Source organism: Hippopotamus amphibius, chromosome 3 (genome assembly GCF_030028045.1).
Source record: "Hippopotamus amphibius kiboko isolate mHipAmp2 chromosome 3, mHipAmp2.hap2, whole genome shotgun sequence".
Lineage (NCBI taxonomy): Eukaryota > Metazoa > Chordata > Mammalia > Artiodactyla > Hippopotamidae > Hippopotamus > Hippopotamus amphibius.
The window spans coordinates 112284972-112357060 of record NC_080188.1 but is presented as its reverse complement, the minus strand read 5'-3'; the positions used below and the strand labels follow the sequence as shown (position 1 = coordinate 112357060).

Here is a 72089-nt window from a genome sequence, read left to right as displayed (position 1 = left end):
AGCATTTGCCTTATGTATTGAGGTGCTCTTATGTTGGGAGCATAGATATTTACCATTGTGATATGTTCTTCTTGAATGGATCCCTTGATCATTAGGTAGTGTCCTTCCTTGTCTCTTTTAATAGTCTTTACTTTCAAGTCTAATTTGTCTGATATGAGTATTGCTACTCCAGCTTTCTTTTGACTTCCATTTGCATGGCATATCTTTTTCCATCCCTTTCCTTTCAGTCTATATGTATCCCTTGGTCTGAAGTGGGTTTCTTGTAGGCAGCATATAGAAGGGTCTTGTTTTTGGATCCATTCAGCCAGTCTGTGTCTTTTGGTTGGAGCATTTAATCCAGTTACATTTAAAGTGATTATTGACATGTGTGTTCCAATTACCATTTTCTTAATTGTTTTGGGTTTATATTTGTAGGTGTTTTCCTTTTCTTGTGTTTCCTACTTAGAGAAATTCCTTTAGCACTTGCTGTAAGGCTGGTTTGGTGGTGCTGAATTCTCTTAACTTTGGCTTGTCTGGAAAGCTTTTGATTTCTCCCTCAAATCTGAATGAGATTCTTGCTGGGTAGAGTATTCTTGGCTGTAGGTTTTTTTCTTTCAGGACTTTCAGTATATCCTGCCATTCCCTTCTGGCCTGCAGAGTTTCTGTAGAGAGGTCAGCTGTTATCCTTATGGGTTTTTCCCTTATATGTTATTTTTTGCTTTCCTTTTGCTGCTTTTAATATTTTTTCTTTGTGTTTAATTGTCGTTTGTTTGATTAATATGTGTCTTGGTGTATTTCTCCTTGTGTTTATTCTGTATGGGACTCTCTGTGCTTCTTGGACTTGGTGAATTATTTCCTTTCCCATGTTGGGGAAGTTTTCCATTATAACCTCTTCAAATATTTTCTCAGACCCTTTCTTGTTTTCTTCTTCTTCTGGGATGCCTATAATTCGAATGTTGGTGCGCTGAATGTTATCACTGAGGTCTCTGAGACAGTCTTCTATTCTTTTTATTCTTTTTTCTTTTTCCTGCTCTGTGGCGGTTATTTCTCCCATTCTATCTTCCAACTCACTTATTCTTTCTTCTGCCTCAGTCATTCTGCTGGTTATAGCATCTAGGGTGTTTTCAATTTCAGTTATTTTGTTATCCATTGCTGTTTCTTTTTCTGAGTTCTTATGAACTGTTTCTTGTGCTTTCTCTATTTTGTTATCAAGATTTTGTATCATTTTTACTATCATTACTCTGAATTCTTTTTCAGGCATTTTTCCTATTTCCTCCTTATTTATTTGGTCTTGTGGGTTTTTTTCCTGCTCCTTTGCCTGCATGGTGTTTCTTTGTTTCCTCATGGTTGTCCAGACTTTTGGGGTTGCTTGTCCTGGCGTTAGAGGTGTTTATAGAAGACTGTCCAAGCCTCAGACTAATGTTAATATTTCTGTTTCCTTAGAGTCTCAGCTGTAAGTGTCCTTCTACTCGCCTTGGGTTTTTTTCATTATTCTGTGACCAGCAGAGCTTCCTTTATTGTTCGTCTGTAAGTGTTGGTGTGTGGGGAGGGAGAGGGTACAATAGTGACTCTTTTCCCTGGGAGTGAGTGAGCAGTGGTGTACTGTTTTTTCAGTCGGGCTTGGAGGTGCCTGTTGCAGAGGGACTCTGGTGGCTCAGGTGTAAACAGAAAGTCTCAGAGTTGGGCCTCTCTTGGGTTTTTTTTTCTCTGCAGCCTCCTTGTTGCCGGCATTCCAAGGGGTTTTAATCCAGCCCTGCCCAAGTGCCTGAGGGTACTTGTTATCCCTGAGCACCGTAGGTGGCCCACAGGGCGTCTCTCCACTGCCTGTTGCAGAGGCACCGAAAGAGAGAAGCTATGCCCGTGGCTCCTCCCCACCGCCCGTGAGCCCACAGCATCCAGCCGTGATCATGGCCAGGCAGCTCTCAGGGGCAGGCACTCCTCGCCACGGACCTCTTCCCTCCTGTCCTCTCGGTCCGTCACCTTACTGGCAACAATTTTTCTCACCCTGAACCAGCTCTCCAGTTCCCACGCTCCTGCTCCCGGACCCTCTGTTCAGCTGTGAATCGACGTCTCGGTCCGGGAACACTGAGCTGCGTTGCGGACCCTCCATATGTTTCTCACTCCCTCCCGTCTGCCACAGCTCCGCCGCTTCACCCTCTTTGAGCAGTCATAGATGCCTCCCTACCGGTTATGTCGGGATCCTTGAGGTCCTTTTTGGTGTCCGAGGTCGTCTGCTGGTGTTCAGCTGGTTCTCTGTGGGAATTATTGTGTCTTTTGGTGCATTCCCAATGCATCTGTGGAGAGGGATGCATTCCACGTCCCTCTACTTCACCGCCATCTTTTTCCCCAACCATATCCTATTTTAAAAAATTATTATTTATTTATTTATTTTGGCTGCATCAGGTCTTTGTTGTGGCACTTGGGATCTTTGTTGTGGCATGCAGACTCTTAGTTGCTGCGTGCGAACTAGATGTGGCATGCAAGCGGAATCTAGCTCCCTCAGCAGGGATCGAACCTGGGCCCCTTGAATTAGGAGCATGGAGTCTTACCCACCAGACCACCAGGGAAGTCCTGATCTATATCCTCTTTGATGCAATAATTTTGGTGGCTGTGACACGATTGCTAGATTGTAAGCTCCAGGAAGGGAGACGTCTGTCCTGCTCATTTTTATGTCCCCACTCAGTTCAGAATCTGACACAGAGTGTCCATTCCAAAAGCATTTGCTGAAGAAATGAATTTCTGAAAATTGATTAGGGAATGTCAGGTGAGATTGAAAGTTGAGTTGGGATGATTATGTAAGATTTCTGTAATATAATCATAGACATGAGTTGAAAAGGAAGGTTGAAAATCAGAGATGCAATGAGTTGGAGTGGAAAGAAAATAGAATAATTAAAAAAAAAACCCTAAATGCCTATCTTTGTTTGAGATTTGCTGGATGAGGGATTTGGAAAGCTGTTTGACTACCCTAAACATCATTTTCTTCAACAACACAGGGTGGATTCATAGAGTTGCTGTGAGGGTCAGACAAGATGGCTTATGTAAAAGTACTTCGCATAGTTTTGGACACTCTACATATCTCTGGTGCAGAAATTGGGGAGAGGAAGTGGTAATTCTAATGTGAGTAGAAGGAAAGCATTTGATGTGGAACCTAGCCAAGTAGAGGGTCCTTCCTCAATCAGCCGTGTCTAATTTATTGCAAGATGTTAAGGCCTTATCTGGTACATTCACTAGTTGATGTCACAGTGTCTCCTATATTGATGGCAAGAGTTTTGGGGGGCATTGGTGGTAAGGGATGCTTATAAACAGCTTCTGGAACTATCTGGTTTGTGTGGGGGAAAGGGGCCCTGGAAAAAGAGGAAGCTCACAAATCCCATTTCTGAAGTCTTAGTTTAATCTTAAAAAAGTAATTTTCTCAAGCTCTGGAGACTAAATTGGGGCAGCTGTAAAAGGTTTCAGTGACTCATAAAGGACAGAGGACATGATGGATATTTCTGGAGTTTTATGTAATCTTGAACTTCTGTGACACAGGGATAGATATGGGCTGCAGCATAGTTTAGCAAATAAGGCCTCAAACTATGGAGTCCAACATACCCCAGTGTTAGATTCAAATACAGGCTACATCTCCATCAGTGCAGTCCTAGGTGTCCCTGAAGCTCAGTTTTTTCTTCTGTAAAATGGGCATGTTCATTAACTTTTGGTTATTAAACACATACTATGTGCCAGGGTTTGTGGGAGACTCTTTACTTACATATCAAATTTAACTGAAAACATCAACCTTATACAGTGGTAGTGAGAATAAGTAAAATCATGCACATAAAGTACCTATTCCAGGCACATAGTAGCTATTCAATAAATGGTTGTTATAATTATTATCATTATTGGTTATTATTACAGAATTTTAGATTTCAGGTTTGGTGTTATTGGAGGTTGTGGTTAAGCTTGAAACTGAGCTTTTCATAATAACAATTGCTTACCTTCTTACAATCGTCTGTATGCTCGTCATACCTCTGAGAAAGTACTGGGGCTCAGTTCTCCTTGAGTCTCCATTCTGGATTTGTTAATTAGAGCCCACTTATTTCTGAAGGATGTGAGAGACATCCTGGCCAGGTGAAGATGCAATTCCAATAATTCTGGAATGTCATGACAGGTCCAATTGCCACACAGACTCATCTACAGAGAAAGGAAGAGGGAATGAAGAATTGATCTGGGTTTGCTTTAGATCTAGATGTTTATGAGGTTCTTAGTGTCCTGAAGAGTTGATCAGCCTTGCCTCTAGATGATGGTATGGGTTGTATTGTGTCCTCTCCAAATTTCATGTGTTGAATTCCTAACCCCCAGTACATTAGAATGTGACCTTATTTGGAGATAAGGTCTTTATAGAGACTTTAATCAAATTAAAATGAGGTCACTAGGGTGGGTCCTAATCCAACATGATTGATGTCCTCATTAAAGGGGAAATTTGGGGACAGACCCGTATACAGAGACAACACCATATGCACCTGAGGATAGCCACCTACGAGGCAAGGAGAGAGGCCTGGGACAGCTCCTTCCAATCCTGTCAACACCTTGATTTCAGACCTCTAGCCTCCAGAACTGTGAGACAATAAATTTCTGTTGTTAAAGCTACTCAACTTGTGATACTTTGTTACAGCAGCCCTGTCTAGTACAGTTAGGAACAGGCTCTTTGCAGGCCATTGGTAGTATCCTGATGGGCTCGAACGGTCAGGGAGAGGTGTTGCACAGGCATGACCAGCCATTCCTGAAACACAAGTGGATCACATCTGGAATTCACTTCCACTCTTTGGGTAAACATGAGCTGGGATTCCAGAAAGTGTTTACAAGGTTCACTTCCCTTAGGCGAGGGAGGACGCTGACTCATGTATGGTAGTAAATAATGACAGTAATGTGTGTTTTCAAGGACTAGGAATTCACTAAAATAAGTAGATTGTGTGAAATGGCCAGCCTGAATCATCAGATACTTTTTAAAGAAATAAAGACATTTAGCACCCACAACAAATGGAGCAGGGTAAAATAACATTCTTCCTCGTAGAAATCGCCAAATCCCTGGTGTTTATGACCACATAGAAAACTGATTATTTATATACAAATGTGGTATTCTGTTCAGAGCTGAAGATATCCTTCAAATGATGTTTTCTAGTAAGTACTTGAATAGTCCACTCACTCTAGTTATTTTTATAAAAGCATTTAGCCAGTTTTTATTTTAATTTTTTAAAAAAAACATGTATTTTTCAAACTGGTGGGAACCCAGTTTGAAACCTAGTGGGAACCCATAAGGAACATGGGTTCCAAGGTATTAAAATGTATTTCCTTTATTATATTATATTAGATAGATAACTTGAACGATTCACCTTTGATCTTATAAATTTATTGCTCTGTTAAATGTACATGTGGATATTAAAATAATGCTAACATCAGAAATATTAAAATAGGAAAGAAATGTGCACTTTACAATTGAGACAATAGAGCAAACAGTCCATAGATTAAAAAAGGGCCTTGTGGTCCAATAAGTTCAGGAAATGCTCTACACGCTTCTCTCTTAGAAATCCACAATGCACACTGCTATGTAATATGCTTCTGGAAAGTCTGGCAGTGAAGAAATCTGATATTGATTACCTTAGAGTTTTCACCACTACTTGGCCTTGGATTCCTTTTCACACTGAACTGTCAGGATAAGTTTTCTGGACTCCATTTGGTGAAATGCTGGGTGAAGGCAAATTTTGTTGACACTTCTCTGAACTGACACAGAGGTAAGATTTTGTGATGCTGGAGGGAGAGGAGCTTTCCCTTGTTTTGCCAGCCTTGCCACTGACTAGGCAGGATGCTGCCAGACTTGATGTTAGAGGACAGAACCGGGTGGAAGCCTTCAACTTGACAGCTCTCTGTTGGCTATGGCTCCAACATGGTCAGGCTTCATTCTCCTCTGTCTATGGGGTCCCTAATGGCTTCAGATCTCTGCTAAGGGCAACTGGGCAGTGGGATAACAGGAATGCTTTACACTCAGAGGATTTGGGGAGAGTTTCCTATTGCTAACTATCCTTGGAGGTTCTGCTTAGTGGTGAACTTTCATGGAAATTGCTTAATATTTTCTTTTAGTTTTTTGCTCTCCAATCTACCTCAAATGCCTTTATGGACTTCTACCTGTTTTCCCAGTGTGCAAGAAGTTCCCCTTTTTACTTTAACTTTTCTTGGAAGCTACTGTTACTTCTCTCAGGATGGTATTGCACTAGTTGGTCTTCAAATACTCTGAATAACGTTGCTGTAGCATACTGATGGCTGATTTTCATAGTTTCGTAAAGAGCAGTCATTAGCTAGAGAGGCTTTTTCATCAGGCAGAAGGACAATGTTGCTTCTCCAGATAAATCCATCTCTGTGAAAATTTGATAATCTTTCATGTAATTTAGGGATTTAGGAAGGTCAACATGTTTTTGAGGCTACTGGAGAAATTGCTCCTGGCAAATAGCATCTGGTAAAAAAATCACTTGGATGCTCCTCTGAGCCTAATATTAGGAAATGTGGTCTAGTTCATAAACATTTCTTTGCTATCGTGATCAGTGCTTCTGTTACTTCCTTATCTCTTGGGTTGTAGGTCAAGGGTTCCACATGGGAATCCCAATGGTGTAAAACACAGAGTTCACTTTCATATTCTTCTGGAGCTTGTTAGAAACAGGCTGTAATTACACACAAGGGAGGGCCTATAGAAGAGATGGTGCCCATTGATAGATGGGAGTCACAGTGGCAAGTCTCTTCTCCTTCCTGAGGGCATCATCAGGAAAGCAGCCAGGATATCCGTGTAGGAGAATTTGACAACAAAACATGGTAACCAGAGCTGTACACAAGTTAACTCCATGAAGGCAGTGATTGTCATACTGATAAATATGGGAGCATGAGATGTCAAGCACTGAGGGTTCATCACAGAAAAAGTCATTGATGGCATTGGATCTGCAGAAGGTTAATGAAAAGATGGGATATATGAGTGTGAGTCAAAAATTATCCGCACTCTGGCTGTAGACTTTATTTTCATTAAGTTTTAGAAAAGACAAATACATCTTTTTTTGACATAATCTCCTTGCTTTTCAATATACTTTGTGCATCTGTCAACAAGCTTTCATATTCCCTCATTAAAAACGTTTTAGGCTGAGCTGCAATCCATGAACGCACCACTGTCTTCAATTCCTCATCAGAAGTGAACCTGCATCCTCATAGGGCTGCTTTCAGGGGACCAAACAGGTGAAAGTCCGACAGACCAAGATCAGGACTATAGGGAGGATGTGATAGCACCTCAAAAGGAAGTTTTTGCAGAAGTGTGTGAATGTGCACACCCTCAGACCACAAAAAACGAATCACTGTACACTGCTCTTCTTTCATGCAAATCACGAGTGGGGCATCCATTTTTGCTCGCACTGCAGTTACAAATGAACTGATGAAACGTTCACGCCTGCACAGCAGTGACTAGGGAGACAATAACCTTGAACAGAAAGTGCTGATAAGACAGTGAGGCCAAAAAAGTTTTAATATAACCGGAGGGCAGATCATTTTTGATTCACCCTCATATTTATAATAGCTCTGTTAAAAATCTCATGAACTCTGAGTTAGCTACTCACAGGATGCAGTCTTTAGGTGGTTTGACTAAGAATGGCTCATTTTACTCTATGTAAACTATACCCTCGATAGAAAGTGTGGGAAACAAGCGATAAGCAGCTTAGAAAAAATATTCCAGTTAAGTTACTTGTCCTTCAGTAAAAAAAATGTGTATTGTTTTGGTCAAGAGCACAGGCTCTGGAATTAAATTAAAATCCTGGTCCCATCACTTAGTTAAGTGGATTGACCAGCTGTTTGACAACTCTGAGTTACATAATGTGGAAATAGGAATTATAAATTTTTTTTTCTTTTAGCTCTTTATTGGAATGTAATTGCTTTGCACACTTATACCAGTTTTTGAGGTACACCAAAGTCAATCAGCTGTATTTATACACATATCCCCATATTCCCTCCCTCCTGCAACTCCCCCCCACCCTCCCCTACCCGGCCCTCTAAGGAATCACCCATCATCGAGTTGATCTCCCTTTGTTGTACAGCAACTTCCCACTAGCTATCTATTTTACAGTTGGTAGTGTAAATATGTCTATGCTACTCTCTCACTTCGTCCCAGCTTCCCCTTCGCCCCCCCACCCCCGCAACCTCATGTCCTCCAGTCCATTCCATAATGTGGAAAAAGGGATTATAAATTTTTAATAATCTAAAAATAGAGATTATTTTGTCAAAATTCAGTGAGATAATGCATTTTCTATATGCTGGCACATAGAAAGCCAACACTAATGTTCGCTAATAATAGTTTTGATTCTTTGTCCAAGCCTATGATAAACTTTCTTGCATGAAGGAAGAGTGTCCATGGCATTTGTCCATGGAGTGATGCTCGTATGACTTAAGGGTTCTTTCATCAAATGGTTTTGCAGAAGACTTATTACCAATGTTTGATTCTCTCCATCTTCCCCTTTACAATTCTTTTTTTTTTTTGATAAATGTATTTATTTATTTATTTATTAGCTGTGTGGGGTCTTTGTTGCTGCACACGGGCTTTCTCTAGTTGCGGCGACTGGGGGCTACTCTTTGTTATGGTGCGCAGGCTCCTCATTGCCATGGCTTCTCTTGTTGCGGAGCATGGGCTCTAGGCGTGTGGACTTCAGTAGTTGCAGCATATGGGCTCAATACTTGTGGCCCACGGGCTCTAAAGCACAGGCTCAATAGTTGTGGCACATGGGCTTAGTTGCTCTGCGGCATGTGGGATCTTCCTGGAGCAGGGATTGAACCCACATCCCCTGCATTGGCAGGCAGATTCTTAACCACTGTGCCACCTAGGAAGCCCCCCTTTACAATTCATAGGGCAAAGGTCCCATTTTTTTTTTTTTTACCAATTTCCCTGCTTCTCTTTATGTTCAATATCTACCAGAAAAGGTTAAAACTTACTAGGATCAAGGAGAGGCAATCCTTACCTTTCATTCTTTTATAAGTCACTGGATTATGGTGGTAGTATGAACTGAAGCTGCCTCAATTTCTGATCATCTATGATGAAGTTTTGTAGAATTGTCTCAAATAGGAAGTTTATGTTCACTTATTAAATAGTTGCTTTAATGTTAAAATCACTTTTTACAGGTTGGCATCTGACAAAAACTGCTTTGTGTTATGGTGGGTTGAAGTCTCTTGAATAAGATTTTAAAAAATTGTGTTCAGAGAGCTTTAAACTTTTCCTAGGAACAAGGCAGGGAATAGATAAATGAAGAAATGCATTCCACAATATATTTTTAAATTATTTTGATCCCTCTGTTACCTACTAGAAAAGAGGAAAATTGAAAAAATGGAATCATTATAGGTTTCTACTGTTCTAGGTAGAGATATTATTTATTTTTACTGAAGGAAAAAAGGATCTACAAAGAGGAAGAAAGTTAACCCTATGACAGGTAAAAAATAAAAAGGAATAACGAGAAAATTCTAAGGGAAAGTAGTTGCAATTACATCAGCAGAATTTTTGATAGTTCTAGGAGTTAACGAAGTCCAAAGCTGGGACTATCTGGAAATATTTATTATTTTTATTTTGATTTAAATCATCATGTGTTGTTGCAGGAACTGTTAAGCTTTTGAATGTGACCACACTCAGACTCTCCTGTCTGGCTCTGACAAACTAGCTTTAGGGTGTCAGTGGGCAGCTTAAGGAGTTGCCTGTAGATAAGAAAACAATACACTGATTTGATAAATCATCAGAAGTCTTATCTTCCGGTACATCAATAACCTTATAACTGATGCTCTATCATTAAAGTCAGAATATGACTTTGGTAAATGGGGCATAATGCAAACGAAGTCATCTCTGTATCTTTCAAATTCCTTGACAGAGATTCACAGCTATAAGTAACCTCTTAGCAAGAAAATGTTGCCATAGAATCCACCTAGGGAGTGGATTCGTGATCTCCGAAGGAAAAGAATTTCTCCTTGGGGTCAATAACAAGCCAACCGTTCAGGTTTAAGCCACAGAATAACAGTTTATTAAGGGAAGAGTACAGCAGCTTTGGGCACAGACACCAGAAGGCGGGTGGAGAGACCTGAGAAGGGATCTTACATGAGCATGTTATATACCTTCAGAGCAGAGTTAATTACAGTCTTACCCTTAGGATTGATTGTTAGGATTGATTGTTTCTTTAGAAACATTCGTGATATTGACCAGAACAAAGAATTTCATTACTCAGTGATCTGTGATGTCCCAGGTAACCCCTACCCTAGTTGTCAATCGAGATCACAAGGGAGAATCATAAGAATCAGTCTTAAAGAATGAGTGAGGTTAAGTCACATTTTTCCAGTTCTTCCACCTCCCTGCTCTGGCCAAGTCAGCCCCTGGAACTCTCAAAAATAAGCGAGGATTTCACTTCAATTCAACCTTTATGCAAGATGCTTCCTTGAGGAGAGTCTGTAATGTAAATGAATAAGATTTGGTCCCTTCCTTCCAGCAATTTTGAATCTAGTGGGAGGCAGAACAAGTTGGTATACCAGGATGACTAGGTTTGCTTTAATCGTGGTGGGATAATCACACAAATATCGTAAATCATTTTAATTTGCCTTTAACGATTCGGAAGTTGTCACCAGGACAACAGCTTAAAGAAAAGGTGAAAAGTGATTTAACATTATATGGGCACTTTTCAAACTGACTGAAAGTCAGAGGATTCATGAGTGTGAATGTGTTAAGAAAGGATGGATATGAAATTATTCAGTCTATTATAAAAGCATTTTCCCTTTAAGCACTTTAAGATGGTGCGCCACTGTGTTTTCCCTTGTATTACTTATGAGAGGAAATCTGTTTTTAACCTTACTTTTGTTCTGCTAGTAATAATGTGTCCTTTTTCCCGCTGGATGAATTTAAGATTTCCCTTTTGTTCCTGGTTTTGAGCAATTTGATTATGATGTGCCTCGGTGTGGTTTTTGCATGTTTCTTTTGCTTGGAATTTCTTGTGATTCTTGAATGTGTGGTTTTATAGTTTCATCAAATTTACAAAATTTTCAGCATTGTTTAAAAAAAATTATATCAACTCTGTTTTTCCTGTCCTTCAGGGATTTCAATTACCCATAGATAAGCCTTCTTGAAACTGTTCCACAGTTCACTGATGTGTTGTTCATTTATCTTTTTTGAGTCACTTTTCTCCTATTTTGGATAGTTTCTATTGCCAGATCTTCAAGATCACTAATCACTTCTTCTGGAATGTCTAATCTGTAGTTAATCCCATCCACTGTAATTTTTTTTTTGAACATCAGACACTATAGTTTTTAACTTGTCTTTCACATCTCTACTTGTCTTTTTTGAACATAGGGAGCATAATAATAATCATTGTTTTAACATCCTTGATTGCTAATTCTGACATTTTTGACAGTTTTGGTTATGGTTGCTTATGAACCATTGGTTTTTCTTCTCCTTATGGCATGTTTTGCTGACTTTTGCATGTATGGTAATATTTGATTGGATGCCAGGCATTGTGAATTTTACCATGTGTGTTGCTAGGTATGTTTCTATATTTGTAAATCTTCTTGAGCTTCGCTCTACAGCAAAATTAAGTTCCTTGGAAACTGTTTGATCCTTTTGAGTCTTGCTTTGTAGATTTGTTAATTGTAACTGGAGCAGAGTTCAGTACAGGGCTAATCATTTCTGCTACAGAGGCAAGTCCTTTCTGTGTGTTCTATCCAATGCAACATGAATCTTGAGGTTTTCTAGTCTGGTTGGTGAGGCACTCTTCCCTGCCTTGTGTGAACATCAAGTACTGTTATCTATAATCTTTTCAATATTTCCTTTCCTACCTTAAATTGTTTCCTCATGTGTGTGTACTGATCAGTACTCAGCTAAATAACTGAGGAAGATCTTCTGCAGATCTTGGGGTTCTTTCTCTGTACAACTCACTTTCTTTAGTGTTCTATCCTGCAAACTTTAATTGCCTTCCTCTCTCCAAAATTTCAGCTCCATTCTCTTTAGGAAGTCCACTAAACATTTCCTGCATACTCTCTCTCTGCACTGCGGTCTAGGAACTTTCTTAAGACAGAAAGATGGGGAAATTTTAGGACTTATTTGTTTCTTGCTTCTTAGGAACTACAGTCCTTTATTACCTTGTGTGCAGTGTCTTGCAAACTAGTATTTCATATATTTTGTCCATTTTCTCTTGTTTCAGGCAGGAGGGTAAATCCAATCCTTGTTACTCTATCTTGGGCAGAAGTGGGAGTTCTGGAAGAGACTTTTTGGCACACGGGCTTAGTTGCTCCCTGGCATGTGGCATCTTCCTGGAGCAGGTATCGAACCTGTGGTTCCTGCATTGGCAGGGGGATTCTTAACCACTGCGCCACCTAAGAAGTCCCTAAAAGGGACTTTTAATTGGTTGAATAATACCTATGTTTTAAACTTGTCCAAATTATATTGTATCCAATTATACGGTATTCAAAGCAACTTTGAAACTTTATCTTATACTACCTGCAATGAAAAGAAGATAGACTTTGAAGTTGGAAAGATCAAGATTTGAATCTTGGAACTGCTATTTAATAGGTATGTGATTTTGGGCAAGAAATGTAAGTTGCCCAGTTTGATAACCTTATTTGATAAAATAAGATGGAAAAAAATTTACCATGAATACAAAGGATTCTATGCATTATTGTTTTTTATGGCAAAATTTTGGCAATAGATAGGGTTACTAGAACAAATCAGAGTTAATCTATAGTTTGTACTTCCGTGAAACACCTAAAAAAATGAAAGAGATCTATATGTATTCTTAGGGAAAATGTTAATAACATACTGTTAAGCGAGTAAAGCACTTTGCAGAAAAACAAGTGGAGTATGAACTGATTTTTAATTAAAAAATTCTGTGTGTGTGTGTGTGTGTTTATGTGAGGAAAACACCATCTGGAAGGATATATGAACAATTTAAATAAGTTGATAAGTAGGAAGTGGGACTAAAGAAAATAGAGAATCTCTATTTTTTTTTTAACTTTAAAAAGTTGCATTTAAAAAATAATGGACACATATTAATTTCTTTTGGCAATAAAAATGAATAATAAAAGAAGCAAAGCTCAAGAAAGATGACAGATGCGCCTGGTGCAATTCACACCATCAATGTTCAGTAGCCAACAAGCACCAGGAGCACATATGTCGTCAAGTAAAGTTAGGCGTATTTCATAATAAGGAAGCACACACTCCAGAGGGCACAGAGTGTTGGATAAGAGAAGATTGGGAAGGCATCTTGCAGAATTTAGGCTTGTGCTGGGTGATTCGAAGGATTTAGGAAGTGGAGGTGAGTTCTGAGTGTTTTCAGGAATTCGGATATTGAATATTTTGGTAATTTATACCTAAGAGGTGAGAAAATTAAAGTGGGTAAAGAAGGGGTATTTACTCATTTTAATTGGAAGAGGGGCGTGTTTAGCTATTTTTCTGGTTGCTAGGAGTCTTTGTCCCCATCTTATTTCAGATAAACTCACAGAGTGGCCTGTTTTTTTTCTGTCTTGGCCCATCTCAGTCATGGAGTGGCCTTATCTACTTGTCTCATATCGTGTAAGGGTTATTCATGTTCAGTTCGGAATATTATAGCTAATATATCAGCTGTCATCTCCAGGACCATTTTATGATTCCTCCATACCATTTCCTCTCTCCATTTATAGTTTATTTTGCGGCTGATAAGTTGACTCTATCCAATCTTAGAGTTAATCATGCTGGCATATTAGCTCTAATCCTGTAGATTTTACTGTGGTCCTCATATTCCAGAATAATGCACAGATAAATAGGAAAAAATGCAAGTTGCTTTGTTCACAGGATACCTGTCTTTAGATTTTCTTCCCAGGCTAGCGCAGGTTGGTTGCCCACCAAATGAATTCTCCACAGAGAGTGCTCATACCTGAAGCCTATGGGATTACCACCTGTTCCCTTGAGGGTCTGTGACTATAGAAGCTGAGACAGGATCAAAGGAAACAACCTTTATTAGTTAAGTTTCCTGCTGAAGGAGAGAGGAGCTTCCCAGAGGGGAAAGTTTTCATGTTGAATATCTCAAGAGACTTCTTATTGACTTCGTGTGTGTGTGTGTGTGTGTGTGTGTGTGTGTGTGTGGGTGTGATGAGGTTGTACTTGTAATATCTGTCACACCCATGTTGAAATAGTCCTTGCTATACTCGTTGCTTTTAACATTTATCTACAGTTTAAGAGTGCCAGGCACAGGCTTCCCTGGTGATGCAGTGGTTAAGAAGCCGCCTGCCAATACAGGGTACATGGGCTCGATCCCTGACCAGGGAAGATCCCACATGCTGCTGAGCAACTAAGCCTGTGCGCCACAACTACCGAGCCTATGTGCTGCAACTACTGAAGCCTGTGGGCCTAGAGCCCGTGCTCTGCAACAAGAGAAGCCACTGCAGTGAGAAACCCGCACAGCCCAATGAAGAGTAGCCCCACTGGACACAACTAGAGAAAGCGGTGCGCAGCAACGAAGACTCGACACAGCCAAAAATAAAGCAAATAAATTAATAATAAAATAAAATTAAAAGAAAAAGAGTGCCAAGCACTATAATTTCTATGCATTATCTTATCTGTTCCTATTAAACAAGCAAACAAACACATTGAAATGTCTCATGAGCTATGTATCATTAGGAGAAACAAGGTTTGAAAGCTCAATTAGCCTCCCAAAAGACACTCCTGGGGAATGGCAGAATTGGGACATAAACCACATTCTCAAAGATTCTAAATCTTGTGCTCTTAAAAACTACTTTCCAGTGGAGCAAGCAATTAAATCAACATTCTACATATGTAGATACTTAAAGATTTTGGGTTCCATCTAATATTACTGAATCAGTATCTCCAGGACTGGGGTATAGTGATTTGTACTTTAAAAAACGTTTCCTGGTCATTTGAATGCTCCTGTCCACAGATTGATATTTAGAGACCATGAGTGTAGGCTACATACTCACATAATTTCCAGTTAGAAAGCTGTCCATGTTATTGTTTTTTACCATCTTTCATCCATCCATCCATTCCGTCAACATTTATAGAATACCTACTGTGTCTAAGGCTCTATACCAGATGTTAAAAGGTCATAGAAAGAAAGTGTGTTTCAATTGCCTTATGGATGGTAGCGAAGCTCTTATATATAAATAAATAATTTAGATAGGAAATGATAAATAATAAATAATATTTATTGATAAAAGTGAAGTGCTATGGGGATTCCGCAGAAGAAGAAATTACTTCCAGGGGCAGAAAGTTGGCAGGAAAGAGTGTTGAGCTGGGAAAACTTTAGGGAGAGACTGACTCTTGAATGGGTAGTAAGATTTGGGCATATGAAAGTATGCTGTTTCACATGATGTATGTTAACTGTCTATGGCTTTCTGGCTTTGAAGAAGTAAGCTGCCATGGTATGAGAGGGCTAATGAAGAGGGCCAGGTGGCAAAGAACTGTGGATAGTCTCTAAGAGCAGAGAGTAGTCCCTGGCTGACAGCCAGCAAGAAGGCATGAATCTGTCTTGAATGGCAAGGAGATGAATTCCGTCAATAAATGAGGGAGTTTGGAAGCAGATCCATCCCCAGCTGGGCCTCCAGATGAGCTCCCAGTCTTGGTTGACAACTTGATTGTAGAATCTCAGAGAATGGAGTTAAGGGGTGTCCAGATTCCTGACCTATAAAACTGTAAGACGATAATGGTGTGTTTTTAAGCCCCTAAATTTGTGGAAATTTGTTATGAGGCAATAGACACAATTTGGAATTTAGTAATACAGATTTATTTTCCTATTGAGGAATATTTATTTTCTTGGTCTTGTTTTTCAAAAAAATGCCACCATAAACATCCTTACATACATGTTCTTATGGGTTAAAATTTTTATTTCCATAGATCAATTTGCAAGGCTGAAATTCTGGATGGATGATTTTTCTTTTAAAAAGATATTGCCAGATTCCTTCTAAAGTGAAATAACCCTTCAATTTTCTATTAACGATATTTGAGAGCTTTTTTTCCCTTACATCACAGCGGTTAGTAGTCAATATTATTCTCTTTCAGTTTTTGCCAGTCATATCGGTGTAAAGTGGTTATCTCATTGTTATCTTAATTTTCAGCTTCATATTAATAAATTGAGCAACTTTTCCTGTGTTGTTTGGCTCTTTGTTTTAATTTCTTAAAAATTGGCACTGTTAGTCTGGTCGTTTGCAAGTGTAGAGAACTATAAATCAAGGATCAAACTTGAAGTACTTTTTTTCCTACCCCTTTTAGAGCTTCTCTCACATCTTGGTTTCTCAGGCTGTAGATGAGGGGGTTTAACATGGGGATCATAATACCATAAAACACAGAAGCCATTTTTTCTTGCTCTTGAGACTCCATGGTACTATGGTGCAGATACATGTAAGAGAGAGCCCCACAGAAAATGGTGACTGCTGTCAGGTGGGAGGCACATGTGGAGAAGGCTTTTTTCCTCCCTGCAGCAGAAGAGATCTTCAGGATGGCAGCCAGGATAAATATGTAGGAAACGATGACGACTGACACAGTGAATGTCAAGTTAAACCCCACAAAGGCTGCCAGAAGCATGATGTTGAAGTAAATAGTGGAGCATGAGAGGGCCAGAATTGGGGGTTCATCACAGAAAAAGTGGTTAATTTTATTGGATTTTCAAAAGTTCAGTGAGAAAGTAAAACTTACATTTACACAAGCATTTAGGACACCCATGAAATATGAACCAATCAAGAGCTGAATGCAGACTCTCTGGGACATGACGGTTGGATAGAGGAGTGGGTTACAGATGGCCACGTAACGGTCCACGGCCATAGCAGCCAGGATGTAGGCGTCACTTGTTGCAAAAGCACCATAGACTAGTAACTGCACCACACATCCTATGAATGAGATGGATTGTTTTGTGTTCACAAAATTCTGCAACATCTTGGGAGTGATAGCAGAGGCATAACAGAGATCAACGAAAGCCAAGTTTTGGAGGAAAAAGTACATGGGGGTGTGAAGGGAAGACTCAATCTTGGTGAGTAGGATCATGCCAATGTTACCCACTAGGGTGAGCACATAGATCACTAGAAATACCATGAAGAGGACATGCCAAGTCTTGTGTTGACCAGCGAATCCCAGCAGAATGAATTCAGTCACTTTGGTGCCATTGTTCTGTTCCATGGCTGGCAAAAGTTAAACATCAGCTGAAAAGTTGCAAAGAAAGAAGAATAGAGAAAGCTAAGGCCATTGTGATTTTTAGACTAATTCTGGAATTGGAAATGGTATAATATTTAGTTTTTTATTGGCACCAAATAATATTTTCTATGACATGATTGACTTGGATTTTAAAGGCACACGTGCAGGTGGCTGAAGCTTTCTACTCAACTTAGAAAACTTGTGATACAATTTGAGGAAATTGCCATGGACCAGAAGCTGCGTTCTCAAGGTGCAAACTGATGGGTATTTCCTAAATATATCAATGAAAGAGCATATAAAACATTTTAATTTATTTTTGCTTCCTTTTATTCGAGCAATTTTATTAAAAGACCACAATATACCAAAATAGAAATCATTTTATCTGAAAATCGTGACAAATCCAAAGAATTCCATATGATCTTGTTCTTCCTTTACTCCCTGTCCTCATCTTACATCTCTTGTTTCGTTGCTAATAATGAACCAAGCATCATGGACTCCTCTTGTTCCTTGCTTTCCTGCATTTCTGGCCCTTCCAGCATGTTCCTCCTTCTGCTTTAAATACTCACTGGTCCATTTTCTTTTTCTATTAGCATTTCCATTGCTAATGATTGCTCTTCTGGTTTCAGTTTTAACGAGTCTTCCTCTAGGGTTATTTTGACTACCCAAACAAACAATTTTCTCTTGCCATAAGTCTTGTTCCTTTTGATTTATATCAGTTTTAATAATTGTTTGCAGGATTACTTATATATCTTTGCTTAATTTTTATTTTCTCATGGATTGTAGGTTCCATGAATACGGCCGCTAGGGCAAGTGCTCTATAAATAGTGGTGAATTGAATACGTGAATGAAAGAATGAATAAATGAAAAGATTTATGAACTGCAGAAAAACACACTACTTAAGTTACATAAAGTTTTTTTCACAATTAGTGCACACTATTTTGTTTTTTTTTAAGAAGGTGTATTTATTTACTTTTCTTTAACATGCCTCTCTGATTCAAAGAGCGATGACAAGTTAACTATAAGGATAGAAAACTAAAACATATAGCCAAGATCAAAAAGAAGTTAAACATTCATGCTTTCTTTGGTTTATTTATTTAAAAATAATTGCTCTGTGTCTACTATGGGCAAGGCACAGATTAGGTACTGACAAACAATCATTTGGTGCCTATGCCTTTAGGGTTGTTATTTCCCCTGGTGGGTTAATGTTATGTAATGTCTCTCACCATTCTTGGTAATTTGCTTTGCTGTGAAGGCAACTTTATGTGATATTAATATATCTGCTCTTTCATTCTTTTGATTAATGTTTGCACAGTATATCTTTTCCTTTCTTTTACTTTAAACATACGTATATCACTACATTTGAAATGAGTTTCTGGTACACAGCATATAATTGCATCATGTTTTCCTCTCCACTCTGCCAAACTCTTTCTTTTAATTGATATTAAAGTGAAGGATCTTGGAGTATGAAGAAAGAAGACAGAGCATGGAAAGAGCAAAAATATGGATTAATACAATAGACTTACCTCCTCTTAAGTTTTCTAAATTATACTTGACAGTTGAAGCAAAAATTTTGACCCTGTGTAATGTAGTTCTCAGTGTATGTGGAGGAAATATTTAAGAGAAGTATATTCCAAATGGAGAGAGTAAAGAGATGCAAAGGGAAATAAGGTTTCCACATTCACTCAAACTGATAAAATGTCTTTGACCAAAGACATTCCTAGAGTATGTAAAAAACTCTCAACCTCAACATTAAAAAAAAAAAAAAGTAAAAAATTGGTAATGACATGAACAATTCACCAAAGAGGTCTACATAGATAAACAAGTACACGAAAAGATGTTCAATATCATTAGGCATTGGTAAATGCAAATTAAGAACATGATGAGATATCACTACACATTCAACAGAATGGCTAAAATAAAAAACAGGGACAATACCAAAAAATCGTTTCATAACAACTTCATTCGTAATAGCCCCAAATTGTAAACAACCAAAGTGTCCTCCAATAGGTGACGGTTAAAGGAACCATGGTACATCCATACATGTTGCTCAGCGATAAAGAGGAGCAGACTACTGATGCTCTGAACAACTTGGATGGATCTCAAGGGCATTATGCTGAATGAAAAAGAGCCAATCTGAAAAGGTCACATGTTTCCCTTTATCTATTTTCAGAATGACAAAATTATAGAGATGGAGAACAGATTGCCAGGGGTCAGGGTGGTAGTGGGAGGTGAGTGGTGTGATTACAAGGGGCAGGTCCGTTGGAATCTGACATCTGTGATAGGATAAGTTCATATCTTGATTGTAATAGCTGTAATACGGATCTGCATGTGTGATAAAGTGGCATAGAGCTACACACACACAGTCACACACACCAATATAAAATCCTGGTTTGATGTCATACTATAATTGTGTAAGATATAACCTTTGAAGGAAAGCTAGATGAAGGATACATGGGACCTCTTGGTACTATCTTTGCAACTTTCTGTGAATGCATGTTTATTTCAAAATAAAACAATGAAAATGAAGAAGAAAAGGAAAAAGTAAAGCCTATTTTGCAGATATGCGAGGGTCAAATAAGCGAGTTTATGTAAACTTTCCAGCAAAGGGCCAGGTATTGAATAAGTACTTATCAAATGGCCATAATAACACAGGCAAATAATACAGTAAAGGTACAAATACTGATTGATTGATCTACTGATTTATTGAGTCATTTATTTATTCACTGATATCCTTATTCAGGCAATGCTCAGCCCAACTGAGTTCCCTTACTCCATTTCCACGATATCACCAGTGAGGAAGTGATTCCTCCTGGTCCTGGGGCAGGTGGAACTTTGGCTCTGATCCTTCATTCTGCCACTTCCTGGACACAGAGCCATGATATACAGCAGATGCTGAAAAATGGGATTTACTTTGTTTTACTTACACCAATGCTGCCTCCAGATTCTGTTTCTGCAACTAGTGGAGGCTGGCTGCTCACCAAGTCTCTCCGTGTGGTTCCTTCCAGTCAGGGAGTTTATAAAGCTGGGGCCTAGGGGATCAATACTGGATCCTGGGGGAGCCTGAGGTTCTGAGGCTGAGATGGAATTGGAAAAAACAGCATTCAATAGTTATTTTCTGCTGAAGAAAAGTTCAGATTTCCAGAAGTGACGAATTTATTTTTTGTTACTGCCTTTAGGGACTTTTTACTTTCATTTCTGACAGTTGTCTTTTTTATTAAAAATTTATCTATAAATTACTTTTTATTCTGCTTCCCTGCCTCCCCTTCCTCCTTGCCTTCTTCCTCCCCCCTCCCTTTTTTCCTTTCTCCCTTCCTTCCTTCTTTCCTCCCTCCCTTCCTTTTTCTCTCCTTTCCTCTTGCCTCCCTCCTTCCTATCTCCTTGCCCTCCTTTTTTTTTTTTTTGAGGGGGAGGGGCAACTTAACAAAACACCCATATGGTTAATAATTCAGATGTACAAAAGTTCATAGAGTAAAAACCATGTCTCCTTCTATCCCTTGGTTCCTAATCTCTAGTTTCCATGCTTGAAGATCACCGCTGTTATAATCTTCTGTTCTCTTTCCAGACAGAAACCTTGCATTGCACTTGTAAACATGCTAATATTCGTTCTTTGTTCTTCCCCCACACATGTGACAGCATGTTACGCACATTGTTCCTCAGTGCACAGTCAGTTAATATTTCTGGGTAATCCCTATGCAAAGGGAAATCTCACTCTTTTTCATGGTTGTATTATATTTTATTGAATAGCTGCATTCCGTAATTTGTTAAATCAGACCCCCGCCGCCCACCATTGCTAGACAACTATGGTTTCCAATCTTTATAAATAAAAACCATGTTATAATAAATATACTAGCGTGCATAATTGTGAATATTTCTTTAGGCCTAGAGGATATTTAGGAGAGGAATCTCTGAGTCAAAGGGCATGGCATGGCATATTTGGATAGATATTGCCCAACTGCCTTCCAGAGGGAAGCTCTATCAATTTAAATCACTCCTAGAAAAATCCAGAGTGAGTATTGCTCCAAATTTTCTCCAATACAATGATGAGAAACTTTTATTATACTTTGTCATTATGATAGATGAAAACAGTATATTTTATTTTATTTTATTTTATTTTATTTAACTCTTATTGGGATATAACTGACATACAATAAACTGCATGTATTTAAAGTGCACAATTTGATATTTTTTTTCTTATTAGTAATGTATATATGTCAATCCCAATCTCCCAATTCATCCCACCCCAACCCCCCCCACCCCGACCCTCCTTTCCCCCCTTGGTGTCCATATGTTTGTTCTTTACATCTGTGTCTCTATTTCTGCCTTGCAAACTGGCTGATCTGTACCATTTTTCTATATTCCGCATATATACGTTAATATTGATATTTGTTTTTCTCTTTCTGATTTACTTCATTCTGTATGACAGTCTCTAGGTCCATCCATGTCTCTGCAAATATCCCAATTTTGTTCCATTTTACGACTGAGTAATATTCCATTGTATATATGCACCACATCTTCTTTATCCATTCATCTGTTGATGGACATTTAGGTTGCTTCCATGTCCTGGCTATTGTAAATAGTGCTGCAATGAACATTTGGGTGCATGTGTCTTTTTGAATTATGGTGTTCTCTGGGTATATGCCTATAGTGGGATTGCTGGGTTATATGGTAATTCTATTTTTAATTTTTTAAAGGAACCTCCATGCGAAAACAGTATATTTTAGTTTTTTGTCCTTTTCTTCTATAAGTTACATTGAGCATCTTTCCATATACCCATGAAAAACTAGTATCTTTTTCTGTAAATTATCTGTTTATATATGTTGCCCTCCTAAAAAACTATTTTGTTTGCTTTCATGTTGATATTTTGAATCAAGTATCCTTCCTTATAAGAATTGCAAATATTTATTTCTCAATATTCATTGTTTTACTTTGCTAATGGGGCAATTTGCTACACAGAAAACATTGAATCTCATGCAGCAAACTTATGCTGTGTTTTGTGTCATGTTTACAAAGGCCTTTGTCCCTACAAAGGTTTAAAAAATTTAACATTTTCTTTTACTGTCTTTAAAGTTTAATTTTTGAATTTATCATTGAGCCATTTTAAATTTATTTTTATGTAGTGTGTGAGATAAGTTTCCACTTTTACTCACCCCAAATATCTAGTCATTATTTCAATACTATTTATTACACCATCCATCCATGTCCCATGACTGCAATATCACCTTTGTCACATAATACATCATCTTATGGATTTGGACCTATTCCTGGACTTTCATATCTGTTGTATTGATCTTCCTATCTCTCCATGTTTTATTATAGCTTTATAATGTCTTAGTAGCTGGCAGGGTTATTTTTACCTTATTATTCCTTTATATCCCCTAAAAATTTGATCACCACTGCTTGTCATTTTCTTCATATGAAATGTGGAATCAGTTTGTAATTTACTATCATCCAACAAAATATTCTATTTATTTATTTATTGGGTTCATATCAAATTTATGTATTAACATCTGAGGGATTGCCAAGGAATTGGGAGAGTGTTTTGATGTGCTGAAGTCTGCTTTTTATAGATTTCTGGTAAACTCTTTCACATTTCTTGCTAAGTTTATTTTTAGGTCTCTCCAAGGAGAAATTTATTTATATTTGACCATAATTTGTTGTTTTAAACATTATTATTAATTTATGTACAGTAATTTTTAACTAGACACCTTGCTGAATTTTCTTATTGCTCTTAACAGTTGATTCTCTGGGTTTTCCAGAAAAGAATCATGGTATTTTAAAATAAAGATTTTTAAAAAAATTGACGTTGTTTAGGTATAATTTATATACAATAAAACATATTCACTTGAAGGTATGCTTTTTTGAGTTGTGAAAAATGTTTATATCCATGCAATTATTACCAGATTAAAAATATAAAATACTTTCATCATCTAAAAAAGAAATCTTGTGCTTTTTTCCCAGTCATTAACTCTTTCACAGGTAACTGCTGATCTGTTTTCAGATTTAGCCATGTTGTTGTATGCATCAATAATTTATTCATTTCTATTGCTGTGTTTTATTCCATTGAATTAATATTCTACAGCTTGCTTATATTTTTAATTCACCAGTTGATAAACATTTTGATTGTTTCCATGTTTGGCTATTATGAATAAAGGTGCTTATGAAAATTTTTATATATGCCTTTGTGTGAACATATATCACTCCCTGTGGGTAAGTGGGAGTACAATTGATGGCTTATGTGGCCAGCATTATTATTTCCTCTTTCTGCTGGCTTTGCATTACATTTGCTTCTCTTTCTAGGTCCTTAACAGTATAATACTTGGTTATTGACTTAAGATATTTCCTTTTTTTAATTTTTATAAATTTATTTATTTATTTACTATTGGCTGTGTTGGGTCTTTGTTGCTGCACACGGGCTTTCTCTAGTTGCGGCAAGCAGGAGTTACTCTTCATTGTGGTGTGTGGGCTCCTCATGGTGGTGGTTCATAATTGTGGTTCATGGGCTCTAGAGCACAGGATCAATAGTCATGGCACATAGGCTTAGTTGCTCTGTGGCATGTGGTATCTTCCTGGTGCAGGAATCGAACCCATGTCCCCTGTATTGGCAGGCAGATTCTTAAGCACTGAACCACCTAGGAAGTCCTATTTCTTTATTTTTAATGTGGACATTCATGGCTATAAATTTCCCTCTAAGCACTGCTTTCACTGCATCGCATAAGTTTTGTTATACTGTGTTTTTGTTTTCACTCATCAAAGTGTTTTCTAATTGCCCCTGTGATGTCTTCTTTCATCCACTGGTTGTTTAATACTGTGTTGCCTAATTGCTATGTATTTGTGAGTTTTCTAGTTTTTCTTCTGTTTTGATTCCTAGTTTCTTTCCATTGCACTCAATGATAATACTTTGTGTGATTTCGATCTTTCAAAATTCATTGACATGTGTTCTGTGGCCTAACATACGGTTTATTCTAGAGAAATGTTCCGTGTGCACATTTATTCTGTGGTTTTCGGTGGACTGTTCTTTAGATTTCTGTTAGTTCTGGTGTTGTTCAAGGCCTCTAATTCCTTAGGAATCTTCTGCACAGATTTTCTATCTATGTGTGAAGTTAGGGTATTGCAGTTTCCAGCTATTATTGTAGAACTGTCTATTTATCCTTTCAATTCTGTTAATTTTTCCTTTATATATTTTTGGACTCTTTGTTATTTAGGTATATATTTATAATTGTTATGTCTTCTTGATGATTGTCCCTTTTATCAATATATAATGTTCTTCTGGTCTCTTGCAATAATTATTGACAAAGTCTGTTTTGTCTGATATAAATTTGTACCTCAGCTCTCTTTTGATTACTCTTTGCATGAAATATTTTTTCCATCCTTTGACTTTTAACCTATGTGTCTTTGGCTTTTTAAAGCACATTTCTTGAAGAGACTGTATAGCTGGATCGTTAAAAAAATTATTCTGTCAACTATATATGTTTAAAGTAATTACTGATAAGAAAGGGCTTACTTTTGCCATTTTTGCTATGTTTTGTGTATGTCATCTATCTTTTTAGTACCTAATTTCCTCCATCACAGCTTCTTTGTGTTTAATTCACTTATTTGTAGTATACCATTTTAATTCCCTTCTCATTTCTCTTTTTCTATTTTTACAGTTACTTCCTCAGTGGTTGCCCTGGGAATTATTATTAACATCTTAAATATATAGCACTCTAGTTTGAATTAATACTAAATGAGCCTCAGTGGTACACAAAATCTCTTCTCCTGTATGGTTCTGCCATCCATTATGTTGTTATTGTCACATCTTTATATATTGTATACCTACTAACATATATTTATAATTATTGTTTTATGCATTTGTCTTTTAAGTTATATAGGAAAAAAAGAGGAGTTACAAATCAAAAACATAATAATATTGGCTTTTATATTTACCTATGTGGTTACCTTACTGGTTCCTTTTATTTCATCATATGGCTCCGAGTTAGTGTCATCTGTTGTCCTTTCATATAGCCTGAATGACCCTCTTTAGTATTTTTTGTAAGACAAGTTTACTTGTGACTGTCTCCTTCAGCTTTTGTTTATTGGAGTATCTCCATTTCCCCTTCAATTTTGAAAGATATTTATGCTGAATATAATTTTGTTTGATAGTTTTTTCTTTCAACATTTTAAATATGTCACCCCCACAGATTCATGGTCTCTGGTTTCTGAAGAGAAACTGGCTGTTAATACTTTTGAGAAACTTTTATGTGATGAGTCACTTCTCTCTTGCTGCCGTGAATATTCTCTCTTAGTCTTTGATCTTTGGCAGCTAGGTTATATATTGTCTAGGAGAGAATCTCTTTTCATTTATTCTGTTTGTACTTCACTGGACTTCTTGGCTGTATAGATGAATGTTTTTTTACATTGGGGAAGTTTTCAGCTAATATATCTTAAAATGTTTTTTTCTGTCTCTTTCTCTCCTCTTCTTCTAGGACTCCCATTATGTATATATTGGTATGCTTGATGATTTTCTGTTAGTGTCTCAGGATCTCCTTGTTTTTCTTCATTCTTTTTAATTTTTTATCTTCAGACTGGATTTTCTCAATTAATCTAGCTTCAAGGTAACTGATTCTTTCTTTTACCTGCTTAAATCAGCTGGTGAACCTCTCTAGTAAAAATTTCACTTCAGTTCTTTAATTAATTCCAGAATTTCTAATTTTTAAAAATATTTTTTTTATTGATATTCTCTTTTGGGTGAAATATATTCTCATAGTTTCCTTTAGTACTTTAGAAATTTTTTATTTTTATTTTTTTTTAGGTTTTTAAACATATTCAAATAGCTGATTTAAAGTCTTATATAGTAATCCTAATGTCTGTGCTTTCCAGGGACATTTTCTGTTGACTGTTTTTCCTCTGTGTCTGTGACTTTTCTGAGTTAATCCTGTAAGGTATGTATTCTTTATCATGTGTGGCCACTGAAGTTTCTGTTCAGTTAGCTTAGCAGTCAGCTAATGATTACAAAATGATTTCTTTAAAAACCTGGAATCCACAAGTCTCTCAGTGTTTGCCAAGGATCTCTGAGTGTGCGTTGGGATATACCTTCAACTCTCAGCCAGGCAGATTGCAACTCCATCCTAGTCTTCACTTCCTGCTTGAGTATAGCCTCAAGATTACCCAGAGTGAGCGCTGAAGACTTTCTTATTTCAGTTTTGAAAAAGCATACAGACCCTACTGATGTTCTGAGTCTGCCAGAGTCTCAAGAATATACTGGAACTTTTTAACACTCCTATGGTTATTTCATTCATGAACTTTTTGTTTTAAGCTTTTGGGTTTGCTTACTGTTTGCCTCAACTCTTACCTATATCCACAGGCAGCTGCAATGTTAAACAATTAATTGCCTCTGATTGTTTTTGACAAATGACCTCAGAAAAAAGGTTCTTTGCATGGAGTGAGCTTCAAGTCAGGACAAATAACGACAGCCTGGCAAGTAGGGCCTTCCAGGGAACCACCACATGGGCCAAATGATAACAATTCTCTGTGAATAGGGCTTTCAAATGCTCCAACTGTGGTCTGCTCCAGCAGGCTGCCAGGCTGCTGCTTTTCAATCTGATTGCCAACTGTTGGTTTTTAGGACTTGTGTGGAGATGGGGAGGCGGAGAATGAGAATAGGGCCATTAAGGCACCTCAAAGTTTGGCATTCATACTAAGGCTCAATTGTGTTTCTTGAATAAATGCTCACTGGATTGCTGCAAGCCTTTGTTTAATTTCCAGAGCTCTGAAAACTTTGATTGTGATGGGTTTGTGTGTGTGTGTGTGTGTGTGTGAGTGTGTGTGCATGCGTGCGCCAGTGTTCTAGCTGGATTTTTATTTTTATTTTTTATTTTATACTTTTTAAGAATTTTTATTGAGATACTGTTGCATACAATAAACCGCATACATTTAAAGTGTACAATTTGATATTTTTTTCTTATTAGTAATGTATATATGGCAATCCCAATCTCCCAATTCATTCCCCCCCAATCCCCCCGCTTTCCCCACTTGATGTCCATATGTTTGTTCTCTACATCTGTGTCTCTATTTCTGCCTTCAAACTGGTTGATTTGTACCATTTTTCTATAGTCCGCATATATGTGTTAATATACAATATTTGTTTTTCTCTTTCTGACTCACTTCACTCTGTATGACAGTCTCTAGGTCCATCCATGTCTCTACAAATGTCCCAGGTTCATTGCTTTTTACAGTTGAGTAATATTCCATTGTATATATGTGCGACATCTTTTTTATCTATTCACCTGTGGGTGAACATTTAGGTTGCTTTCATGACCTGGCTATTGTAAATAGTGCTGCAATGAACATTGTTTGGCTGTTTTTATGGAGGAATGAACTTTCAGAGGAACTTACTCTGATATTTTCGCTGTTACCACTTGCCCATTTTAAAATGAACAGTCTTATTTTTGGGTTGTATTTTTTATATATTCTTAACAAATATTTTCTCATATATATATATATATATATATATATATAAATTTTCCCAGTCTGTGGCATATCTTATCATTTCCTGATGATCTTAGAAAAGCAGTTTTAAATTTTAATGAAGTAAATACATCCATTTTTTATTATATGGTTTGTGATTTTGGTTTCTTTTCTAAGAAAACTTTGATAGTAAGGTCATGGAGATTTTCTTCTATATTTTCTTTTAGAAATTTTTAGTTTTAGCATTTACAATTTGTGTGTAATGTACATTAGATACATATATAACACTTTTCAAATTAGTTTTTGCGTGTAGTGTGAGATAAAAGTTGGGATTTATTTTTTTCTCTATGGCTATTCAGTCCAGCACCATTTTTTTTTTTTTTTAATTCAATCATTTCAGCATGGAATTGGCTTGGTAATTTTGTTGAGAATCAATTTACCATTATATGTTGATCTTTTTTTTTTTACTCTATCTTCCATTGATTAATATATCTATCCTTATGTTATTACTAAACTGGTTTATTTACTTTACCTTTATAGTTAGTCTTGAAATCAAATAGTGTTTTTTTTTATTTTAAATATTTCTTTCTTTCTTTCATTATTTATTTGGTTGCTCCGGGTCTTAGTTGCAGCAGCTGGGCTCCTTAGTTGCAGCACATGGGCTCCTTAGTTGTGGCATGAGAGCTCTTATTTGTGGCATGAGTGTGGGATCTAGTTCCCTGACCAGAGATTGAACTCCAGCCCCCTGCATTGGGAGCATGGAGTCTTAAACACTGTGCCATCAGGGAAGTTCTAGGTAGTGTATGTTCTACATCTCTTTATTTTAAAACGTGTTTTGGTTATTCTAGATTTTTTTGCATTTCCAAATAAATTTTAGAATTCGCTTGTCAATCTCTATAAAAACACAGTTGTTATTTTGGTTGGGATTTCTTTGAAAGTATAGATCAATCTGAGGAGAACTGACATTTTAACAATATTGAGTTCTCCATTTCTTAAACATCATATATCTTTCTGCTTCTATAGGATTCTTTGATTTTTCTCAGAAATGTTTGTAGTTTTCATCATATACATCTTATACACATTTTGTTAAATTTATTTCTAATTTCTAAATATTTCATGCTTTGAATGTTATTGTAAATGTTATTTTGAAAATCTGTTTTTACTTTCTGCTAGTGTATAGAATTAAGATCAGTTTTTCTTCTAGTATTTCTAGTTTGTTGTTTTCTATTATATTTAGTCAATGAGTTATATATAATAATTTAATCTAATAATTTATGTATAGTAATTTTTGTCTAGCCAAATTATTAATTTCTGTTGTTTATAACAGTTAATTTTCCTGGATATCCAGAAAAAATCATGTCATCTTCAAATAATAATTTTAACTCTTCCTTTTTGATTTGTATTTCTCTCATTGATTTCTATAGTTCACGTGCTTCTATCAGTAACTTCAGAATAATCTTAAGAATAATTTTGATTAAGGTCATCTTTTTCCTGTTTGACTTTAAAAGGAATGTTCTCAATGCTTTCCCATAAATGCCTTTATTAAATTTTTTTGTTCTCAGTTTTATCTGTTATGGACTAGAAGAGAGGAATTAACATTTCTATTATTATTGTGTTTCTTTTGCTCATGTACTCCTGATTTTTTCACTCTATGAATATTAAAAATTATTGTTAGGTATACAGATTCTCTATGATTATTTTACATTTCTGCACAGTCCTGTTCCTCTGAGAAAAGATTTATAGCCATTATATTTAAGGATGTTTGTATAGTGACATATCAGTGCAGTAAAACATAGAGGTGTCTCCCTCCTTGAAGATGGTCCAGGTTAGTAAGGGTAAAGCCTTCTTCCTTCAAAGGAGAGGATTTGCTTATATTCTAAAGTAGAAACATTTCTCTCTACAGAGGGGAATATGGGCAGGTCACTAGTAACTTTATATAAGGTCAGAGTTTCTTAATTTGGAGATTCCTCTTCTGTAATGCGCTCTGCTGCATATGGGCTGGTGTCATCTGATTTTTCTTGGTATTGTTTGGGTTACAACTGTCTCCCTATCCCAGTATTCCTGGCTTAGTCCATTGATTTGGAATTTCTGGAAATGTTGGGAAAGGTAGTTAACTCCCATGCTGTTAGTCCTCTCAGTAACTTCTCCCTATGGTTTCACCTACAAATGGGATTGGGAAAAGAAATGGAACGTGTGATGTCAGCCTTTGTTTGCACTGCCTGTCCATAGAATGGCTGTGTGCTTGATCTTTTCTCTTCTTCTTTTTTTAATCCAAATGGTGAGACCACTAGGGCCTGAGCCTTTATTTGATTTCTAGAAATAAACCTAGAGTCCAACATCTCCATTCTTGGAGACTGAGAGGTGTAAGGTAACAATTTTGGATAAATGAGTCTTCTTTATAGCACCCAACTCTGCATTGGATTTGGTTAAGAAGCACACCTGCAAGGGGATTTATGTGGAGATTAAAGTTAGATTTACCAAAGATGAAATTAGTATGCTTCGCATCTTCCTGACTCCAGTGTCAATTTCCTAATGTTTAGGGAGCATGTAGGGAAGGAGGCATATTGACATCAAATGTCCCAAAATCAATGGAGATTCTCTCAAGGGTCTTTATCTCCTTTTCTTGTTTTCTGCACATTTCCTCCAAAGGGATGGCTCTTTCAAAAAATTTTTTTGCCATAATAAAGTAGCTGAGCTATACAAAAATTGCACAGTAATAGTACCTCTTAAGAGAAGATAAAAAGGTTTTTATCTTGGTGAGTCCTTGTTGATAGAAATAGTTATTCAGTATCGATTCTGAATTTCTCCTTAATTCACTTTTCCTTTTTAATGTTGAATATTTGAGGACGGCTCCTCAAAATGTGCAAAATAAATATCAAAGATCTTCTTTTCAGATGTTCTCTTTTTAAGAAACACATGAATTAGGAGCTTGTTTATTTAATTATTCAAGATGCTTTTCAATATTTTTCAGATGCTATGATATAATGAAGGAATGATTTTGTATCTTATAAACACTTGCCACATCTTCTGCTGTTGAGAAATAAGAGAGAACTGTTGGTTTGCTTGTTGAACAATGTTGAGTTAGTAATTGATGTTCAAACTAGAAACACTTCTTTCCAACCCCTTTAAGAGCTTCTCTCACATCTTGGTTTCTCAGGCTGTAGATGAGGGGATTTAACATGGGGATCATAATACCATAAAACACAGAAGCCATTTTTTCTTGCTCTTGAGAGTCTATAGTACTATGATGCAGATACATGTACGAGAGAGTCCCATAGAAAATGGTGACAGCTGTCAGGTGGGAGGCACAGGTGGAGAAGGCTTTTTTCCTCCCTTCAGCAGAAGAGATCTTCAGGATGGCAACCAAGATAAGTATGTAGGAAAAGATGATGACCAACACAGTGAATGTCAAGTTAACCCCTACAAAGGCTGATATTAGCATGGCATTGAAGTAAATATCAGAACATGAGAGGGCAAGAATAGGGGGTCCATCACAGAAAAAGTGGTTAATTTTATTGGATTTGCAAAAGTTCAGTGAGAAAATTAAACTTACATTTACAGAGGCATTTAGGAAACCTATGAAGTATGAACCAAGTAAGAGTTGAATGCAGACTCTCTGGGACATGACTGTTGGATAGTGGAGTGGGTTACAGATGGCCACATAGCGGTCCACGGCCATAGCCGCCAGGATGTAGCAGTCACTTGTTACAAAAGTACCATAGACTAGTAACTGCACCACACATCCTATGAATGAGATGGATTGTTCTGTCCCTACAAAGTTTTGTAGCATTTTTGGAGTAATAGCAGAGGTGTAGCAGAGGTCAACGAATGCCAAGTTTTGGAGGAAAAAGTACATGGGGGTGTGAAGGGAAGACTCAATCTTGATGAGTAGGATCATCCCAATATTACCCACTAGGGTGAGCACATAGATCATTAGAAATACTGTGAAGAGAATATGCCAAGATTTACGCTGACCAGGAAGTCCCAGCAGAATGAATTCAGTCACTTTGGTGCCATTGTTTTATTCCATGGCTAACAAAATTAAATATCAACTGAAAAGTTGCAAAGAAAGAAGAACAGAGAAAACTAAGATCATTGTGATCTTTTAATTAATTCTGGAATTGGAAATGGTCTAATATTTGGTTTCATAGTGCAGTCAGAGAATATTTTCTATGAAACAATCAGCTTGACATTTAAAGGCTGAACCATGACACTAGACTTTGTTAATTTCATCTGTGATTTGGGGAAACTGACATGAACCAATTTCTTTGTTCTCAGGATACAAACTGGCATTTCATAAATATATCATTTAGGGACCTTATAAGAACACACTTTTAAAAATTAGGCTTTCTTTTATGCTTTATGCATTTTAAGTACTCTACCCTAATTTACATAAATATAAATTATTTTAAATGAAAATCTTAACTTGCCCTTAGAGTTATATTTGATCTTGCTCTAATTTATCTCCATATTTTCATCTTATTCTTTTTGCCTCATTACTTATTCTACTTTGGCCATCATGGACTCATATCCAAGTAGAGTCTTCATGGAAGTGTTTGTCAAAGTGACTGTGGGAAAAGATCATTTTCTTTGTTCAATTTTACAATAGCCAGGACATGGAAACAACCTAAATGCCCATCAACAAATGAATGGATAAAGAAGATGTGGCATATATATACAATGGAATATTACTCAGCTATAAAAAGGGATGAGATGGAGCTACATGTCATGAGGTGAATAGACCTAGAGTCTGTCATACAGAGTGAAGTAAGTCAGAAAGAGAAAGACAAAATATTGTATGCTAACTCACATATATGGAATCCAATCTGTTTTTGACAAACGTTTGTAAAATCAATAAAAAATTCTCAGCACTTTCAAAAATTTGTAATAGTTTTAAATGCTCAATCCCACTTTCTGTAGTTATCTCATTGTAGAATGGAAATGGAGAGTCCAAGGACCGGTGCTGGTCCATGGACCACACGTTGAGTAGCACTGCTCTAAGGTGTCCATCCATCCTAATTTACCTACGTGCTTTCCTAGTGATGGATAGCAGATTGCCTACAACTTGTCTCCACTACAGATAACTCAGTGTGAAAATTTTCTAGTGTTATACGAGGGACAGCATTTTGAGTCTGATGATATGAACATATTTAACTTGACCAATTTATTCCAGGTCACTTTCCATAATGGATACACCAGTGTACACACCTAATAACTGTCCATGGGGGCTCCCATTTTCTCACTTCCTAGTGAACTTTGGTATTTTCCTAATATATTTGTCAGGAAAATAGGTGTGAAGTGATACCTAAGTTTTATATTTTTTCCTAACCAAACATAAGTTTGATCGCTGTCTAACAGCCTTCTTGGAATTTTGAGATTCTATTTTTCTGTAAATTGCCTGTTCATATTTTTTCTCGGTGTTTCTATGAGTTAATTTGTGGATATTCTTTTAAATGTAGATTTGAATACTTTGATGTTGACAAAGATTGTTTTTGCAGTCTGTCAGCTATTAACTTTGTCTTTGCTATTCTTCATGGATCAGAAATCCTTAAATTTGAAACAATAATTCATCATTTTTTGCCATATAGTTTTTTCTCTTGAAAAAAATGGATAAAGTCCCTTCCTGCCTCTAACTCATTTATCCAGGAGAGTCAAATGTAATAATAGAGCTTCTTTTCCTTTTTTTTTTTTAAGCTCTTTATTGAAATATAATTGCTTTATACTCTTGTACCAGCTTACTTTCCTTTTTATACTGGGTGGCTGGTATATAATATTTTGAACCATAATATGTTATACTATATATGTAACTGGAAAAGTTATTTTGTGTTCATTCAAAATTTTTCTTTTTAGACCAAAGCAGACTAAGTGCACAGAGAGTAATAGTAACTGATATGTGTGAGTTTGTGTGTTTGCATGTGAAATATTCAAATTTTATTCATTCATTCATTCATTCGTTATTTGGGGGACAAGTCCTTTAAATTTTTTGCTTCTAACAAATTTGAAGGGTTTTAAAATTCTAATATTCATAAATAATTTGTTCAAGTCATTACAGATATTTTTGATGGTAAATAACCATGAGATTTAAAAATTTTTTTTTTAAATGGAGGTATAGTTGATGTAAAATATTGTATAAACTTCAGGTATACAACATACTGAGTCACAATTTTGAAGGTTATTTTCCATTTATAGTTATCACAGAATATTGGCTATATTCTCTGTCCTATACAATATATCTTTGTAGTTTATTTTATACATGGTAGTTTGTACCTCTTAATTTCCTACCCCTATATTGCCCCTTCCACCCCTCCAAATATTCAAATATTTTGAAACAAGTGGTTTTACTTGTTATTTTAAAATTAACTCACTACTGCTGATTCACCATGTTGTACAGCAGAAACTGGCACAACAGTGTAAAGCTATTATACTCCAATAAAGATCTGAAAAAAAAATTAACTCACACAAGCACTTGGCCCAATTATGCTACAGGAAAGGTCTACCAAACATTTATGGAAAAACTGATTCTATACTATATAAAGCTTCCTTGCAAATCACAATAAAGAATATTCTCTAACTCATGTCAATATAACAATGTAAGCAAAATAAATAAAATATGAGAAAAAAATTGGAATGAATCCTGTTTGCGAATATAGATGCAAACAGGTTAAAAATACACATTCACTAGTCAAACCCATTCACACATTAAACAACAATTACAAGGGTCTCTAAGAGGCTCTAGTAAGTAGCTATTCTCTTCCTTTCCCAGAATTTGAACAAATTGAGAAATAAAAGGTGGTGTGTATATGGAAACCATATCACATTTAGATACCTGGGGGAAGATTTCATTAGTTACTTGTTCCCAGTGAACACCAGAAGTAACCAGGCTTATCCATCCAGCCTTGGTGGTGGTGACTAGGACACGCCTCTTGCATGTTGTGGGGAAGCACCTCTGAAATGCAGGGGCACACAGGCTTCAGCAGACTGGCTGTGCCTGAGGATAAGGGCAGATCAGAGCAAGCTAGGTTGTTCTCAGATTTACTAATTAGATATGTCACTCCATCTTTCTAGGAACTGAGTGAAGAAAATGGGAAGAGATAGGTCACAATTATACAAATTCAACTCCCATTTGCAGGAAAGAATCATCAGAAGTGGGAAAAAAGTATTTTCCAGCAACAATCAAGACCAAGTTATATTTATCCCAGGAATGAAAGTATTTTTTAACACTGGAAATTTTATTGACATAGTTTGCCCTATTAATATATTAAAGGAAAAATGCCATATGATCTTCTCAATAGAAACAACAATTATTTGGAAAAATTCAATAAGCTTTCATAACAGAATAGAACAAAAATGGAAACAGATGGGAGCTGTCTTAACCTGGTAAAGAGTATCTACCCTACTGCTGGACTAAACATTATACTTACTAATAAATCATGAGAAGCAGTTCCTATAAATTGTGGAATAAGACAAGGATGCCTGTTATGACTAAATGTATTCAATATTTTCCTAGAAGTCCTATCCAGGATAAAGGACACACAAAAGGAATAAAAGTTAAAGTGATTTTTAAAGGAAGAACACAATTATTATTATTTTTAGATAATGTAATTATCTCTATAGAAAATCCTGGAGAGCTAACACATAAATTCTTAGTGAGCCTCGTAAAGTCACTTGATACTAGATTAATATACACAAATCAATTGCATTTCTGTTTACCAGAAAAAGGTTATTTAAAATTTTTTATTCACGATAACAACAAAAATAAAGTACCTACTTGTAAATCTAAGAATGTTCATCACCGTTATTGAGAAAACAAAAGTTTTCAAAGGCTGGAAGATGACTGAAATGTAGACCAGGATCATAGAGAGGAAGTCAACATTGTAAACATTATATTTCCCCCCATAGTAAGCTACAAATTCAATGTACTTTCAATCAAATGTCTGAGAGAATTTTATGTACACCCTGACAAACTTACTTTAAGTTTTATATGGAAGAGAAAAGAGCTAAAAATAGCTAAGAAAAGTTTAAAGGAAAACCAGGTGAGAACTTATCCTACCAGATACCAGAACATATTATAAAACAATATTAATAAAGACATTGTGGTGTCAGTGTGAGGATGGACAAATAGATCAATGGAACTGAGAAAAAGATGTTACACACAGACCCACAAGTCTTTGGAAGCTTGATATTTGAAAAGAGTCATATACATCAATTAAATATGGCCCAATAAATTATGGTGCTATTAATGCTTATATATATTAAAATGACATTGTATTTCTACTTCAAATTTTACAAAGATCAATTCCAGCTGGATTAAAGATTTATATTATAAAGCTTTGAGAGTAAAGCATAACAAAATATCCATGACAGGAAGTAGGAAAAAATTTTAAGTAAGACATGAATGCACAAATCATAAAACATTGAAGATTTAACTATACTTAAATTGAGAATACCAACATTATAAAAGAGAAAAGACTGGATGCTGACTGGAAATTTACTCACATAATTTTGTTCATAAGACATCCAAAGTCAGGGGATTAGCATCCAGTATATGTGTAATACTTTATATGTTACTCAAATGGAAAAATGCACAGAAGACATAAATAGGGTAACTGTAGAAGAAAAAAACCCTAAATGGCCAATAGAAATATGAAAATATATACAACTCTCTAGGAATCAGATAACTGTACATTAATACTTCATTGAAATAGAATTTGACGTGACTCAATCTAAAATGCAAGTATTGGTGGGAATGTTGAGCCATAGGGACTCATATATTTCTGGTGGGAAGGAAAATTAGCACAGTCATGTTGGGGACAAGTTTGGGAAGTGTAGTAAAATTAAATATATACCTTCTTATGGTCAAGGATTTCCATTATAGGTATGTATTATAGGTAAATTCCTGACCACATAAACAGGGACACACACACACACACACACACACACACACACACACACACACACACAGAGTGTATCATGGAAAGGAAACAGACAAACCTGGGTTTGAATTCTGGTCCTACCAACTCATAGAGACAAAGGATGTAACTCCTTTCAGCTTCAGTTCTGTTCTCTATAAAATGGGAATCACAGAATTACTCAGAAGGTCATGATTTTTATTGTAACACTGTTTATAACAGCAAACATTTTGAAAAAAATATTAAATAAGTCAGAATAGATTCATATTATGGATCAATACATAGTTGAGAAAGTATGAGATAAATATTTGCTTTTATGGAAGGGTGCTCGTGTCATATTGTCAAATGAGCAAAGCAAATCGCAGAATAATAGAGTGTGGACCTTTTTAAAAATAAGACTTTCACTCCCTCTCTCTCTTTTTCTCATTTTCTTTCTTAGTTTGTGGAAAAGCTCAGGAAGGAGTCACATCAAACTTTTAATGGTTATCCTTGGGCATGGGAGTAGGAAAGAAATCTTTAAACTAATAAACTTCATCTTTTCTTTTAAAAATAGCTTAGTTTTTGCTATTAGTGTAATAAGCAAGAATATTTAATATTCAAAATGTTACCTGTGCATTTATACACATATAATACTGTGTTGCAAATGTGACATTTAAATTAGACAAAGAGTGAGTTTTGGGTTCATTTTCTTGTGGGTAATTAAAATGGCTTAATTTCTTTGAAAAGGAAGAGGAAAAGAAAGACCACTTGGTGAAGCTCAAGTGAGATGAGTTTATGTAAACTTCCCAGCACAGGGCTAGGCACTCAATGGGAACTCACCAAAGGTCAAAATAACACATGCAAATAGTACATTAAAAACATATAATACTGACTCATTCATTCACTCATTCAGTTGTAAAATCATTTGTTCATTCACATTCTTTCCAGGCAACACACAGTCTAATTCAGTTTTCTTACTCCATTTCTGTTAGGTCACCAGGGATGAATTGATTTCTGTGTTTTTTTGGGTGTGAAACTTACTAGAACTTAGGTTCTGACCCTTGTGCTTCACCATTCCCAGCACACCTGGGATAATCCACTGCTGATTTTGAAAAATGGGATTTGGTTTGTTTAACTTACACCAGAGTTGCCTCCAGATTGTCTTTCTGCAGCAGGTGAAGGCTGATTGCCCACCAGGGTCTCTCCGTGTGGTTCCTTCTAACTGGGGAGTTTATAGCTGGGACCTAAAGAATCAATAGTCACTCTCTTGAGAACCTGAGCTTCCAGGGACTAAGAGGGAATCAGAAAAAACAACATCCACTACTTTCTGCTGAAGAAAATGTAAGCTTTCTGGAGAGAACAGGCTTTATTTTTATGTTATTGTCATCAGGGATTTTGTGGGTTTTTAGAGTTGCCTTGTTATGGAATAATTGCCTTTTCCCTTTGTTATGAATCTGGCTGAGCATCTTTTCTTTTGTCTAAGAACCTATGTTTAGGTCTAGATAATTATCCTTGTCACCATGATCAGCAAAAAAGATGACTTTCTGAAAAAAGAAATCCAAAGCTAATTAAGGTCACATGTTCCAAGTGTGAGTTACTCTTATTTGAAAGGATTTTATTTTATCACATTGACCGTCATTAATTTATTTAAAAAAGAAATTTACTCTTGACTTCTTCCTTTATTCTAGATGTTTTTATATTTTAAAAATCATCCCTACATAAAGACAACTTTTCTTCCAGTTGTACTTTATAATATCAGAATATTTCAGGTAGAAAAAAATCTGTAGGATAAGACTTCAAGTTCTGTTTTGCTATAAATCTGCTAGGGTTAAACCTTTAATTTAATAAATCTGAAAGAAGAAAGCTAGATTCAAAGTCTGTAGCCCTTTGATTAACAGATAAACATGTGAAGGAAAGTTAGGGTCAAAGGCTGTTTGACATTAAACATTACTTACTGCATAACCAGCGTCTTAGTTAGGAACGTGTTTAACTGCTACTAGAAGAAAACACACCTACTTTTGGTCAAAAAAACAAGGACTATTTTTTAAACTTGATGTATAGTTGATTTACAATACTATACAGATTTCAGGTGTACAACATAATGATTCAATATTTTTATAGATTATATTCCATTTAAAGTTATCATAAAGCTGAAAGCAGTCAGAGGCAGTTTTAAGATTTGTTCCTGTAAATTAAAATGGTGAAAATTTGCTCCACTGGAGGAGCTTGTAAATGCCAATAAAAGCCCAGGATCTGAACTGAGGTTTGATAGCTGGCTGAAGAAAGGAACAAAACTGCTCACAGACACCATGGAGGAAGAAAGATGGCAGTAAAGTAGAAGGATGTGGAATGCATCTCTCTGCACAGATGCATCAGGAATACATCAAAGGACTCAATAATTTCCACAGAGAACCAGCTGAACACCAGCAAATGACCCCGGACACCAGAAAGGACTGCAAAGATCCTGACATAACTGGGACAAGCAACCTCTGAGTTTGAACTACTGTGAGAAAACAAAGAAACACCATGCAGGCAAAGGAGCAGGAAAAAAACCCAAAAGACCAAATAAATGAAGAGGAAATAGAAAAAATGTTTGAAAAAGAATTCAGAGTAATGATAGTAAAGATGATACAAAATCTTGATAACAAAATACAGAAAATACAAGAAACAGTTAATAAGGACAGAATAACTAAAGAGCAAACAAACAGTAATGGACAACAAAATAACTGAAATTAAAAATACTCTAGATGGTATAAACAGCAGAATAAGAAGGCAGAATGGAAGATAGAATGGGGGAAATAACTGCCACAGAGCAGGAAAGAGAAAAAAGAATAAAAAAAATGGAAGATAGTCTTAGAGAACTTGGTGAAAACATCAAGCACACCAACATTCGAATCATAGGCATCCCAGAAGAAGAAGAAAAAAAGAAAGGATCTGAGAAAATATTTGAAGAGGTTATAGTGGAAAATTACCCCAACATGGGAAGGGAAATAATTAATCAAGTCCAAGAAGCACAGAGAGTCCCATACAGAATAAACACAAGGAGAAATACACCAAGGCTCATATTATTCAGACTAATGACAATTAAACACAAGGAAAAAATATTAAAAGCAGCAAGAGAAAAGCAACAAATAACATATAAGGGAAAAACCCATAAGGAGAACAGCTGACATTTCTGCAGAAACTCTGCAAGCCAGAAGGGTATGGTAGGATATACTGAAAGTCCTGAAAGAGAAAAACCTACAGCCAAGAATACTCTGCCCAGCAAGAATCTCATTCAGATTTGAAGGAGAAATCAAAAGCTTTCCAGACAAGCCAAAGTTAAGAGAATTCAGCATCACCAAACCAGCCTTATAACAAGTTCTAAAGGAACTTCTCTAAGTAGGAAACACAAGAGAGGGAAAAGACTTACAAATACAAACCCAAAACAATTAAGAAAATGGTAATAGGAACACACATGTCAATAATCACCTTATACGTAAATGGATTAAATGCTCCAGCCAAAAGACACAGGCTGGCTGAATGGATACAAAACAAGACCCTTCTATATGCTGCCTACAAGAAACCCACTTCAGACCAAGGGATACATATAGACTGAAAGGAAAGGGATGGAAAAAGATATGCCATGCAAATGGAAGTCAAAAGAAAGCTGGAGTAGCAATACTCATATCAGACAAATTAGACTTTAAAGACTATAATAAGAGACAAGGAAGGACACTACATAATGATCAGGGATCCATCTAAGAAGAACACATAACAATTGTAAATATTTATGCACCCAACATAGGAGCACCTCAATACATAAGGCAAATGCTAACAGCTATAAAAGGGGGAATCGACAGTAACACAATAATATTAGGAAACTTTAACATCCCACTTACATCAATGGACAGATCATCCAAACAAAATAAATGACACACAAGCTTTAAATGACACATTAGACCATCTCAACTTAATTGATATTTATAGGACATTCCACCCAAAAACGACAGAATACACTTTCTTCTCAAGTGCACATGGAACATTTTCCAGGATAGATCACATCTTGGGTCACAACTCAAGCCTTGGTAAATTCAAGAAAACTGAAATCATATCAAGCATCTTCTCAGAACACAATGCCATGAGATTAGATGTCAATTACAGGAAAAAAAAAACTGTAAAAAATACAACCACATGGAGGCTAAACACTATGCTATTAAACAACCATGAAATCACTAAAGAAATCAAAGGGGAAATCAAAAAATAACTAGAAACAAATGATAATGAAAACACAACCCAAAACCTATGGGATGCAGCAAAAGCAGTCCTAAGAGCGACGTTTATAGCAATACAGTCCTACCTTAAGAAACAAGAAAAATATAGAATAAACAACCTAACCTTACACCTAAAACAATTAGCAAATGGACATAGAAGGAAATTACCTCAACAGAATAAAAGCCATATATGAGAAACCAAAAGCCAACATCATTCTAAATGGGGAAAAACTGAAAACATTCCTTCTAAGAACAGGAACAAGACAAAGGTGTTCACTCTTACCATTATTATTCAACATAGTTTTGAAAGTTTTAGCCACAGGAATCAGAGAAGAAAAAGAAATAAAAGGAATCTAAATTGGAAAAGAAAAAGTAAAATTGTCACTCTTTGCAGATGACATGATATTATACATAGAAAACCCTAAAGACCATACCAGAAAATGCTAGCACTAACCGATGAATTTAATAAAATAGCAGGATACAAAATTAATGCACAGAAATCTCTTGCATTCCTATACACTAACAATGAAAAAGCAGAAAGAGAAATTAAGGAAACATTCCCATTTACCATTGCAACCAAAAGAATAAAATACCTAGGAATAAACCTGCCTAAGGAGGCAAAAGACCTGTATGCAGAAAGCTATAAGACACTGATGAAAGAAATCAAAGATGACGCAAACAGATGGAGGAACATACCATGTTCTTGGATTGGAAGAATCAACACTGTGAAAATGAATGTACTACCCAAAGCAATTTCCAGATTGAACACAATCCCTATCAAATCACCAATGGCAATTTTCACAGAACTAGAGCAAGAAATCTTATGATTTGTATGGAAAGCAAAAGACCCTGAATAGCCAAATCAATCTTAAGAAGGAAAGACGGAGTTGGTGGAATTAGGCTTCCTGACTTCAGGCTATACTACAAGGCCACAGTGATCAAGACAGTATGGTACTGACACAAAGAGAGAAAGGAAGATCAATGGAAGAGAATAGAGAACTCAGAGGTAGGCCCAAGCACATAAGGGCACCTTATGTTTGACAAAGGGGGCAAGAATATACAATAGTAAAAAGCCTCTTCATTAAGTGGTGCTTGGAAAATTGGACAGCAACATGTAAAATAATGAAATTAGAACACTTCCTAACACCATACACAAAAATAAACTCCAAATGGATTAAAGACCTACATGTAAGGCCAGACACTACAAAGCTCCTAGAAGAAAACATAGGCAGAACACTGTATGACATACATCAAAGCAAGATCCTTTTGGACCCACCTCCTAGAATAATGGAAATAAAATCAAGAATAAACAAATGGGAGTTAATGGAACTTAAAAGCTTTTGTGCAGTGAAAGAAACTGTAAACAAGACAAGGAGATAACCCTTAGAATGGTAGAAAATACTTGCCAAGGAAGCAACAGACAAAGGATTAATCTCCAAAATATACAAGCAGCTCATGAAGCTTAATTCCAAAAAAGCAAATAACCCAATCCACAAATGGGCAGAAGACCTAAATAGACATTTCTGCAAAGAAGACATGCAGATGGCCAACAGACACATGAAACGATGCTCAACATCACTAATCATTAGAAAAATGCAAGTCAAAGCCACAATGAGGTATCACCTCACACAGGTCAGAATGGCCATCATTGAAAAATCTAGAAACAATAAATGTTGGAGAGGGTGTGGAGAAAAGGGAACTCTCCTGCACTGTTGGTGGGAATGTAAGTTGGTACAGCCACTATGGAAAACAATTTGGAGGTTGCTTAAAAAACTACAAATAGAACTACCATATGATCCAGTAATCCCACTCCTGGGCATATACCCAGAGAAAACCATAATCCAAAAAGAAACATATACTATAATGTTCATTGCAGCACTATTTACAATAGCCAGGACATGGAAGCAACCGAAATGCCCATCGACAGATGAATGGTTAAAGAAGATGTGGCATATATATACAATGGAATATTACTCAGCCATAAAAAGGAATGAAATGGAGCTATATGTCATGAGGTGGATAGACCTAGAGACTGTCATACAGACCGAAGTAAGCCAGAAAGGGAAAAACAAATATTGTATGCTAACTCATATATATGGAATCTAAAAAAAAAAAAAAAAAAAAAAAAAATGGTACTGATGAACCCAGTGACAGGGCAGGGGTAAGGATGCAGATGCAGAGAATGGACTGGAGGGCAAGAGGTTGAGGGGACAGGGGGGTGAAGGGGAAGCTGGGACGAAGTGGGAGAGTAACATAGACATATATACACTACCAACTGTAAAATAGATAGCTAGTGGGAAGTTGCTGTATAACAAAGGGAGATCAACTTGATGATGGGTGATGCCTTAGAGTGCCGGTATGGGGAGGGTGGGGGGGAGTTGCGGCAGGGAGGGGATATGGGGATATGTGTATAAATACAGCTGATTCACTTTGGTGTACCTCATAAACTGGTACAAGAGTGTAAAGCAATTATATTCCAATAAAAATACACAAAAAATAAAGTTACCATAAAATATTGGCTATATTCCCTGCACTGTACATTATATTCTTGTGTCTTATTTATTTTATACCTAGTAGTTTGTACCTCTTCATCCCCTTCCCTTATCTGAACCCTACCCCTACTCCTCTCCTAGCTAGTAACTGCTAGTTTGTTCTCTGTATCTGTGATTCTGTTTCTGTTTTGTTATATTCACTTGTAGTATTTTTTAGGTTCCACATGTAAGTGAAAACATGGTATTTGTCTTCCTCTCACTGACATTTTCCACTAAGCTTAATTCTCTCCAATTTCATCTAAGTTGCTGCAAATGGCAAAATTTCATTCTTTTTTTATGGCCAGGTAATATTCTATTTACATATATATACCACAACTTTTTTTGTCCTTATATGTCACATTTTTTGGGGGGAGGTTTTTTTTTTATTGAATTATAGTTGTTGTACAATATTATATAATTACAGGTGTACAATATAGAGATTCACAAATTTTAAAGTTTATATTCCATTTATTATTAAATATTGGCCATTTTTCCCATGTTGTGCAATATATCCTTATAGCTTATTTTATATCTAATAGTTTGCACCTCTTAAACCACTGCCTCTGTATTGCCCCTCCCCACTTCTCTCTCCTCACCAGTAACCACTAGTTTGCTCTCTATATCTGTTAGACTGCTTCTTTTTTGTTATATTTACTGGTTGTATTTTTAAGATTCCATGTGTAAGTAATATACAGTATTTGTATTTTTCTGTCTGAATTATTTCACTTAGCATAATGCCTCCATGTTGCTGCAAATGGCAAAATTTCATTCTTTTTGTGGCTGAGTTGTGCATAGATACCACATCTTCTTTATCCACTTATCTGTTAGGTTGCGTCCATGTTCTTGGCTATTGTAAATAATGCTTCTATGAACTTGGAGTGTGTGTATTTTTTGAATTAGTATTTTTTTTTTCAGGTGTATTCCCAGGAATGGAGTTGCTGGATCATATGGTAGGCCTATCTTTAGTTTCTCATAGTGGCTGCACCAATTTACATTCCCACCAACAGTGTACAAGAGTTACCTTTTCTCCACATCCTCACCAATATTTGTTATTTGTAGACTTTTTGATGATAGCCATCCTAACAGGTGTGAGGTGATAGCTCATTGTGGTTCTGATTTACACTTCTTTAGTAATTAGTGATGTTGAGCATCTGTTCATGTGGCTGTTGGCCATTTGTATTGCTTCTTTGGAAAAATATCTATGCAGGTCTTCTGCCCAATTTCTAATGGGGTTGTTGGTTTCTTTTGGATGTTGAATTGTATAAGTTGTTTATATATTTTTGATATAAAACCCTTGCTGCTCATATCATTTGCAAATATTTTCTTCCATTCCCTAGGTTGTCTTTTCATTTTGTCAGTGGTTTTGTTTGTTGTGCAAGAGATTTTACATTTAATTAGGTCCAATTTGTTTATTTTTGCTTTTATTTCTTTTGCTTTAGGAGACAAAAAAAATATTTCAAAAAATATTGCTATGATTTATGTTAGACAGTGTTCTGCCTATGTTCTCTTCTAGGCGTTTTATGGTTTCTGGTCTTACATTTAGGTCTTTAATCATTTTGAGTTTGTTTTTGTATATAGTGTGAGGAAATGTTCTAATCTCATTTTTTACATGTGCTGTTCAATTTTTCTTCACCACTTATTGAAGAGACTGTCTTTTCTTCATTGTATAGCCTTGCCTCTTTTGTTGTGGATCACTTGACCATAGGTGTTGGAATTTATTTCTGAGCTGTCTATTCTGTTAATTGATTTATGTGTCTGTTTTTATGCCAGTACCACACTGTTTTGATAACTATAGCTTTGTAGTGTGATCTGAAGTAATACTTCCAGCTTTTTTTTTTTTTTTTCTTTCTTAGGATTGCTTTGGCAATTTGAGGTCTTTTGTGGTTCTGTATAAATTTTAGGATTATTGGTTCTATTTCTGTGAAAAATGTCATTTTGAAAGGGATTGCATGAAATATGTAGCTTGCTTTGGGTAGTATGGCCATTTAACAATATTAATTCTTCCAATCCAAGAGCATGGGGCATCTTTCCATTTCTTTATATCATCTTCAATTTCCATCATCAATGTTTTATAGTTTTCAGATTTTAAGTCTTTTAACTCCTTGGTAAAATTTACTCTTAGGTATTTTATTCTTTTTGGTGCAATTTTAAATGAGATTTTTTTTTTTTTACTTTCTGATAGTTCATTATTAGTGTATAGAAGTGCAGAAGTGAGCCATTCCCCCAGGTCTACTAATATTTCTTAAATGTTTTGAGGCTCATGGCCTTTTCTTTCCCTTTCATTTTCATGAACATCTCTTGCAAGCATCTCTCATTTAGCTGTTGCTTTACTTTAGGTCTCTCTCATAGTTTAATATTTTGATGAATATGCTGCATTTGTATTTCCCATTTCACTTTGCTGTTGTTATTATTGCCTAGTTAGGTGAAAAATCACGTAGTGAACTGTATGGTTAATACTCTATAATTGTGTGTTTTGTTTTGATAATATATTCCTTTATTGTTCTACTTCTAAGTCATCCCAACACTAACTATTCATGTATGCTGCTGACACATGCTTGCTTTTTCTGTATCATAAAACAGTCACATAGACACATCTAGAAACAATGTTTTGCTAGCTATTTGGTCATTCTTTAGCCCAGTCAGGTTGACACATAAAATTAACAATCATACTTCGTTCCAGAGAGGTGCATTATATTTTTACATAGCTCAAAACTGCTGACAGAACCCCTAAGCCTGCTCCCCAGGGCAGGAGATACCCCAGAGCAGAGTCCTTTCCAGGTACCTAAAAGTTTGCTGCAAAATGTGTGAGGTGTGGCCTCCTCTATCTTTATCAGGTGCCTATAAAAGTTAGTGCAAGGTAAATTCTGAATTTCCCTCCTCTTGCCTTACCAGAGGAAAATGGCCAATATTTGTCTGGGAAAGGCATATGAAGTTGGGGTTTTGTGTAATATTGAGCATTTCAGATGTTAGAGTTGATGGTGTTTAGATATAAAATTTGAATATAAGTGTTTGCCTTTAGGTCCAGTCTTTTGAACCTAACATTTTACCACTTACAATTGACTTAATTTTACTAAAGGAACGTTTGTTTTATCTTTTCTGTGGAATAGGGCTTGTCTCCTGAAGAGTTACCCTTTCCTATGTATTGTCTTTCGAATGACTTGATCCTAGAAGTGACAACTCAGATTAAGTAAGTATACAGTCGTCCTGAGGATGTTAAAAGTCAAGTTGTAGCTTACTTTGTGCAGAAACAGTGGGTTCTTAGAAAGCACTCATCCTTCTGAACTTTCTGAAATTTTATTTCAACTAATAATTAAATTCGCATCATAACAGTTAAGTTGCACAGAATTAGGTTAGTCATAACCATGCTTCATGACCCACTGTCACAGCTGGTCCAAGCACGGCCTTATTTAATATTAATTACACAATAATTTATGAAATGCACCACACAGCCCATGGGCTTATGCATTATTTATAACTTATACCTGCCAGTGTACTCCTTTCTTTTCCAACTATGTGACTACCTTCATCCTTACCTGCAAGTCCCAAACATTGTGCATGTTTTCTGTATTGTTCTTTTTATTGTTTTGATTTCTAGTTTTAAGTGTATATGCATGCATATGTACACAGACACATGCACATGTCTAAACAATATGTTTTCTAGTTTGGCTGCAACTGAACTTAATTTAAAACTTTATTCTTTTTCTTCTGTGGCTTTCATTTTGTCTCAACATGACTAACACCCAACCACCATGTTGTGGTAGCTGTAGCTCATTCATTTTCACTGCTGCATATTAGTCCATATGTGATTAAAACCTAATTAATTTATCCATTGTCCTTTGTGACAGCTAAGTGAATGCACTTGCAGATCTTCTCCTACAGGGGGCATAAATGACTAAGACTTAGAGCTGCTCATTTTGAAGTCCATTATAGTAGTTCCACTGGGGCTGCACCTCCTATGGGCTGCTTTGCCAATGACTGCTTATGGCTGAAGTTCTAAGGAGGACCTATTCCTGGGAGACACAGTATTCGTTTGTCAGCCCATTTTGGCTCAAGGACTCCTCTACAACTGCTGAATCTTCCTTATGCTTCACCACAGTCTAGGACACATCTACCCAACCTTCTCTCCTTCTTTCCTTCACTAGGGGCCAGATTTACATCTTGGTCTGACATCCCTCTCAGCCTTCCCAGGACAGTCCTTATTTCCTTTTACTTAGATATTCCCTTACTAAATCTTTTTCATTTGTAATCCCATCTTTGTGCCTGCTTTTAGAGAACCTGAACTAACACATCCTGCCAATGGACTTTTGAGTTGTTTCCCATTTGTTTTTTTTCCTACTGTAACAACATTACAGATGTTGTTTTAAGTTTATTGTACATGTCACTTGGCACATTTTTTTTCATGGAGATTGTATTAGTTTTCTATTACTTATTGCTGCAGTAACAAATTACCAAAGACTACTTGCCACTTCCTTTTCCCAGTTCCACTGATGTCCCTACAGTGGACCAAAGTGATGTTTTACAGGCTTCCAGATGGTCAAGTTCCCATAGGCTATACTGTCACTGAGGAGTTAACACAGCCTTGGGGAAGATTGGGGAATATATGCTTATATCTAAGCCAAGAGAATATGCTTTACATCTGATCTTGCTTCCTGGTAGATGCTGAAGAGAATGCATTCCCAAATCAGTGCCAGTACATAGTGCTAGATGTTGTTTGTTTGTTTTAGTAACAATAGCATATTGTGCTCAGCAGCTGAGATTGGTGCTACCATTTGGCTATGTTTGTGGTAGTCTATTATCTGCCAGCATCTGGTTTCTGTAGGACCTGGACTGATGGTTAAATGGGGATATACTGAGGACCACCACTGTGTCATTAGCCTCAGTTTTAGAGACTGACATCTTTCTACTTTCTTCCACTCTACCTGGAATGCTTCTGAGATATGTTTACTCTCCCCCAAATCACCTTCCCTTTCACTACGGTGCTGGGTAACCATTATCTTCTGCTTACTAGCACCAAAATCCTTGGCAATAGCCTGACCTTTTCTTTAACCTCATTATCAGTTATATATACAAAGAATCATGTCAAGTATCAAAGATTAATTGATGAAATGTGTGGTTTGCCTGGTAGGGAATGATGGCGATGACACTCATGCCCCTGCTCCTCTGGGTTAAACGGCAACTCTGCTCTTAGCATCCCTGGTGGTCATAGTTCCCCGATGCTCTTAGATATTTCTGTCTGTGTGTCTTCTGTCACACACACACACACACACTCCTGACCTCAAAATCCAAGAAAAAATAACACCCATAATAACAAGAACAAGACACATCAAGAAAGATGCAATTCTTGAACATCAATAATAATGAGAAAGACAAAAATAGCTTTCACAAAGAGATCCCTGGTAGTTTGCTTGATTTACTAAGTTGGTTTCACATCTTTATTCCATAAAATGTGTATTAAGAAACTGCTAATATGAAGACTCTAAGGATCTGAGGGAGTGGATCTGCTCACCAGTGTTCTGTGTGCTCTTTTTTCCCTATCCTTCTGCAAATAACATGATGGAGACTCACTTCAGAATGTCACTCTGTGTGTTTATTTCCAACAGCACTGTTTCGATGTTGTTATGGGTTGTTGTTTCTCCCAATAAGCTTGGTAAAGTTCTGCTGCTGCTTTACTTTTTCTCCTTTATGTTAAGACTTTGTTTTTCTAGAGCAGCTTTAGGTTTGCGGAAAAACTGAGGGGGAGGCACAGAGATTTCCCTCCTTCCCACAGAGGGAGGCTCGCACACACATAGCCTCCCCCTTTGTCAATATTGTCCAACAGAGTGGAGCACTCCTTACAACTGATGAGACTACACTGACTCATCACAAACCCCCAGTGGCCATTGCTTACACCACTGTTCACTCCTGGTGTTGTGCATTCTATGGGTTTGAACAAGTGTATAATGACATGTATCCATCATTGAGGTATCATACAGAGAATTTTAACAGCTCTAAAACCCCTCTGTGCTCCACCTATTCATCCCTTCTCCCCCTCCCAACCCATAGCAACCATTGATCTTTTCATGGTTTCCATAGTTTGTCTTTCAGAGAATACCACATAGGGGAAATCATACTGTATGTAGCCTTTTAAAACTGGCTTTTTTCCACTTAGTAATATGCATTTAAGGTGCCTACATGTCTTTTTTATGGCTTGATAGCTCATTTCTTTTTGGCACTGAAAATATTTCACCGTCTGGAGGTACCACAATCTACTTATCCATTCACTTATGGAAGGACATTTTGGTTACTTCCAAGATTTGGCAGTTATAAATTAAGCTGCTATGCACATTTGTGTGTAGGTTTTTGTTGACGTAAGTTTTCAACTCCTTCGGGTAAATACCAAAGATATTGTTGGATTTCATGGTTAGGATATGTTTACTTTTGTAGGAAACCACCAAAGTATCTTCTAAAGTGGCTGTAGCAGTTTGCATTCCCACAGCAATGAATGAGGCTTCCTGTTGCTCCACATCCTCACCAGCATTTGGTATTACCAGTGTTCTGGATTTTGGCCATTTTAATAGCTGTGTAGTGGTATCTCATTGTTTCGATTTGCATTTGCCTGATGACATCTGGGGAACATCTTTTCATATGCTTATTTGCCATCTGTGTATCTCTTTCAATGTCTGTTTTACTTTTCAAGTCAGGAACAGCTGAGCTAGATAGCACTTTATTACTTTCAACTCATGTGAGATTGCTCTGTCTAGATTTCTGGTCTGTTTTTCTGCTTTTATTTGTCAATTTATTTATTCAGCAATTTTTTTTGAACATCTACAATATGTTAAGAATAGGTAAGACTTGGGAATCCAATTTTGAGCTGATTATTTCCCTCACCTTCATGTTTCTGCACTGGTGGGGATATTGATCTCCCCCGGTGGTAAGATAAATCACACCATGATTAGGGAGCAAACAAGGAGGGATATTAACCATCAGCCAGAAGCAGAGATGTTACAGCATTTCCTGTGTAATTAGGCATCTCTCCATCTATTCTTAGGGAGTGTTCTCCTCTAGTTCCTTCATGCTTGATACGGTGAAGTCAGAGGCTTTACAAACAAGTGCAATATCAGAATCTTCTAGGAAGCTTATTTTTTAGTGCCAGAAGATGTTTTTTACCATATTTCTCACATTTTAAGAATGTATTTATTGAAAGAGGTAGCACTGGTTTCATAGGTGAACATATTCCCTACTTGAGAAACATTAATTGGTGATCAAACATCTCCACTGGAGGCTTGGATGTGCTGAATGTTAACAATTTGGGTCCAATCTGGAAGGACTTTTTCCACATCACTTTTAGAGCTTCCTTTACCTCCTTATTTCTTAAACTGCAGATTAGGGGGTTCAACATAGGAATCACAATGCTGCAAAATACAGAGGCCACTTTCGTATCCTCCTGAGAATTGTTAGACTGAGGCTGTAAATACATGTAAGAGAGGGTTCCATAGAAAATGGTGACAGCTGTCAGGTGGGAGGCACAGGTAGAGAAGGCTTTTTTCCTCCCTGCAGCAGAAGAGGTCTTTAGAATGGCAGCCATGACATACATGTAGGAAAACATGACGACCAACACGGTGAGCATCAAGTTAAATCCCACAAAAACAACAAGTAATATGATGTTTACATCAGTGTTGGAACATGAAAGGGCAAGAATTGGAGGACCATCACAGAAAAAGTGATTGATGGTATTACTCTTGCAGAAGACCAGTGAAAATGCAAACCCGGTGTGCACAGAAGCATTTATTGAGCCTATGACATATGAAGCAGCTACCAACTGGATGCAGACTCTTCAGGACATGAGGATGGGATAGCGAAGTGGGTTACAGATGGCCACATAATGGTCCACTGCCATAGCAGCCAGGAGGTAACAGTCACTGGTCGCAAATGTTACATAAACCAATAATTGCATGACACAACCCCTGAATGATATTGATTTGTTTCCTACTGTGAAGTTTTGCAGCATCTTGGGAGTGATAGCAGAGGTATAAGAGATGTCAACAAAGGCTAAATGTTGTAGGAAAAAGTACATGGGCGTTTGGAGTCTGGAATCTGTCTGGATGAGTAAGATCATTCCAATATTACCCACCATGGAAGTCCCATAGATGACCAGAAATACAGTGAAGAGAACGTACTGAAACCCATGTTGGGTATCAAATACCAGAAGAAAGAATTCAGTTACTTCAGTGCTATTTCCTTGCATCATGGCTACTGAAATTCTAGAAAAAACCAAGAAGGGGACCAAGAAATGAAAGGAAATCTTTGTGACTTCTTGAATAGAAAAGGCTATTACATTTCATACTACTGTTTTTAAAAATTGGGTTTTCATGGTAAACACTCACAATAGGGTTTGCTTCTTTCCAAAATTTTCTATTTTCTTTCTTTTTTTTTTATTTATTCAAAATTTTAATACAACTACTGACAATCAAATATTTCAAAGCAAATATGGCACATAACAACTCAAGCATAAATCAAGATGGAGAGCCTGGAGAATTTAAACATTTTCAAAAAATTCTATCATTGTAACATACAGGATTTCTCCCCTATTTTAATCTTTCTAGAAGTTTCAAAGAAAAGGGAGTGGATAACATAACACACGAGTGCCCACACAAACATGCATGCATGCACACGCATGGTGGTAAGTAGAGCACCTTCTAAGTTCCTTCTTCCCATCACCTAAGTCTCACTTTATTTATTAAAAGAAAATTATGCAGGACCCCTTATTTTCCCTTTATCTAATGTGTTCTGTGATATTAATTACTGCCATCATTGTTACTTTTTTAGTATTTCAACATAAATTCAAAAATTCAAAAACAGACTTGTAGTCAGGAATGTGTACCTGAGCACTTGTATAACTGCAGGGCACCTAGGTAGTAAAGACTGCCAAATTCAGGGATGGAACTTTCAAGTTCCAGTCATATATAATTCATGTGAAGCTCAGAATCACGTTTCAGACCACTGAAACTTACTGAAGTTAAAATACAAATAGCTGAAGACATGATGTGAAAGACTAAGTACTTTGTTCTAACATATTTATCAGTCACAAAATATTTCTCATTATTATTCATGCAGATACTTGAGAAAAAAGATGGTACAGAAATTAACTTTAAATAAAAAATTATGCCTTCCCTTCCTCCCACTTCCCTATATTCTACAAAATGTTTTCCCTAGAACTAGGCCTTGAAAAGGCCACTACATATTAGTTTAACATGCATTACGTCCTGCAATTAAAAAAGCTAATTTTGTGGTGGTTGTAATTACATTATAAAAATGTCCACAAGCATAAATCTAAAAGTGGTTGAAAACCTCCAGTAAATCTACAATATATTGTTTTACATTTGACTACTGGTTTGTGTTATGTAGGAGTCATAGATTTGGTAAAGCATTGTTAACAATTTAGGAAGGTATCTAAGTCTTTAAATTCTGGACAGATTTTATGTTTGAATCTACAAAATTGCATCAAGGCTATTTCGAGAGACTTCCTATCATTCTAAAATTCCTCACTCTGGACAAACCATTTTTAGGACACTTTCTTATAAATATCACCCAATACAATTCCATTTGTTTCACATTTTATGATCTTAACTACATAGGGCTGATCTCAATAATTAATGGAATATCGTAAGATTTCTTGCTCTAGTTCTGTGAAAAATGCCATTGGTAATTTGATTGGGATTGCATTGAATCTGTAAATTGCTTTGGGTAGTACAGTCATTTTCACGATGTTGATTATTCTAATCCAGGAGCATGGTATGTCCCTCCATCTGTTTGTGTCGTCTTTGATTTCTTTCATCAATGTCTTAAAGTTTTCTGCATACAGATCTTTTACCTCCTTAGGCAGGTTTATTCCTAGGTATTTTATTCTTTTGGTTGCAATGGTGAATGGGAGAGTTTCCTTAATTTCTCTTTCTGCTCTTCCGTTGTTAGTGTATAGGAATGCAAGAGATTTCTGTGCATTACTGTTGTATCCTGCTACTTTACTAAACTCATCAATTAGTGCTAGCAGTTTTCTGGTAGATTCTTTCGGGTTTTCTATATATAATATCATGTCATCTGCAAAGAGTGACAATTTTACTTCTTTTCCAATTTGGATTCCTTTTATTTCTTTTTCTTCTCTGATTGCTGTAGCTAAAACTTCCAAAACTATGTTGAATTCTATTTTCTTGATAAGAAACCACCACATAAACAGTGATATGTGAGCCATGGATTCACTTTCAAAATAAGGAAGATTTCATAGATGAAGACTGACTTCTAATATGTGTGATTCTAAGAAACATAGATTAACCCACATTTTCACTGAATAAACAGGTATCCATATTTCCATAAAGTAATATCCTAACATAATTATGTAATGTTTCAATAACCAATAGTTTTTCTCAGCCACTAATCATTTTTTTCCTTGCCTGTCTTGTAACTTTATTTTATTTTTTAAGCTCTTTATTGGAATATAATTGCTTTACACTCTTGTGCCAGTTTATGAGGTATACCAGTGAATCGGCTGTATTTATACATATATCCCCATATCCCCTCCCTCCTGTGACTCTCTCTCACCCTCCCTATCCCACCCCTCTAAGTCATCACCCATCATTGAGTTGATCTCCCTATGTTACACAGCAACTTCCCACTAGCTATTTTACAGTTGGTAGTGTGTATATGTCAATGCTACTCTTTCACTTTGTCCCAGCTTCCCTTTCGCCCCCACCCCTGCCCACCCTGTGTCCTCAAGTCCATTTGCTACATCTTCATCTTTATTCTTGCCCTGTCACTGGGTTCATCAGTGCCATTTTTTTTAGATTCCATATATATGAGTTAGCATACGGTATTTGTTTTTCTCTTTCTGGCTTATTTTGCTCTGTATGACAGTCTTTAGGTCTATCCACCTGATCAGCCACTAATCATTTTAACCCAAGTTCAAGATCCTGAAATTAGTAGCAATAATTAGAGAAGGAAATTTTCTGGGGTATATTCACAGTCCGCAATGCTTGAAGACTTTGCAAGGTTTGTACCATTATTCTTAGCATGCAACTGCCATCAAAGTGATGTTCTTCACGAGGCAGGTAGTCCTCTCATTTTCTCTGTATGTATATGAACAAGGCTGACCTGATAACTGAAGAGCAAAGAAAGAGAAAAAAGCCACTTGGAAAAAGCAGAAATTACAAACGGAGAAGGAACATTTTTTTTTGAAACTCCCAGACAACCTTCTCCCCAGACATTACATATATACATTGTAGAATAATTGTTACTTTCATAGAGGATGGTGAGGGATATAATTATTGAAGGATACATAAGGGGATTAAAAAATTGGCCATGATTTGAATCAGTAGGGGATTCCTTTACCCTGATATCAATAACTCTAAGCAGAACTATGTCCCTCCATACATGAGATGGTCAGTAAGAATGTGCCTTTAGTGACAGGAATGTAGCAGACCAAGCCTGCTATTAATATGGGCTTCTCTGGTGGTTTAAAATAATTTGAGATGTAAGCACTGTGGGATAACTTTGGTATCAGAGGATAGGAAGCCATTCTCTTCAATTCAACATTTAGTGAGGGCCGAGGAGAACTAAGTTAGTGCAAGTTTCTTCCACAGGTTAATGTGCTGTGCAATAGCTGAAATGCAGCCTTTGAAGGAGGTGACCATTCACGGCATTTAAGCCCTTATTAGAGGAAGCTAGAACAGATCTGGGGCCCACTTAATGTAGAATCTTGATGGGGCAATTATTATTACATTTACCACATCAACTTGACTTTAATCATTCTGAGTTTAAATGAAGTGAAATGACATTACAAGGACTCTTCAAGACCTAATGAAACTAGCAAAACCCCCACCACCCATCTTGGACATAAAATGTCTATATTAAGGGTGGGTTGGCTCAGTTTGAAATTCTTTGCTTCATTTAAGATGAAAGGATTTGCTAATCAAATGAATGCTATGTAGAAAATGGCCAACTGCCTGAGCAATTTGAATGTGCTTAACTCAAGCTGAGGCTCAGTGCTTCTGAAGCTTCATTTAAATTCAGCATTGGATGGTGGAAAGGAATGCAGCAGCCCTGGGTTGAACTCTTGTCCTAACAGTTAACAGAGAGAAAGGATGTGACCCCCTTCATCCTCAGTTCCTTCCTCTGTAACATGGGGTCCTAGAGCTACTTAGAAGTTAATGACATTCATTGTAACAATTTATCATAGCAAAAGTTTGGAAATAGAGATAAATAGATCACATCATCTTTGTACTGCAGATCAATATACAGTTCAAATGGATAAGATAAATGTATACTCTTACAGAAAGTGCCCATGTTATATTTTCAAATGAGAAAAGTAAGTTGTAGAATAATCGAGTGTGGACCCTTTTAAAAATCAAACTCTCTCACTCCCATTCTCTCTCGGTTGCATTCTCTTTATTTATTAATGAATAAAGATCAGGAAGAATACAGAGCAAATTCTTAAATAATAGCTCTTAGTTAGCAACAAACTCTTTTTTCATAGGTGTGGGGCTGGGTGAAAGTCAATTTCACTTTTTAAATTTATAAACTTCTGCACTTTTGCTTTCATTTTAAAAGTGGAGAATCATGTTGTTTATTGTTTAAAAAATAATGACATCAAAAAAAATAAAAATAAAGACATCCATTTACATTTTATGGTGTCATTGATTTGCTAAGGCTTAATGAAGTCTGCCATTTTATTTTTTGTTCTCTGTCTTTTTTTTTGTTTGTTTGTTTCTGGGTATTTTTTCCTTGCCTTTCTGTGGGTAACTTGAACTTTTTAAAGAATTCCATTTTCACTTATCTATAGTGTTTTTTACTATATAGCTTTCTGTAGCTTTTTTAGTGGCTACTCAGGAGATTACATTATACATATATGTAGCTAATGCTACATTTTACCTGTTTGAGTGAAATGTGCAATACATTGTGAACCACATTAGTCAGGGTTAAAATTTTGCTTTTACTATCGAACATAATTTAGAAACCTTAAAAGAAGGAAAGTCTTTTGTATTCATCCATAGTTTTGCTCTTTCCATTGTCTCCCCTCTTTCTTAATGTCCCAAGATTCATTTTAAAAATAACAATTAATAGAAAGAGTTTGGCAGAGTGGATAGAAAAATATGATGTAACTCTATGCTGTGTACCAGAAACTCACTTCAAATCTAATGCTATATGTATGTTTTAAGTAAAAGAAAAGATGCACTGCGCAAACATGAATCAGAAGAATGAGAGTAGCTATATGAATATCACATCAAGTGACTTCACAGAACAGAAAATTACCAAGGACAGTGAGAGACATTGTGTAAAGATTAAAGGGTTAACCTACCAAGAAGAAATAGCAATCCTAAGGGTGTGGGTACCAAACAAGAGAGCTGCCATATATATGACACAAAAACTGATAGAACTGAATAGAGGAATAGACAAATCCATAATTATAAATGGAAACTTCAGTACTTCTCTTTCACAACTTGCTAGAAAAAGTAGACTGAAAATCACATGGATATAGAAAAATTTAACAACATCATCAAACAAAAGAATATAGGAGGGACTTCCTGGTGGTACAGTGTTGGGAGTCTGCCTGCCAATGCAGGGGACATGGGTTCGAGTCCCGGTCTCCCACATGCCACGGAGTAACCCAGCCCATGTGCCACAACTACTAAGCCTGCACTCTAGAGCGTGCGAGCCACAAGTACTGAGCCCACTCCACAGCTACTGAAGCCTAGAGCCTGTGCTCTGCAACAAGAGAAGCCACCACAATAAGAAGTCTGTGCACAGCAATGAAGAGTAGCCCCCGCTCACTGCAACTAGAGAAGGCTCGCGTGCAGCAATGAAGACCCAACATAGCCAATAAATAAAAAATAAATAAACAAATTTATAAAGAAAAGAATATAGGAGACATTTATTGAACACTCCACACTGCAAAAGAAGAATATACATTTTTTTCCAGCACCAGCAAAATATATGTCAAAATAAAACCAATCCTGGGGTCACTTCATATAAATTGATGGACAAAAGGCATTTGACCAAATTCAACACCTATTCATTATAAAAAATAACTCAGAAAACTAGGATGAGGAAGGAACATCCTCAACTTGAGAAATATCTATAAAAAATTTCCAGCTAACACATGCTTAATGGTCGGAGACTGAATGCTTGGCCCCTAAGGTTGTGTACAAGGCAAAGATACTCACCCTCACTATTTCTACTCAGCATACTTCTGGAAATCTATTCAGTGGAGTAAAGGAAGAAAAGAAATGAAAAGCATATAGATCAGAAAAGAGGAAATGAAACTGTGCCTCTTGCAAGTTGACATGATGGCCTATGAAGAAGATTCCAAGGAATCTACCAAATTCATCTAAAATGAATAATAAGTGATTCAGTAAAGCTATAGAATACAAGACGATCATACAAAAATTAATTGTATTTCTATACTAGGGCATGTGGTAACTGAAATTAAAATAAAATATCATTTATAATCACTCAAAAAATGAAACACTTAAGTGCAAATCTAACAAAGCCTGTACCGGAATTGTATGCAGAAAAATTACAAAACGCTGATGAAAGAAATCTAAGAAGATTTAAATCTATAATGACTCAATGTAATATAATGTTAATTCTCTTCAAATTGATATACAGGTTTAATGCAATTTCTGTCACAATTCTGCAGACAAATCTGAAAAATAAAGTGTCATGAATCACTTCATATAGCATCAAGTTTATTATATAGTTATTGTAATCAACACTGTGATATTGTGGGGAGATAAACCCAAAGATGGAACAGAATAGAACTGAGAAATAGATCCACACAAATAGAGCTGTCTGAGTTTTGATAGAGATGCAAAAGCAATTCAATGGAGGAAGGACAGTCTTTTCAATAAACGGTGCCAGAGCAACTGAATATCCAATGACCAAACAATGAAACTCAACCTGAAAAGTACACCTTACCCAAAAATTAATTCAAAATGGATTATGGATTTAAATATAATATATAAAACTGTACAAATTTTATAAGCTAATGTAGGACAAAATCTTCAGGATTTAGGGCTTAGAAAAGAGATTTTAGACATGACAAAGAAAGCATCTGTTAAAGACCCAGTTAGGAGGATGAAGATGAATGTGACAGACTGAGAGAAAATATTTTCAAACCATCTATCTGACCAAGGGATCATACCTAGAGTATATTCAGCCTCAGCATTGAAAAAAAATCAAAGTAGAAAATGGGTAAAATACATGAACAGATAACTTACCGCAAAGGTATGTTTTGGGAGAAATGTCTATTCAAGTCCTTTGTCTGTTTTAATTTGGGTTAATTGTTTTTTGGTATTGAGTATAGAAGTTTCTTATATATGTTGGATATTAATCCTTTAGGGAACATATGGTTTGTAAATATTTTTATCCCATTTCTTTTCATTTGGTTGATTGTTTCCTTTGCTGTGCAGAAGATTTTAAGTCTAATGTGGTTTCACTTGTTTATTTCTGCTTTTGTTACTTGTGCTTTTGGTGGCATAGCCAGGAAACCATTGCTAAGACCAATGCCAAAAAGCTTTACCTTATATATATTCTAGGAGTTTTGTAGTTTCAGATGTTATGTTTAAACTTTTAATTCACCTTGAGTTTATGTGGTGTAAGACAGAGGCCCAGTTTTTTAGTTTTGCCTGTCGAAGTCCAGTTTTCCCAGTGCCATTTGTTGAGGAGATTATCCTTTCCCCATTGTGCATCCTTGGCTCCCTTGCTGAAGATCAATTGATCATATATGTGTGTGTTAAAGTATGGGATCTCTATTCTGTTTCATTGGTCAATGTGTCTGTCTTTATGTGAGTTCTGTCCTGTTTTCGTTACTCTAGCTTTGTAATATATTTTGAAATCAGAGGGTGTGATCCTTCAGACTTTTTTCTTCTTCTTGAGATTGCTTTGGCTATTTGGGATCCTTTGTGTTTTCTTATAAGTTTAGGATTGTTTTTTCTATTTCTGTAAAAAAATGTCTTTGGAGTTTTGATAGCATCAAACCTGTAGATGGCTTTGGGTAGCATGAATATTTTAACAGTATTTAGTCTTCTAATCCATGAACATGGATGTCTTTCCATTTATTTGTGTCTCTGATTTCTCTCTTCAATGCTTTGTAGTGCTGCCTCCTTTAATGTTGTTATTGTCACATATTATATCTTTACACATTGTGTGCCCATTCACGTATGTTTATAATTAATGTTTATTCATTTACCTTTTAAATTGTGTAGGATAAAAGAGGAGTTACAAACCAGAAATACACTATTGGGTTCTATATTTACCCACGTCATTGTCTTACTGGTGCCCTGTATTTCTTCATAAAGCTTCTGGTTACTGTCTCTCATTGTTCCATTTCAGCCTGAATGACTCTCTTTAGTATTTCTTGTAGGGCAGGTCTACTTGGGATGAGCTTCTCAGCTGTTGTTTATCTGGAAATACCTTCATTTCTCCTTCAGTCTTGAGAAATAGTGTTCTAAGTGACTGCTTCTTTCTCTCCAATGACATATCTTTCTTTACTCCTTCCACCTCTTGAGCAGTGATTACTGAGATATCCAGTGTAGATCATCTCCTGATTTTTGACAATATCCAAATGTAGAGACAGTACGTGCTTCCCTCATCCATACTTGGATTCAGTCAGCAAAGCCTGTATCCTGTAAAAACCCTCTCCCACTCCCTCTTACTGACACGTCTAAAGCTTCTGTGGAGTGAGTTGCGGAAGCAAAATAAGCCTAAATTTTGACTATGGGTGTGATAGACAGGCTTCAACAATATAGACTTTCTGTGTATGTATTTACTCTCATTAATTATGTCAAATCGCTCTTCTGCAATTTAATTTTTTTCTCAACTTGATCTGTCATGAACTGTAAAAGATTAATTAACATTTATTATTACAGTACCACTGTTTCGTTTGTCCATGTATTTCCTATGTTTTCACCTTATGAATATTAAGAAAATATTATTTAATATATGTATTTTTCCATAAATATTTCTGCACAGTTTAATTCCACTGCAAGGCATTAGAGCTATTACATTTAAGAATGTTTCTGTAAGGAAACATAGGAGACGTATCATTAAGTTGTCTCTTTCTCTAGAGCCAGTTCTGGGTAGTAAATGTAAATACCCCTCCTTCCCTCTCTGTAGAGGATTTGCTTACATTCCAGAGTGAAAACAAGGTTTCTCTCTGAAGAGGGAAACATGGACAGGTCACTAGCAACCTTAAAGTAAGATCAGAGTTTCCTAATTTGGGGATTCCTATCCTGCATTGCACCCTGCTGAATGGGCTGCTACCATCTGGTTTCTGTTGTTATTGTTTTGCTGGCTCTGTATTGCAATGTATCTGCCTTATCGCATAGATTTGGAACTTGTCAAAATGTTCAGAAAGGCAGTGAACTCCCATTCTGACAATCCTCTCACTCAAAATTCCCTATGATTTAACCAATTAATGAGATTGAGAGAAGAACTATAACATGTGATCTCAGCCTTTTTGCAAACATGCCTGTCTGAAGGATGGGTGTGTGGTTGACACTCATTTTTGCCCAGTCGAATAAAACAGTCATGTCCAAGCCCAGGTGTGACTTCATGTGTTTAACCTGGATTCCTCCATCTCTCCACACTCCCGGAGATGGAGGGAAATAAGGCAGCAATACTGAATAAATGAGCTTGCTTTGTACCACCAAACTCTGCATTGGATTCTGCAAGACGGTTTAGCTGAAGATTCAAGCTATATTTAAAATACAATTTTATCGATAATAAATTAATATGATCTATATTTGTCTGATTTATGTGTCAATTTCCTAGCTGGTTAGACCCTGTGTAGAAAAGAGGGATATTGATCCCTAATGTCCAAATCTTTATGAGAATTCATTGATCTGTGCTTATTTTCCCCTTTATTTTCTGTACATTTTCTACAAAAAATGGCCCTTTCAATTATTCTTTACATAGTAATATAGCTTAGTGAGACAATCATAGTCACAGTAATAGTGCCTCTCAAAGGAAACCAAAAGATTTTTGTCCTGGTGAGTATTTATATGATAGTTGTTGTGGGTACTTTACAACTTTTTTTTTAATACAATTCTCTCTTTTTTTAAAAGGAAGGTATTTGAGAAAAGGGCTTCTCAATGTGCAAAAGCAGTATCAGAGGCCTTTTCAGATATTTTCTTTTTAAGAAATACATGTATTAGATACTTATTTAATCATTTACGATGTTTTAGTTATAGTTCAGATCTACTGATATAACTAAGGAATGACTTTGTATCTTACAAACACTTGCCACATCTTCTGCTGTTGAGAAATAAGAGACAACTGTTGGTTTGCTTGTTGAAACATATTGAGTTAGAAACTGCTGTTCAACTAGAAACACTTCTTTCCAACTCCTTTTAGGGCTTCTTTTACATCTTGGTTTCTCAGGCTGTAGATGAGGGGATTTAACATGGGGATCATAACACCATAAAACACAGAAGACATTTTTTCTTGCTCTTGAGACTCTGTGGTGCAATGGCACAGATACATGTAAGAGAGAGTCCCATAGAAAATGGTGACGGCTGTCAGGTGGGAGGCACAGGTGGAGAAGGCTTTTTTCCTCCCTGCAGCAGAAGAGATCTTCAGGATGGCAGCCAGGATAAACATGTAGGAAAAGAAGACAACTGACACAGTGAACATCAAATTGAACCCCACAAAGGCTGTTAGTATGATGCTGACAGAAATACTGGAGCATGAGAGGGCCAGAATTGGGGGTGCATCACAGAAAAAGTGGTTAATTTTATTGGATTTGCAAAAGTTCAGTGAAAAAATTAAACTTACATTTACAGAGGCATTTAGGAAACCCATAATGTATGAACCAACTAAGAGTTGAATGCAGACTCTCTGGGACATGACTGTTGGATAGCGGAGTGGGTTACAGATGGCCACATAGCGGTCCACGGCCATAGCTGCCAGGATGTAGCAGTCACTTGTTACAAAAGCACCATAGACTAGTAACTGCACCACACATCCTATGAATGAGATGGATTGTTCTGTCCCTACAAAGTTTTGTAGCATTTTTGGAGTAATAGCAGAGGTGTAGCAGAGATCAACGAATGCCAAGTTTTGGAGGAAAAAGTACATGGGGGTGTGAAGGGAGGAATCAATCTTGATGAGTAGGATCATCCCGATATTACCCACTAGGGTGAGCACATAGATCACTAGAAATACTATGAAGAGAACATGCCAAGTCTTGTGTTGACCAGCGAATCCCAGGAGAATGAATTCAGTCACTTCAGTGCCATTGTTTTGTTCCATGGCTAGCAAAGGTTAAACATCAGCTGGAAAGGTGCAAAAAATGAAGAACAGAGGAAGCTAAGACCATTGCGATCATTTTCCTAATTGTGGAATTCTAAATGGTTCAACATGCAATTTCATAGTTAAGTCAGAGAATATTTTCTATGACATAATTGACTTTGATGTTAAAGGCTGAAGCTTGATACCTGACTTGGATATTTTCACCTATTTCCATGTTGTCATGGACCAGTATCTGTGTTTGCAGAATGCAGAGTGATCAGTATCTCATAAACATATCAATTCAGGAACAAGTGAGATATACTAAAAATTACTTTCATTTAATTATGCTTTCTTTTATGCTCTCTCTGTTTCAGTCAGAAATCCCAATTTGCCTAAATAATAATTACTATATTTGAATTCTTGACACATCTGTAGAGTTCTAGATGATGTTGCTCCCATTTATCTCCATGTTCTCACTTTATCCTTTACCTCCCTTAGTAACGCTTCTCTGCCATGGTGGACTCATAGACCTGTAAAGTGCTTTATGGAGGTGTTTGGCAAAGTATTTACGGTAAGGGATAATTCTCTTTGTAAAATTTCCAATCTGTTGTGGCCCTGTATGTTTGTCAAAAGCAATTAAAAGGTCTCAACTGTCAAAATTCTGTCATAGTTTAAGTGCTCAATCTCACTTTTTATAGTTGTCTTGTCATAGAGTAGGAACAGAGTGTCCAAGGACTGGTACTGGTCCAGGGACCACACGTTGAGTAGCACTGCTCTGTGGTGTCCATCCATCCTAATTAACTTATGTGCTTTCCTCGTGATGGATAGCAGATTGCCTGCAACTTGTCTCCACTACAAAAAATTCAGTGTGAAAATTTTCTCGGGTACATCACTAGGGACAAAATCTTTGAGTCTGGAGGTATGCACATATTTAACTTGGCCAAGTTTTTCCAGATCACTTTCCATAATGGATGCACCAGTGTACACTCCTACTAATTGAACATGTGAGAGGGCTCCCATTTTCTCGCTTCCTAGTGAACATTGATATTTCCCTATTTTATTTAGCTAGAAAAATAGGTGTAAAGTGATATCTCATTTTTATTTTTTCCCCCTTTATGACAAGTAAATTTGATCATTGTCTAAAGTTCTTCTCAGAATTTCAGGATTCTATTACTTTGTAATATACTTGCCTATATATTTTTTGGTACATAAGTTGACTTTAGATGTTCTTCATTTATCCACGATTTGAATCTCTTGTCATTTGCTGACAAAAAACTTTTCTTACATTCTGTTACCTATTACTGTTGTCTGTGAAATCCTTTATAGAGTGGAAATCCTTAAGTTTAAAATAATAATTCAGTATTTTTTGCCTTATAGCTTGTTCTTTTGAAAAAATGATTGATAAAGTTCATTTCTTTCCCTTATTGATTTCCCCAGGAGAGTAAAAAGAAATAATAAAACTTTTTTCCCATTTTATACTGGGTTGAGGGTGTATGATATTTGTGACACTATGACATTTTATATTATACATATAACTTGATGAATGTTATTTGTGTTTTCTCAATATTTATTTTTTACAAAAGAAATCAGAGTGACAAGATACTGATAGTAGTCAGTGAATGTGCAAAATAGTAAATATTTTTAAACCATTAAGCGATTTGACTTGTTATTTAAAAATTTGCACACAGACACTTAACCCAGGAAAAGTCTACCAAAGATTTATGGAGTGTGTAATTCCAATATTATACAGTCTCTTTTGGTAAGGCTCAAAAGAATATATTCCCGAACTCATTTCGTGAGGCTAATGTAACCTTGACACTCAATTAAGTAAAGTTTGAGAAACAAATTAGAACCAAGTTCACTTGTGAATATAGATGCCAAATACTTTGATTTACTAATCAAATCCATCCATCCAAAAACCAAACAATTGGTAGGATTTCAAAGGAGGGTCCAAGAGATAGCTATTCTCTTCCTTTTGCAGAATTTGAACAAGTTGAGAAATAAAAGTGTATTTAAAATGAATAACAAGGACTGTATAGCACAGGGAACTCTGGTCAATATTATGTAACAACCTAAATAGGAAAAGAATATAACAAAGAGTAGAGACATGTATATACATAACTGAATCACTTTGCTGTACACCGGAAACTAACACAACATTGTCAATCAACTATACTCCAATATAAAATAAAAAGTTAAAAAAGTTTGTGTACATATGGAGACCATAATATCACTTTCAGACACGTGGGGAAAGACTTTAAGTTTTTGTCAGGTTACTTGCTCCTAGTGAACACCACAAGTAACCAGGCTTATCCATCCAGTCTTGTTGGTGGTGACTGGGACATGCAACTTGCATGTCCTGGGGAAGCACCTCTGAACTGCAGGGGCACATGGGTGTCAGCAGGCTAGCTGATCCTGAAGATAAGGGCAGGGCAGAGCGGAGCAAGCCAGGTTGTTCTCAGAGTTACCAACCAGATATGTCACCCCACCTTTCCAGGAGCCGAGTGAATAAAATGGGGACAGGATGGCCATGATTACACAAATTGAGCTCCCTTTGCAGGAGAGAAACATCAGAAGCAGGGAAAAGTATTTCCCATCAGCAATCAAGACCAAATTGCATTACATGATATTCCCCTCATATTAATTTAAATGAAGTGCCTGAGAGAATTTTATGTCCACCTTCACAAAGTTATAAAATTTATATGGAAGAGAAAAGAGCTAAAAATAGCTAAGAAAATTTCACTGGATAAAAAGGGAGAACTTGTTCTATCACTTATGAGCACTTATGACAAAGCAATAACAATCAAGACGGTGTGATACTAGTGTGAGGGTAGACAAATTGATCAATGGAACTGAGAAATAGAGACCATAAACAGAACTGCAAGTCTCTGGGAGCTCAATGTATGAAAACAGTAGCATGTCCATCAATGAAAAATGGTCCAATATACTATGGTCTATAAATGCTTGTACATATGAAAAAATTGTGTTTCTACGTGACCTTGTGTCAATTCCAGATAGATTAAAGGTTTAAATTGTAAAGGTGTGAGAGTAAAACATAGCAGAATACCTATGACTTAGCTATGCAATAAAAATTTAAATAAGTGCACAAAATATAAAACATTGAAAATTCAACTATATTGAATGTAAAAATAGAAATATTATAAATAAGGAAAGACTAATATTGATGGGAAATTACCCAGGTAAATTTGTTTGAAACCCATAAATGTGGAAGAATTAGTACCCAGTATATTTAAGTAATTTCTCAAAATTGCCCCAAGGGAAAAAGTCACAAAAGATATAATCAGGATAATTATAGAAGGAAAATTTAGTCAATAGAAATATGAATGTATACACAGAACTCATTAGTAATCATTGTATATTAATTGTATATTAATTGCATATTAATACTGCATTGAAATGCAATTCTACACTCTTTGGTCTAAAATGTAAATAATAGGTGACAATATGGTGGGAATGTAAATTAGCAGTGTCATGCTGGAGACAAAGTTGGAATATTAGTAAAATTAAATATATGCCTCCCTATGGTCCAGAATTTACACTGTAGGTACATATTCTAGATAAATATTTGATGACATAAAAAAGAATACATAGATACACATACACAAACATACACATAGATATGAATATGCGTATGTATAAATATATATACAGTTTGTTCATAGCAGCATTCTTGAACAAAGAAAAAAATAACTATTAAATCAGTGAGACTTCAATATAGAACTGGTGCTATAGAGTCTCTGTGGATAAACATCTCAAAGAAAATGCTAGGTAATAGAAAGTAAGTTGAGGTGGATAGACCTAGGGACTGTCATAGAGAGCGAAGTAAGCCAGAAAGAAAAAAACAAACACCATATGCTAACTCATATATGTGGAATCTAAAAAAAATGGTACTGACGAACCCAGTGACAGGGCAGGAATAAGGATGCAGATACAGAGAATGGACTGGAGGACACGGGGTTGGGGGGGCTGCGAAGGGGAAACTGGAACGAAGTGAGAGAGTAGCATTGACATATATACACTACCAACTGTAAAATAGATAGCTAGTGGGAAGTTGCTGTATAACAAAGGGAGATCAACTCGATGATGGGTGATGCCTTAGAGGGCCAGGACAGGGAAGGTGGGGGGAGTCATAGGAGGGAGGGGATATGAGGATATATGTATAAATACAGCTGATTCACTTTGGTGTACCTCAAAAGCTGGTACAAGAGTGTAAAGCAATTATATTCCAATAAAGAACTTAAAAAAAAAAAGTTGCAGAAGTTAGACGGTGGCTACATGAGTGGTTGTTTCATTATTTTAAATACATTTTTATGCACCTTAAATACTGTGCAAAAACAGAAGTTCCTTACAAAGAAAAACCCCACATCCCCATATATCAGTAGAGGGCTCCTTACTCTGGTGTCAGTAACACCAGGCAGAGCTGTGGCTCCACAGATGTGATGGATGGTGAGTTTGGGATAAGAAGGTGCCTTTAGTGGTGGGGAGTGCAGCAAAGAAAACCTGTGGCTGATGTGGACAGTCTGGGGAACAGAGAGGGATAACTCTGTAGTGAAGGAACAAGAAACAATTCTCATCTTGAGAAATTTAGAGAGAGCTAAAGGCCAAAAGGCTGTGTAAGTTGCCTCCTCAGGTAAATTTACCGGAAAATAGATTAAATGCAACATTTTCAAGGAGCCTTCTATCCAGTAGGTGACAGCACTCGTCAGAGGAAGCTAGCATAGGTCATGAGTCCACTCAAACTAGAATCTTGATGAGATATTAATTTAATCCATTTGAATTCAAATAAAATATATGACATAATGAGGACATTTTTAAAGAGCTATGAAAAACCAGTACAAGGCACATAACACATACACACACACACACTCAAACCAAGAACCTGAATATTTTGAAGATGCTTAACCTTTACCAAACCCTGATGCGTTTGAAACCTCATTTACTTTCAGCACTGTGAAGTAGAAAGGAAACAGACTGACCTGGGTTTGAATTCTGGTTGCATCTCATACAGATAAAGAATGTAACTCGCTTTGACCTCAGTTCTACACTCTTTAAAATGGAGGCTACAGGATTACTTAGAAAGTAACAATGTTCATTGTAACACTGGGTACATTAGGAGAAGTTTGGAAATGGAGTTTAATAAGTCAAAGTAGATTCATATTATCAGTCAATACATAATCCAAAAAGTGTGAGATAAATATGTACTCTTATGGAAGGGTGCTCATGTCTCACATTGTCAAATGAACAAAGTAAGCTGCAGAATAAATACGTAGAGCTGGACATTTTTAAAATAAAGTTTTCTTTCACTCCCATTCTCTCTTTTGCTCATTTTCCTTGCTTATTCATGAAAAAGCTCGGGAAGAATTCTCACCAAACTTCAGATAGTTATCCTTGGGCATGCGAGTGGGGAAAGTCTTTAAACTTACAAACTTCATCATCTTTTCTTTTTAAAATAGCTTTACTTGTTTTTAAAAAAAGAAGAGTAAGAGGAAGAAGTTAAGTCTGCTTTGTAATGATGACTTAGAGTGAGGTGATTTATGTAAAATTTGCAGCAGAGGGTCAGGCTCTGAATCGGCACTCAAAACTGCTCATAATAACACGTGCAAATCACACACTAGAGCCCTATCTGCTCATTCATCATTCATTAATCTTTCAATCATTTGTTCATCCATATCTTTCTAGGGCAACATTCAGCCCAATTCACTCCATTTCCATTGTATCACCAGGGATGAAGCCCTTATTCCTGGTCTTGGGGTGAAACTTACTAGAACTTTGGCTCTGACCCCTTTGCTCCACCATTTCCAGCACAAACTGGATTGCATCCAGAGTCTCTTTCTGCAACTGGTAAGGGCCAACTGTTCACCAGAGTCTCTGTGTGCTTCCTTCTAACTGGGGATTTAAAGATGGAGCCTAAGGGATCAATACTTGCTCCCATGAGAACCTGAGCCTTTAGGGGCTGTAATGGAATTGGACTAAACAATTATTTTCAGCTGAAGAACATTTAAGCTTCCTCTAGAGAAGGTACATTTAATTATGTTACTGTCTTTAGGGACTTTGTGTGTGTGTGTGTGTTGCCTTGTTATTGAACACTGAAGAATTATTTTCTTGTTATGAGTTAGGTTGAGTAATTTTTACTATCTCTAAGAATGTGTGTTCCGGTCTACCAATTGACCTTGTCACCATAAGCAGCAAAAAACATGGCTATATGGAAAAGGAAATCCAAAGCTTATCTATACTTAAGAGCATATGTCTCTCATGTGAATGATTACTATTTAAGTATACTTTATATTATCATTTGACCATTGTTCATGTATGGTCAAAAATTGAGGAAAAAATTTGCTCTTGATACTTGTTTTCTCTTTTTTTTCCCCTAAAAATTGTATGCATTTAAAAATCACCCCTGGATAAAGACACTCTTTCTTCCAGTTGTACTTTATACTTTCAGAATATTTCAGCAACAATCTGCAGAGTAAGAGATTTTGAGTAGTGTTTGGCTATAAATTTGCTAGGGTTAAACCTTTAATCAATGAAAGGAGAAAGCTTCATGGTTGTTATTTGCAGTTCTTTTAGTGTTGTTTGCTTAATGATTTTTCTGAATGAATCCTGTAAAGAGGTTTTCCTTTTTCACTTGTCACTGAAGTCTCTGCTCAGTTAGTATAGTGGTCACCTAATGACTGAAAAGAGATTCATTTAGATACCTTGAACCCAGAAGTCTCCTAGTCTTTGCCAAGGAGCTCATGTTGATGTATGCCTTTGCCCTCAGTAAAAGCAGTTTATAACTGCACTTTAGCTCTTACTTCCTACTTGGGTAACAGCCTCAGTGTTAGGCAGATGAGTTCTTAAGATCTTCCTAAACATGAATGCCATCCTGGGCAGGCTCACAGTCCTACAGATGGTCATAGTCTTGTGGCTCTCAGGAATATATTGGAAGTTTTCAATTCACCTTGAAAGTTTCACTCCACAGCTTTTATTTTTAAGCTTTTGCTTTGCTTACTGTTTGGCTCAACACATATCTACATCTTTAGGCATCTTTAAAAATGACCTCATGGTTTGTTTTTACTCTTTAAACAAATGTTCTTGGGAAAAAAGTCTCCTTGCACTGATGAGCTTTGAGTTAGGTCAAATAATGACAGCCTTGCAAGAAGGGTTTTCCAGGGAACCATTATCTGGTTCAAATAATATTTTCAGTCTGTAGTTGGTTGAATCCATGAATTCAGAAACTGTATAGAGGACCAACTGTACAGTCATTTCAACAATTTTTTTTTTTTTTTTGTGAAGACAGTAATGTCATCATGGAATTGGCTCAGTACTTTTGTTGAAAATCAATTTACCATATATTGTTGATCTATTTTTTCACTCTATATTTTTACATTGGTCAGTGTATTTTCCTTATGTTTTACAATGCTGGTTTATATACTCTATCTTTGTCTTGAAACCAGGTAGCAAAGATCTTCCAACTTTGCCCTTTATTTAACATTTCTTTGACTAGTCTAGATTTTTTGCCTTTCCAAAGAAGTCTTAGAATTAGCTTATTAATCTCTACAGAAAACCTGCCAAATGAGTGTGATTTCACTGAAAGTATTGATTAATCTTCTGAGAATTGGCATTTCAACAATGTTGGGTTTTCCAGTTCTTTAACATGATATATGTTTCTGCTTATATACAATTTCTTACTTTTTCTAGAAATGTTTGTATTTTTCATCATATAGATGTCATACATATTTCATTAAATTTAACAGTAATTACTTCAGGCTCTTAGATGCTATTGTAAGTGGTATTAAAAATTCATTTCCACTTTTTGCTATTGTATAGAAATAAGAATGCTTTTTCTCTTCTTAGTTTGTTGTTTTTCTAATTAACAATGATTTAGACATGCTAACTTTTGTCTAGCCACATGATTGACTTCTGTTGTTTATAACAATTAATGCTTGTGATATCCAGAAAAAGTAATGTCATCTTCAAATAATGTCTTACTCCTTTTTCATTTATTCCTTTTTTTATTGATTTCTGTAATGTAAATGCTGTGATTAGTAGCTCCAGAATAATTTTAAGAATAATTTTGAGCAAGGCCATCTCTTTCTGATTTCTGAGTTTAAATGAAATTCTCTCAGTGTCCTCCTATTAATATGATCAAGTCTTTGGGTTGAGGTATTTTAACTTTTATTTAAACACTGGGATTGAATAAATGTTTAATTTTAGCAAATGTTTTTCATTATCTTTGGACATGATTTCATGATCTATCTTTTGAAAATTAATACATTATCATATGAAAAGATTTTCTAATATCAAACCATTCTGTGCTTTTATGATACAATTAACCTGGTTACAGTGTATTATTCTTCAATATGATGCTGAGGTTTTTTTTTGTATCCGCTGGTATTTTTATTATAGATTTTTATATTAATATTTGAGATTGGTACTGAGTTTTTGAGCTGTCTGCTAATCTAGTCATAAAATTTATTTTGAAATATTCCTTCTTTCCCTATGTGCTCCAACGGTTCAAACACCATTGATATTGTCTATTTCTCAGTAATTCTCTAGAACTCCATGGCTTGGTGCTGTTTTGGGGAGAAGGCTGCACTTTCACTACTTTATTCCTTCTGTAAATTGCTCTGTAATCTCTTTTACGGTAACTTCTTGCAATCAGTATTCCCTTAGAAAAACCATTCATTCCATTAGATTCTCTAATACATTTGTATGTTCTTGAGTTATGCATTCTTCTCTCGTTTAAAAAATTTTTTCTTTGTTCCCAGTATTATTTTTCTTGATAACTTAGCAAAAATAAATCTATCCATTTTATTGCTACATTTAGCTTCATAGAATGAGTTTTTAAATTTATTATTTCTGTCATTTAAGAGATTGTAAATATTAATTTGAAAAATATTATTACTCTTCTCTTTTCCTTATTTTATTTTCTTGTGTCTTAAAAGGTATGGTTACTTTTTTTTTATTTCCTATATATTAACACTAGAGTTATAAAGCCTTACTTGAAAACTCCTTGTAGTTTATAGATATTTATGTAGTGGTTTGCAAAACATTATTTTACAGGTATTTGGCAGCATTGTTTTTATTTCATCTTCAACTTAGGGTTTGTTTAAATGAGAGTTTCAGTTTTAAGTAGTAGAATTTTGGGTGTTTTTACTTTAAAGCATTAAATTCTAGATCTAGGTCTTTGAATCAGAGAATATTTTATATACTCTTTCTGATTTTTATAATTTATTGTATTTCTATAATTCTCCCACGGACACATAAAAAGGAAAGAAGAAAGGAGGAAGGAAGAAAAACAAGAAAGAAGAAAAAAAGGAAAAAAGATGTTTTCCTGGTTTCAAGTTGTTATTAAGATGAAAATCAGTTCTGCCAAAAAATCAGGCTGTGATGTGTCAAAAAGACAGAAAGAAAAAATGTTTTTAACTGGAACTCCCATGTCCACAAGACAACGGTAAAAAGACTAAAACTCACTCTTCTAAGTGACTGAGACTTTTTCTTGCCAATGACATAATTCTATTTTATTCCTTCCACCTCTTGAGCAATGCTT

General features: G+C 36.2%; 1 protein-coding gene and 3 pseudogenes across 1 annotated transcript; all 4 read right to left on the bottom strand.

Annotated features, from left to right (window-relative positions):
- Positions 1-16213: 16213 nt before the first annotated feature.
- Positions 16214-17149, bottom strand: LOC130850108 (putative olfactory receptor 5AK3; annotated as a pseudogene).
- Positions 17150-30707: 13558 nt separating this feature from the next.
- On the bottom strand, positions 30708-31637 carry LOC130850110 (putative olfactory receptor 5AK3; annotated as a pseudogene).
- Positions 31638-50495: 18858 nt separating this feature from the next.
- LOC130848687 (putative olfactory receptor 5AK3) lies at positions 50496-51506 on the bottom strand (annotated as a pseudogene).
- A 10124-nt stretch (positions 51507-61630) lies between these two features.
- Positions 61631-62557, bottom strand: LOC130850086 (putative olfactory receptor 5AK3). Its single transcript, XM_057729425.1, has one exon. It carries the CDS (start codon positions 62555-62557, stop codon positions 61631-61633), a length of 927 nt encoding a protein of 308 aa, XP_057585408.1.
- Between the last annotated feature and the right edge of the window lie 9532 nt (positions 62558-72089).

Bases quoted from the DNA above. Each gene is read 5' to 3' on its own strand.
- LOC130850086 (XM_057729425.1), bottom strand. From the start codon at position 62,557: ATGGAACAAAACAATGGCACTGAAGTGACTGAATTCATTCTCCTGGGA.